The 53,416-nt window shown below is 36.9% G+C and overlaps 3 protein-coding genes and 1 long non-coding RNA gene across 6 annotated transcripts; all 4 read left to right on the plus strand.

Annotated features, from left to right (window-relative positions):
* The first annotated feature begins 7,248 nt into the window (after nucleotides 1–7,248).
* On the plus strand, nucleotides 7,249–7,836 carry LOC110934215. Its single transcript, XM_022177397.1, has one exon. The coding sequence runs from the start codon at nucleotides 7,249–7,251 to the stop codon at nucleotides 7,834–7,836; it is 588 nt and encodes a 195-aa protein (XP_022033089.1).
* Nucleotides 7,837–8,622: 786 nt separating this feature from the next.
* LOC118491235 lies at nucleotides 8,623–9,487 on the plus strand. The gene is made up of 2 exons (XR_004890910.1): nucleotides 8,623–8,702; nucleotides 9,196–9,487. It is a non-coding gene; the product is annotated as an uncharacterized LOC118491235 (long non-coding RNA).
* Nucleotides 9,488–19,867: 10,380 nt separating this feature from the next.
* LOC110934214 lies at nucleotides 19,868–21,127 on the plus strand. The gene is made up of 3 exons (XM_022177396.1): nucleotides 19,868–20,423; nucleotides 20,478–20,605; nucleotides 20,747–21,127. Exons 1-3 carry the CDS (start codon nucleotides 19,868–19,870, stop codon nucleotides 21,125–21,127), a joined length of 1,065 nt encoding a protein of 354 aa, XP_022033088.1.
* Nucleotides 21,128–21,787: 660 nt separating this feature from the next.
* LOC110938102 (DUF21 domain-containing protein At1g55930, chloroplastic) lies at nucleotides 21,788–32,307 on the plus strand. Of its 3 annotated transcripts, none has more exons than XR_004890911.1 (16): nucleotides 21,788–22,429; nucleotides 24,107–24,204; nucleotides 24,283–24,376; nucleotides 24,486–24,563; nucleotides 24,647–24,750; nucleotides 26,062–26,143; nucleotides 27,244–27,383; nucleotides 27,687–27,765; nucleotides 27,842–27,905; nucleotides 27,997–28,088; nucleotides 28,688–28,753; nucleotides 29,615–29,731; nucleotides 30,111–30,174; nucleotides 31,104–31,285; nucleotides 31,746–31,848; nucleotides 31,960–32,307. XR_004890911.1 is itself a non-coding variant. In XM_022180574.2 (15 exons), the coding sequence occupies exons 1-14, from the start codon at nucleotides 21,944–21,946 to the stop codon at nucleotides 31,278–31,280; spliced, it is 1,857 nt and encodes a 618-aa protein (XP_022036266.1). In that variant the 5' UTR covers nucleotides 21,788–21,943; the 3' UTR covers nucleotides 31,281–31,285; nucleotides 31,746–32,307. The 3 variants fall into 3 exon arrangements, 1 of the variants encoding a protein (XP_022036266.1); XR_002591191.2 differs by having other exon boundaries at nucleotides 30,111–30,290; nucleotides 31,960–32,270; XM_022180574.2 differs by having other exon boundaries at nucleotides 30,111–30,290; nucleotides 31,746–32,307.
* The last annotated feature ends 21,109 nt before the right edge of the window (nucleotides 32,308–53,416 follow it).

Here is a 53,416-nt window from a genome sequence, read left to right on the forward strand (position 1 = left end):
TCGGAAAATAGATTGTCTGCGGCTACTAGACTTTGACTAACCATGGCCATTTAACTATTCACAGTTGACTTGTCGTCACTTTCGACTCTAGGGGACATGTTCCTGCCTCGATTCTTGGGCATTATGCATGCGCATTCTAGGTCATACTCGTGAGTTCAGGTCGTTGGAGTCCGTCAATTGCCTTGGCGAGATGAAATAAAGTCGGAATAACTGCCAAGGTTAGGGTTTCACCCCTAGCTCAGCAATTTCTTCCTTGTTTTTAAGAAAATCCAGAGGAAAGTTTTCATCAAATTAAGGGTTTCAGCCCTGATTTGGTATAATTCTCCCCCGTTTGTTGATAGAAAATCGCACAAAATAATCGGCAAGAATTTGTAATTTAGGCAGGAATTTGCGGGTTTCACTCCTAATCCCGTCCAAATTACAAAATTTGGCTCGGAGTTCGGATGGAATGATAGAATAGAAGGAAACAACATAAAATAAGCACATAAACTTGGTCTCTTGGTTCCTAACTATAGTCTAGGTCTCTAAGACAGCGATCCGGACTAGATCGTGTCTAACCTAATTCCCTATAGTTATGGCTCTGATACCAATCTGTCACACCCCAACCGATGGCGGAATCATCGGGGCGCGGCACTGAGCGAAACAGATTGTTCAGAAGTTTCCACAACAACTATCATACAATTCAGTTATATAACACGTCCCATACCGTGTCCCAAATAATAACAAGTTATCATAGAAATCAACTAAACAATATGGGAACTGTTCCGACAACTCAAATTCTTAATTATTACAGACCGAATTTAAATATTGTTTTAAGACTCCTAGACGGCTATCCGTAAATCTTACTGACTACAAGTGCCAGTGCAAGATCTACAGATAATTATGGCCCTGGAGCAGGTACGTGGACACTGTCCTAAGGTCACGGGCTCCTAGAAGCTTATTATTGCCTCGCTTTCCTAGCACGCTAGTAGCTTAAACACCTGTCACATACGTTAAAATAAAAGTCAATACATATAATGTAAAGGTGAGTACACAAGTTTGATATAGCATATAGAGTTCGAATAGTTTACGCATAACCAAGCACGTACACAAGGGCAAACGATGCATGTAAATTATCAACATGGGACCATCGATACCAACGACTTCGAGTTGACTGTCCGAGACAGTTCGCAATACATGATTACCACTGTAATCCATGCAAGTAATTGTCCTTAGCAACCCCCGTGTGAACGGGTGCTGAGTCCAAACTATAGTACTACGTTGCTAAAGCAGGTAGATAGCACTCCACGTGTAAACATAATAAACAGCAATCATTTAGACAAGTAATACATGCAAGTAGGTTAGCGTTCAAATAGTTTGTGTTGTTCGTGAATTTGATAGATTACGTATGTAACACCCAAAAGTGCTGAAAGCAAAAAGGGATCGAGTATACTCACAGTGGTTGGTCGTGGATTGAAGGGAGCACTGAGAATAGGTTAGCCTGAATAGTTCGATAACACAACGATGAGTAACGCGGAAAAGTAAACAATGTACTTGGATCGAGTAGGCCATTCGATCGGACAGCAGTTCGATCGAGTGGGCTGTTCGATTGGTTTGAAAGTCCGTTCGAACATCCGTTCGATCGGCCGGCTGGCTCGATCGGCTGGTTCCTTCAAGTGGATTGTTTCTTCCTTTGATGTGAAGGATGTGTTTGTGTATGATGGTTTGTACTACCTCTCAAGTTGGCCGATCGAACAGCTGTTCGATCGGTTAGCCCAACCGATCGGTTAGCATTCCATTGTTTTTCAAATATGTCACTCGATCGGCTGGCATGCTCGATCGGGTGACATCCCAATGTTTCGAAAAGTCTAAGTGTTTTGAAGTATAGTATCTCATGATTCGAGCAGTAATGTTTACAATCGAGTGGCGTAGTCGATCGAACAGTACCTCGTCAATACTACACTTTTGTGAGTTTGTGGGACTAAGTGCTAGTCGATCGGTTAGCCTAGTCGATCGGCTGGCATAGTCGTTCGGTTGGGCTGTTCGATCGAACAGCCTAGCCGTTCGGCCAGCTACTCGATTTGGTTAACCTATCACTTAACACTTGGTTATTCCCGTTGTTTGTTGATGTTTTAGAGATGTTTTGACTACGAGTTGAACCACAAAACTGAAGTCCCCACTTAGCCTACTGACTCGAGCAGGAATCACCCAAGCTCGGCCAGAGGCGGTTTGGAACCTAAGTTTAACGTTTAACCCGAAATCGGTATATCTCTCGGTAGAACCCGAATCTTGAACCATGTGTTTGTTTAGATTGAATTGTAAATCGGTTCAAGTCTCGTTTTCACCTTTTTGAGTGTAAAAGAGTTGAAAGATAGATGAAAACCCATCTTCCAATCCTTTTCCACCGTGGAATGTTAAGATCTTTGGAAGATTTTAGGTTATTGATGTGGAAATCGGCTAGATCTAGCTTATTCATGGTTGAATGAAGTCAAGAACATGAAGTTCTTGATGAACACCAAGAACACCATGATGACATCACTCAAGAACACCTAGATCTTGGTGATTTCATGGATGAAATTCAGATTTTGAAAGATAGAAAGATGGAGAATCGATTAATGAACAAAAACGTACAAGGATTAGAGCGAAATACTTACCGGTTTGAGAGAAATCTGAGATTTAGTGAGGAGAAGAGGCTGGTCGGTCAGAGCTTTTCCAAAAGTGGAAAGGTTGACAAAGACAGCCCTATTTATAGGCTTCCAAAAGAGGAAAGGGTCAGCTGATCGAACAGCATCCCTGATCGAGCAGCTGTCCGATCGAACAGTCTGTTCGATCGGCTAGCCTGTTCGATCAGGTTGTCCTGTTCGATTGGCTAGCCTGTTCGATCAGGTTGCCCTGTTCGATTGGCTAGCCTGTTCGATCAGGTTGCCCTGATCGATCGGCTTGCCTGGTTTTGAGTGTTTCGCGACGATTTCTGATATTTCGAGTTCGATGAACGATGATTTGAGGATGATAGAATTCCTAATCAAATTACTTTTAGTCCTAACTACTATATCTAACATACAAGCATCCTTACAACCATTTCGGGTTCGATTTCCATTGAGTTTGATTCACCTTTGAGTCTTGATTGATTTGATTGATTCACCACACACTTTAACATAAAAAGTAAACATGCACAAGTAACACATAAGGCACACACACACGTATAAGAAGTACTAAAATCCCCACACTTGAGCTTGATGGTTGATTTGATTTGCTTGATTATTGATTGACTAGCTTTATTGCGTTGTTACTTCCTATCATTCACAGTCGGTCGTTGATTCACAGTTCGATTATCGGTCGATTAGTTTGATTATACAACACTTACTCCAAATAATAAGAAAATCAAAATGAAACTAAAATGAAATCAATCTTTATTAATCTTTAATTCCAATAACAGTCAACACTTGACTTTGACTTTGACTTTTGGAAAACACGGGGTGTTACAAATTATATGTAAAAACATTTATATATTATATATAGAAATATATATATACTTCGTACTGTAAAGAGAAAACATATTTTCATAAAACAAATAAAGAGACGAATAAAATTATCTAAATAATCACCTAAATATTCATAAACAAGACATATTATAAATAAATTTTTGGTTAATATTTCACAACTATTCCTTTATAATATGTACATATTAAAATATCAAATGTCATTTACGCAAGCTAATATTTAAATAAACATTTATTATTCTACTTTTATGATTTAAAATACCCTATTATAAAATCTTATAGTTAAACATACTTGATTTTAAAAATAATAATCATAAGTTATAGAATACTGGGTAAACCAATTTATAAAACATATATCAGTATATTGTCAAAGTTACCACGGGTTTTGATATTTTAAACCTATCTATATTTTATTATTCTACTTTATGATAACATAAAAAGGAAAAGATATTTAGTAAATCAAAATATCCCCTATCTTTAATCAAACATTTTGATTAAAATCATCCGAATATAATTATGTATTCAGACAAAAATATACTAACTTTATTGTCTTTTCATGTATTCTTACAAATCACTCATCTCAGCACATTGATTTTCTCGTATCATAATTCAATATTTGACGAATTATTTTCATATTTTCATTTCATTTTGACCCAGTCAATCTTAAGTCTTCCTTAGGTACCAATCAAGGTAAGCTTTCTTCTGACAAAGAATTTTACTAATTCCAAAAAGTTCTTCACATTCATTTTAAGAATCTATAGATCATATATCTTTTGGCTTGAACCCAATCACCTTGAAAAACTATACCATTTCATCTCATTCGTTTAAACATTTCATCTTTTGAAATATCTAGATTCGCTTCCTTGAAACTCACAATTTCGAAAACGGTGAATTTATTCGGTCATCATTATTGAATTCTTTCAAATCATTACCAACGCTTTGTAGCATCCGAATAGAGTTGTAGCCTGTGTTAAACCCTATTCATGAGTCATTCGTTTGATTCGTCATTTTCTTGGTACAATTATGTACTCAGATTACAATACACTAAATCCTGTTATCTATTACCATTTAAGTAAACAATAACTGATTTTTCGGATAATCATTAACAAATCATTTTCCATACTCCCATTCACAAATAGATATTTATCGAATCAGAATCTCCCTCAATTGATTAAAGTAAGTTCATTTTGAATATTAAATCCAATTGTTTCTATAAATCATTTTATTTTTAAAATGTTCATACCCCTCAAAATATCTTTTGATTCCGTTCCACGCTACATTATTCCTCTTAATTAAAAGAAGAAACATAACCCCAAGAAAATATCATTGTTCAAATCTCGAGGACGAGATTTTTATTAAGGTGGGGAGAATGTAACAACCCTCACAAAAATTAATATTTAGTATGATAATTATGCAATAAGGAAACCCTAATTAAGTTAGTATGATTAATTAATCAGTTAATCAATATTAATTAAGCTAACAAGATTAATTAAGCTAAATAAGGTCTATTAAAAATAGATATATATGAGGTCGTATAAGAACGTTTAATATTAATAATAAAATATATTATTTTTTTTTTCCTTACTCCGTTTTTAATGAAACTTAGGTTAAAACGTAGATAAAAATATGCTCGTTCTAAAGACATATTCGTCGTTTTATAAAACGTTATATTTTAAAAGTTATACAAGAAAAACGAGTTAAGCAGCTGAAATAAAATAACTAAGCTAGCTAGCTAGCACGTCAAGCTAGCTAGCAAGCACGTCACTTATCCCAGATCGACCAGAATATGAAATTGAGCTGCCTGCCTGCTTGCTATAAATAAGAAGCTTAAGATTCATTTTTCTTTGCTCATTTCTTTTCTTCTTCTCTCTATACGTTGGTGTTCTAACCAATAATTACTCGATCGCTATTACGATTGAGTTTCCGGGATTAATATATCCAAGGAATGCCTAAGTGCCGCCCACATTGGGCTATGCTTTATCGTTGTCGATAATTCGATAATGAGCCGAAGCATTGTACTTTGTCGTTGTCGATAATTCGATATACGAGTTGAAGTACTATACTTTGTCGTTTGTCATTTTGATAAATGAGCTGAAGTATTGCACTTGGACATTCATTGTAAAAAAATTAATCTCGGGGAATTATCGTAACTGCTGTATTGGTCATTAACCCGGTTTTTGTGAAATTCGTTAAGGTTCGAATCTCATGATTACCGTTAAGGGTTGATTTGGGTTTTACACCAATACGTATTCCATTCTGTCAAACTATATATTTAACTACCAAGAATACTCTCAACTACACCCTTACAATCAAACAAACTATTAAATCATCAGAGGATCCAGAATAATAAAATGCATGGTTAATTATCAGAAGAAATAGAATCAAGAAGTTTGTTAACTCAATCCTGCATACTGATTGTGAGTCATTCTCTTTTTATCAACTATTTTACAATACTCCAAATCATTTTTCAGAGTTATAATTACAGTGATTAAGTTTATGTAATCACCAAATTACAGCCGGTATGTGGGGTATTGTGCACAGTATTGTTATTATTGTTTCCTTCACATTAGGTGGGCGAGCCTAATTGTGACATACGTCACTCATTGGGCCAGCCAATGGTGATATGACCACAGTCACAGAGCTGGTCTGTGACAAATACCTATTCTTGAAATGTTGGTTGATAATAAACATATGTAAAAACTCTTAATACTGTAAATTATAACAAATGTGTCATTTTCAGTAAAATGAATGAACTCACTCAGTATTTCCCGCTGACAAAACCTTTTTAAAACGCGTTTCAGGTAATTACAGTAGATTGGAGTAAGGATTGGATCCGGCACTAAAAGACTTCAAGGAGTGGCTTATTTTATTAATTAAATCAACTTAAGAAATATTGTTTTCATTAAAAGCTACCTTTGTAAAACTTGGAATTTATTCCATCTTTTTAAATAAAATCCGGTGTTTCTAAACTCTGATACTTTTCCTAACTCACGGTCCTGATGAAATTTCCGCTGCAATGTTTTTTTAAAATAATCACCGGTACCACTGGACTGCTCACGGCACCGATTCCGGCTAGATAAGGTCGGGGGTCGTGACATAAGTCACGATATTCGGTCCACCCTGGGGCTACAAAGATGTATCGGGACTTGAAGACCAATTATTGGTGGCCGGGCATGAAACGCGACATAGTCAAATATGTCGCGAAATGCTTAACATGCTCCCAAGTGAAAACCGAGCATCAAAAGCCATACGGGGAATTACAACCCTTGAAGATACCGCAATGGAAGTGGGAGGAATTAACGATGGATTTGGTAACCAAGCTTCCTAGAACGAAAAAGGGGCATGATGCGATATGGGTAATCGTGGACCGACTTACGAAAAGCGCTCATTTTCTACCTATTAAAGAAGCCTACTCTTCCGAGAAAATGGCGGAGATTTACATGAACGAGATTATATCTCGACACGGCGTGCCCGTGTCAATTGTCTCGGATCGGGACACTAGATTTACTTCTCGTTACTGGCAAAAGTTTCACGAGAGTGTGGGTACGAAATTACACATAAGTACCGCCTACCACCCTCAAACTGACGGCCAGTCAGAAAGAACCATTCAAACACTTGTTGATATGCTGAGGGCGTGTGCCCTAGATTTTGGGGGAAGTTGGGATGACCATTTACCACTAGTGGAATTTTCCTACAATAATAGTTACCATAGTGGTATCCAAATGGCTCCGTATGAATTACTGTACGGGAGGAAATGTAGAACTCCTGTATGCTGGGGAGAAGTAGGGCAAGAGAGCTTGCGCCAAGTGATTTAATAGCAGTAACGAATGAAAAGATTAAGTTGGTTAGAGCTCGACTGAAAGCAGCACAGGATCGACAAAAGGCTTATTCAGACAAAAGAAGACGTCCCATTGAATTTCAAGTCGGAGATTTGGTTCTGCTGAAAGTGTCCCCATGGAAGGGTATAATCCGCTTTCGCAAACGCGGTAAGTTAGGTCCTCGTTATATTGGACCGTTTAAAATCTTGGCTCGTGTTGGAAGAGTTGCATATCGATTAGAATTACCGCCTGCTCTAGACGGAATTCACAATACCTTCCATGTGTCGCAGCTGAGAAAGTGTCTTGCGGATGAAACCGCGTTAGTACCACTCGATGATATCGAGTTGGACGAAGGGTTAAATTATGTCGAAAAACCAATAGCTATTAAAGACGTCAAGGTGAAGAAACTCCGCAACAAAGCCGTTAAACAAGTATTGGTCCAATGGCTTCACCGAAAAGGGTCGGAGCTTACATGGGAATTAGAAGACGAAATGCGTAGACACTACCCTCACCTTTTCGGTATGTCAATGTTTAAATAGTTATGTGTTAAGGTTTCGGGGACGAAACCTCTTTTAAGGGGGGTAGACTTGTAACACCCCAAAAATATTGAATAAACATAAGTTAAATATAATAGTAAAGAAATGATGCCTAAATTTAATAATGATGAAAATAGAGGGACCAAGGTTGTAACTATCTAAAAATTGATTAATAAAATAACAATTGGGAAAAAGCCCAGACACAGTACGTGTGTGGGAGTCTGCGATCGAACAAGGCAAAGAAAGGGGGAAACCCTAGTTCAAGAAATCAAGTGATTCAATCCAAATTCATAAGTCAAATTGGTGCATGATCCCTAAATTGTGATTAGCTAACCCTAATCTCTCAAGTGGTAAGTTCAATTTCTGAAAATCTTGAATTGTAGGATGAAGGGATTAATCCCAAATTCGATTTCTTGAATCATAATAGGAAATTTGTGTTGTAAATTACCTTCTAGAGCAAGAATTATGCTTGATTTTAGGTTGCATGAAAAGTGTAGTAAAAACCCACTTTGTAAAGATTATGTTACTAGTAGGAAGCTCATAATGATTATGATCATGTGTTAGTTGATATATGAAATTGTTGTGATGTTTGAATGCTAGATAAGTTGATTTAGGATGAAAAATCTATGTTAATTCAAAGGAAGGTGATTTTTGTGTTATGATGAACTAGTAAGTATATGCTTAATAGACTTGTACCTTGTATCTTAATTGTGATGCCTATCAAGTGTTCGATGAAATGCCTAAAAGATAAAATGTATATGAAAGTGGTAAAATAAATTGAAAGACTAAATGAAAGAATAAATGTTCTAATGTAGGCGTAAAGGAAGAAGGTACAAGCACCAATAAAAAGGAAGGAGCGCAAGATCGAGGTATGTTTCGTGACGTACAAAACTTTACTTAATTTTTTATTTGTAATTTGTGTCGAGCAAATTGTGTTATAATGGTTATTTCTTGCTATAATGAATACGTTGATTAGTAAATAAATAGTAAATCCCTTGCGGATTTAGCTATGCTAACGAAGGTTAAGCTATGATAAGCAAATTGACCGGTTCGAGTAACTAGGTCGAGTAATGATATGAAACCCTTCGTTTTGAACGGGTGGTTTTGAATGCTATAACGAATGCTAGATGCTTAATCCGTTTTTCGGATGGAAAGAAGAATTTATGTTGAAAGCAAATAACCCAATCAAGCGGGTCGAACGCGTATGCTTAACTCTCATTGAGAGTGTTGATGCTATACCCAAGTATTTGGGTAGTCGAATGCGTGAAATGTTTAAAAGTTCACATACGGATGGAATTAAAATGAAAGAATTATGTTTTAGCGAGCGTGACAACTAACCTTTGAAATTTCTTGTTAATGTAGGTAAATCCTCTTCGTAGACGATAGGGCGAATTGAAGCGAGCACGTGATCACTACTTAACATATCAAGCGCTTCCGCTAGATGCTTTAATGTTTTGGGTCAAAAATTGTGAAAGTTTGTCAAAACTAGTTAGTAGATGTAATGGTCAAAAGTTTATGTTTTTCTTGGATTTTCGTTGTGTCTAGTCGTAAAGGTCATGGGATATTTGTATGAAAGTTGTATGAAACAGGGGCATGCTCATCGTACGAATGGGTCATGCCCGATTTTTGTCAAAAATATGAATTTAACTTGTTATTTCAAGTCTTTAATTTTCATCGAAAATGGTTTTATAAGAATTAAATTTTTGGATCTAACACTTTATATGCTAGTCAATGTAGCAAGTAATGCAAATTCTTAAATAATTTGACTCAAGTATCAGTACCTTTATTATCTACAGTCTAGAAGTCTTATCAGGAAAATTATAAAATTTACAAATAAAACCTCGTGTGATGTAAATTTCAGTTATTTTAATAGTACCCAGTAGGAACTAATATTTAACAAGTTTTCTATAAATTTTATGAATTCTGACTATGTCTATTTTGCTAAACAGCATGAGTAATTTGTCTGAGGCCCTTCAGAATTTAAATCTCTATCCAGTAAGAGTAGAGGTTTCCAGAGATTTCAATAGATATATACCACACATAGAAGAACCTATAGAATTCGATGTTTTACCTCTCGACAAACCTAAACCTAAGGAAATAGAAATTGGGAAAAGTTCTATGCAAATTGAAAAGTTACCATCTCAGGAAGAGTTAGATTTTATAATGACAAGCTATAATACTATTAAGCCTGTTAATGAAAATATTTTTAATCGCTCTCTTGAAACACAACTACCAATGAACTTAGAACCAACTATTCCAAACCCTTCAATCCACTCGCAAATAGACGAATGGTTGACTAGTGAAATACAGTTACAAAACCATCCCTATAAGCTTTTTCCTCAGTTCAATTCAAAAGCTTTGCCAAATCCACCAATAAGTAACGAGAATACAGCTGAACTTCGCTTTGGTGAAGAACTAATGGACAATGGAAATAGGATTCAAGAGATTGGGGGACAGATCTCCTGGAAATACGATGAGAGGGAACACCATTACTAGAATATCATCTGACCACAGGATAAGGGATCTATAGAACTGTGCTTGTATAATAGTAATAGTAAAAATCAATCTGTAAAATCATTACAAGGTAAAAGTGTGCATTGATGTCTCCTATAAAATATAAAAATAGGAATCAAGAAATCGATAATTTGGTTATATGTATATTGTGAAATTTATATGATGATTTTAGGTATACTTGTTAATACTAATAAATTATACATTTATATATATACATTAATTATCAGATGGAAAACGCGAATAATGAACCAGTTAATGATTCTGAGCAACAACCGGGGGATCAATATATGACTAGGCAGGATATAGAAAATATCGTTGCTCAAGGGATAGCCAACACTATTCCAGCAATCGTTGTTGCTGTTAAAAATCCAATAGAACCACAACAAATCGTTCATAGCAAACGTATTTCTGAAGATAACTTCAGTAATAGCGTAAACGGAGGCAATGATCATGTTAATCATGATAATGAACCACAACAAGCGCCGCTCCCTAAGAAAATGAAAGTTGCAACACCTGGTTGCACTTACAATGAATTTCTTGCTTGTAAACCATCTGAGTTTGCAGGCAATGAAGGAGCGACTGCTGCACTACGTTGGTTAGAGAAAACTGAGGCAGTAATTGCCGTAAGTAAATGTGCTCCGGATGATCAGGTCATGTATGCGTCAAATCTTTTCAAAGAAGGAGCGCTAGAATGGTGGAATACGGTGTTACAATCAAAAGGAAGAAGGATGGCGTATGCTATGAACTGGGAAGAATTTAAGAGCTTGGTAGAAAGAAAACTATGTCCCGAATATGAAAAGGAACTAATGACAAACAAGTTTCTAACCCACCGGATGGTGGATGTAGATTGTCGAAAGTATACTACAACATTCTTCGAGTATGCTCGAGTAGTACCAACCCTGGCTTCGCCAGAGCCGGTACTTATTTCTTGATATATTTGGGGATTGATTTCTGAAATCCGTAACATCGTCAAGGCTGCGAAACCTCGCACGATTGATGATGCGGTGGATTTAGCTAATACTCTGACTGACGAACTAGTACGGAAAAGAGAAGAAAATAGAAGGAAGGAAGTAGCCCAAAAGATTACCCAGGTAATCCGTTCGGATAACCATAACAATTTCAATGAAGGAGGGAATGGGCAATCTTCCACTAGTCCATTTTGCAATTCTTGTAAAAGAAAGCATTTTGGAAGATGCAAGGGATATTGCAATTTTTGCAAAATTCCAGGGCATCAGGAAGAAGACTGCAGGAGGAAGAGATCTTCAGTCTGCTACAATTGTGGAGAAGCTGGACATCTTAGGCCAGATTGTCCAAAACTGAACAAACCATCTGACAATAAAGCCAAACCTGCAGAAGGAGCAAAGAGGAATGTAAGAGCCTTCCAACTGACTGCTCAGGAAGCAGAACTCATTCCAGATGTGATAGCCGGTACGTTCTAGGTTTACAACGGTTACACAAAAGTATTATTTGACTCTGGTACAAACCAAAGTTTTATAAATACTTCATTCTGTCAAGATCTTAACTTACCTTTAACCAGCATTAGACAAATCTTTACCGTCAAAAAGGCAAGCAAAAATACCCTCATCCATTTTAGTAAATCTCGAGGACGAGATTTTTCTTAAAAGTGGGGAGGATGTAACAACTCTCCTTAAAATCAATACTTAGGATGATAATAAGTCAATAAAGAAACCATAATTCAGACACCCAAGTAATTCTGCATTAACCCTAAAAAATTCCGGAACAATCAAAATCAGGATCAGGGCCCCTAAAACTCAAGGGGGGCAAACCCTAGCTGGATGTTTATCTACTTAAAACGTTGTTTAAATCTAATTGGACCAAATTTTGACTCAGCAAGGCTAGTCCCACGTGTGGCAACCCTATGACCCTAGGTGTCCCCTTACGGACCGTAAAGGGTTAGGCTTACGGTCCGTAAGCATGTCCAATTTTGTGTATAAATAGCCGACCTTGGCACTTGCATTCTGTTGTAAAATCGACGAAGAAATTCGTTTGATACGTCGAGTTATAGCTAAATTAGTCCACACCACACACTAATTCACGAAGTGCTGCCGCAATCAGGGTAATAACTCGATCGCTATTACGATTCATTTTCCGACGGATCAGTATATCCAATGGATGTTTAAGTGCCGCCCACATAGGGTTATACTTTGTCGTTCGTCGTTAATTCGATGGATGTTTAAGTATCGCACTTTGTCGTTCGTTGTGAGAATTTGATCTCGTGAGTTATCGTAACTGCTGTATTGATCACTAACCCGGTTGTGTGTGTGCATTGTAATTTAAATTAGATTAATCACAGGCAAATCAGTAAGGCTTATATCTTGCTCGTTAAATCTGCAATGTGAGTCATTCTCTTTTTATCAACTGTTTTACAATACTCCAAATTATTTTCAAAGTGTTATAATTACAGGGACTAAGTCGTGGATATCTTGATTTATTGGTTAGTGGGGTATTGTGCACATTACTATTTCTCCCAGTTAGGTTCATTGACCTACTAGGGAGGAACGTCACTATTAGAGTTCATTGACCTAATAGTGGTATGACCATCATCACCATTGTGACTTGTCACCATTGTGACAGAAAGCCAGATAAAAATAAGATATGAACCATTGTAATCGCTCTTATGCTGTAAATTATAACTATGGGTCATTTCCTGAAACCTGAATGAACTCACTCAGTATTTCCCCGCTGACAAAACCTTTTTCAAACATGTTTCAGGTGATATGTTGTGAGCAAAGAAAGAAAAGTGCCAAGAAGCACTACAAGCTTAGAAAAGTGGCTCAATGTAAATAAATAAAGAAACATGTTTTGTAAAATAAAGATTTCCCAGTAAAATCATCTTATTGTAAATTACAGGGTTTTATCCCTAAATTATATAAAACGGGCAGTTTCAAATATTGAAAGATCCTGTTTTAAAAAGACTTCCGCTGTCGCCTAAAATTTAAATACCGCAGGATTTCTGTCCCGCGGCTCCTGAAACGGGTCAAACCGGGTCGGGGGCCGTGTCATTTAAAGGGTTTGAAGCCGGAATGTCACACCCCAATTTTACCACGTGTCACCGGTGGGCCCGGTGGGGGATTTCGTGACGTAGTTGATATCATCATAGTCAACAATACAAAATATAAATGCACAGCGGAAGCTAAAGATAGATTTATTTCAACCAACTTAAATTGTAATGTCGAATATCACAAAAGTTGAAATAGATCCACAGGCGGATCAAAAACAAAGAGGAAACTTTTATTCAACAGACTTCATGCATCCTAAGCTTGCGAGACTTAAACTGATGCTAAGGAGTGGCCAGCCTATTACGCGTAGTACCTGCACTTAGCCTTTTTGGAAAATACGTCAGTCTGCACTGGTAAATACAATTTAACTGACTCATTTTGAAAAGGTTTTAAAAATTGATTTGAATGCCCGCGGCACAAAACTTTTTATAACTTGGGATAAATATTTGCTTATAATCTTGTAAAAGAATTACATGTTTGTATGCGTTCAGTTGTCCGGGTCATGCCGGGTTAAAGTTTAATAGACACACCACATAGTATAGTTCCGCCGCGAGATTTCCTCTCGTACAGACTGTTATACTTTATTTATTTAATGCACTACGGGTGTACGCCTACACCCGTATGCTAAGGTCGTGGCCATTCTTTGAATGATGCCAAGGATATCCGGGACATGGTCATTAAGCCCCCAAAGGCGTTAAACAAACAAAACAACATTTTCAAACGGGTTATTTGACTACTCTTAACCACCAACTGGTTAAGGTCAATTACCCGACCAAGCGGTATTTTATATACCGTACCCCAAACCCGTATAGGGAAAATAAGTTAAACGTATTTACCTGAGCAAGTATAATTCAAATACAGCAAGTACACGTAGCTTTTACTGGGCTCCTATATCTGGAAATGAAGGTTTTAAATAACCTATTAGAATCCTAACGGGTCTTTTAATTTAGCCTAACCTTAGACCGGTTAGTTCTAAATGAAGATTGGCGAAGACCGTTTTAGAATGTGGTTTTGATCCAACAAGCTTGCATACTTGTTTAATATGGGTAACTTAATCACATTCTGGATTTTGAGACTGAAATGATATGGTTTGACCCGTTTCGGCTAAAATGGGTAAACTAGTTATATAAGCCGATCCAAACGCGTAAAGTGCGTAACGAGCAACCATAAGAGTCATATACAAGTTTCCTAAGTTAATATACCTTAAACATGTTGTGATATCAGTAAGATACCTTCCATTATGCCCCAAATGGTTTTAAACCCAAACTATGCCTCATAAGGGCATTTTGGTCATTTTAAAGGGTGTAAAAGAGTTTAAATGACATTCTGAGTTACAGGTCTGAATAATTCAGTAAATAAACTCATTTTACCAAGTTATAACAGTAGGGTATTAATCCTAGGTGAAATTTATCAATCTTAACCATTCTAGGCACCGGAGGGGCGTTTCGGTAATTTCACATATGCCTAAAAGGTCAAAACTGGAATTCTGATCTTAGGGTATTCTCCTACTGTTAAAATATAAAATTTTACTGAATACATCAGTAGGTTTCTACCTCATGTGCTTAAAAAGGTTCTAACACATACTTATGCGTTAAAAACGCTTAAAAAGGCGATTTGGAGCCATTTCCGGGTTTTATAAAGAAAGCTGATATTTTTAAAATTCCAGAAGGCTCAAAATAATTTATTTAATATATTAGATCAGTAGAAAAAGGTTTCGGGTCAATCGGATTTATAAAACTCATTTTATAGCCCAAAAGGGCAAAACCGGCATTAGCCGAATTAAGCTTAGAACACTAAGTTATGCTCAACCTAAAATTAAATAAAAATTTATAAGAATCCCAAAATATTATTTTAATACAGTAGGTACAAGGTTTTGTATAAAAATTTGGGTTTAGATAGGCTATATGCAATTTACGCTATGTAATTACTAAAGAAGCTTCTAATTATGCTAATGAGCATAACTCTTAATCTACACCTCCAACTGACCTCAAATTTTAGGTGCAAGCTTATAAATCAGTAGCTAAGGTGTCTACCCTTTTACATTTTCAAAAATCATATTTTAAGGTCATTTAGGCATAATGGTCAACATATAGGCATTTAACGGAAACATGCATGTGAATAGGATATCTAATGAACCAAGTTGCATAATCTCAAGGAGTTATACTAACATGAATATAGGTCCAAAAGAAACTCTAAGGCAATCCTAAACTTGACTAAAACGGGTCAGAACTGAAAGTCAAAGCGAAAGTCAAACTATGCGACTTTCGGTTCCAAACCGGATCTAAACAGAAAATTGTCGAGTTGAACATGTTGGGACATGTTCTTACATTATTTACCAAGTTATATTAATGATCAAACAGGTTGCATGTACCCTACATTGCTAATTATGCATTAATTTGAAAATAAGCATTCTGTTAACTTTTTAAAGTAAGCTTTGACTCAACAATTAACATAGTTAGAGTGGGAATCTGGAAATACCCTTTTAAGGGTTTATTACCCACATAATTTCCTACTCAAAGGTATTTTTAATTCGTGATTTGACTGAGCAAATTTTAATTAATCACGAAGTCAAACCTTAATTATGACGGTTTGACTTTTAGCTAGTTAGCTAAGCTAAAACGAATTAGGAAGGGTTAAGGACACTTACAAGAGTCCTAATTATGCTTAGGGATCACTAAGAAGATGGCTTGAGGTCCAGAGAGCTCCAGAGAGTAAGTTGCAAGAAGTTGCAAATGAATGCACAAAAATGGTTACAACTAAGGGCTCTTATATATGAGTTTTAATTCAAGGAGATCATGCCAAAGAGGTCTACCAATGCTTCCAGATCAAGACAAGTGCCCCCCTATGCATGAAAACCTGTTGGTGCAGCCCCTGGTATGTAAAAACAAGATTTTAAGGCGGTGCAACGGGCTGGACAGACACCTGCAGGTGTTTTCTGTCACTGGGCTGCTCTCGCGGGCCGCGTAAGGTCATAGGGGATCCTTACGCGGGCCGCCTGGACCTGTCAGAACCAGCCAAACAAGTTTCATCTTTGCACTTTTGGTCTCTGGTCCTTTGTAACGTGGTTTTATGCTCCCTTTTTGCATTTTCAGCCTTCTAACCTTATTTTTAAGGGCCTTAGGACCTTCACTAACTTAGTTAAGTCCCTTGTTAACTTTGAGATCATCCATAAGGCCTTAGAATTCAATGTTGACGCTTTTAACCCCTCGTACACGAATTTGATCATAACTTTCTCATACGATAACGAAACTTTATGAAATTTTTACCACATATTCTAGTGAGTAAATTTTACCGTTACAAAGCATCGGGTCTGCCAAAAGGTCACTCAGAGGTTTACTTTGCACATGTTGACACATTTAGCCCCTGCAGTTTGTAACTTCTCACTTTCTTTCATATTTAGCTTCGTATGATCCATGATTTATTCATTTGAAGGTATAAACATCTTGTAGGCTATTTTTAAATATAATTATCCATCGTTGACACTTTTGACCCTTATATTCACATAGTTTCCCCGTTTGTCAACTTTAGTCCCTCTAAAGTATTCTTTCACACATTCAGAGCTTATAACACGTGTTCATACATTATTGGACATAAATTTTCAAGGTGTTACACGGAAATAAAAGGGCCGGTAAAGATGTTCAAGCCTCAAACACTACGTGAGGCGTATGGGTTAGCAAGAATTCAAACTATGAACAACACATGCTTGATGAAGCGTTTCAACGCTGTGGAGGATGGGCTGCAACCCGAAGACGTTAAAATAACACCCCCCGTTAATGGTTCAAAACTACCTTTGCTGCCAAGTCCAACAACCGAGCCATCAAGTTCTACACCGGGAATCCTTAGATTGAGGCGTTTGACGAGTGATGAACTTGAGCAAAAAAGGGCAAAGGGGGAATGTTTCTGGTGTACCGAAAGGTTCGTTCCGAGGCACAAGTGTAAGAAAAAACAACTTTACATACTTGAAGTGGTAGATGATGAAAAACAAGCAGCAGCAGATGTCACGGCCCCCGACCCGGTTTGACCCGTTTCAGGAGCCGCGGGACAGAAATCCTGCGGTATTTAAATTTTAGGCGACAGCGGAAGTCTTTTTAAAACAGGATCTTTCAATATTTGAAACTGCCCGTTTTATATAATTTAGGGATAAAACCCTGTAATTTACACTAAGATGATTTTACTGGGAAATCTTTATTTTACAAAACATGTTTCTTTATTTATTTACATTGAGCCACTTTTCTAAGCTTGTAGTGCTTCTTGGCACTTTTCTTTCTTTGCTCACAACATATCACCTGAAACATGTTTGAAAAAGGTTTTGTCAGCGGGGAAATACTGAGTGAGTTCATTCAGGTTTCAGGAAATGACCCATAGTTATAATTTACAGCATAAGAGCGATTACAATGGTTCATATCTTATTTTTATCTGGCTTTCTGTCACAATGGTGACAAGTCACAATGGTGATGATGGTCATACCACTATTAGGTCAATGAACTCTAATAGTGACGTTCCTCCCTAGTAGGTCAATGAACCTAACTGGGAGAAATAGTAATGTGCACAATACCCCACTAACCAATAAATCAAGATATCCACGACTTAGTCCCTGTAATTATAACACTTTGAAAATAATTTGGAGTATTGTAAAACAGTTGATAAAAAGAGAATGACTCACAAACTGTGAGAAAAGAGAATGACTCACATTGCAGATTTAACGAGCAGTGTATAAGCCTTACTGATTAGCCTTGTTAACCTAATTTAAATAACCATGCACACAAAACCGGGTTAATAATCAATACAACATTTACGATAACTCACGAGATCAAATTCTCACAACGAACGACAAAGTGCGATACTTAAACATCCATCGAATTAACGACGAACGACAAAGTATAACCCTAATGTGGGCGGCACTTAAACATCCATTGGATATATTGATCAGTCGGAAAATGAATCGTAATAGCGATCGAGTTATTACCCTGATTGCGGCAGCACTTCGTGAATTAGTGTGTGGTGTGGACTAATTTAGCTATAACTCGACGTATCAAACGAATTTCTTCGTCGATTTTACAACAGAATGCAAGTGCCAAGGTCGGCTATTTATACACAAAATTGGACATGCTTACGGACCGTAAGCCTAACCCTTTACGGTCCGTAAGGGGACACCTAGGGTCATAGGGTTGCCACGCGTGGGACTAGCCTTGCTGAGTCAAAATTTGGTCCAATTAGATTTAAACAACGTTTTAAGTAGATAAACATCCAGCTAGGGTTTGCCCCCCTTGAGTTTTAGGGGCCTGATCCTGATTTTGATTGTTCCGGAATTTTTAGGGTTAATGCAGAATTACTTGCGTGTCTCAATTATGGTTTCTTTATTGACTTATTATCATCCTAAGTATTGATTTTAAGGAGAGTTGTTACAGCAGAGGATGAAGACAAGGGTTCTTGAAGTACTTTTTGAGGGCAAAAAGTAGGTTAAGGGGGGAGTATTGTTACGTGTCTTTTTTTATTTAGTTGCATTTTTTATATTATGCATTATGTAGGGAGTAATAAGGGTTGTTTTCTATTTGTTTGAGGGTCTTGAGTGTAAGTTTATCTTTTATATATTTTTTTTTGAACGGCAAATTAGGATCACTGACGGACCACTGGAGTATCATCGTGCCACCAGCAGAACCACCCGATCATATCCATCTCCACTAGGCAATAATGCCTATACACCAATTCAGGAGGAAACCCAATAAATTTGGGAAAAACCCCCTTTGATACGTAACAATCTGGAAATATCCAGAATTTGAGTCAAATTATTCTTTATCTCTTAGCTTCTTTCTCTGCAATGTAGTTATAACCCTATCAGCCTAAATCGGCATGTTAGGTTTAGGTATGGTTTGACTGGTTTTCAAGTTAAGGTAAATCGATCCCAAACCGGCAAGTTGGGTCGATTCTTAACAGTAACCACCACACACCTCAATATCTGTTCACCCTTGTTCAATACCAAAATCCAAAAAAGTTAATATATTTTGAGACACAATACACCACGTTTACCATTTATATAATTCAACTTTTAACTTTAAATATTTTAAAATTAGTTGTTAACTTGTTATTCAACATGGGAGGGAAATAATATATAGTGCATTCATATAAAAAGGATTAAGCTTTTTTTTTTTATATATATCACGTTTATCATTTATATAATAATTTATTTAACTTAGGGGATACGGAATGGGTGCGGCAAACCATCGGCAATCGAGTTTGCCGAGCGGCAAACACCGCCGCCGATAAACATGGGGCGCGGCAAAAGTTAATGAGCGGTAACCCTTTGCCGACTCGGGAAAAGGAAATGGAAAAAGGGGGGGCCACATCCAACGGTAATATTACCGTTTAAAAAAAAAAAAAAATTTTTTTAAAATTAAACTATATATATATCACAATAAACCTATTATCCTATATACCTTCAAGTTTATACTCATACAAACCAAAAAATACCACCAATTCCTTCTAAAAGTTTACCATACAAAATGGCGGATGAACTCCCGTTATGGTTCCCACCCATGAGTAGCGACGATTCATCCGATAGTAGCATTCTTTTTTTTCAAAATCTCATCGAAGAAGCCGAACTTCAAGATACCGGCACATCTAACCGAAGGAGATATATTGAACGTCAACGTGAGGAGGGGCATGAGACACTCATGGCGGATTATTTTGTCGAAGACCCGAAGTACAACGAAGATATCTTTCGGCATAGGTTCTGTATGTCGAAACGTTTGTTTCTAAAAATTGTGTCCGATGTGGAAGAGAACGACCCGTGGTTTGTAGAGGCCCCCGATGCGCGAGGTAGGAAGGGCTTTACGCCCTTGCAAAAGGTGACATCGGCTATTAAACAGCTCGCAACTGGAAACACTCCAGACGAGAACGACGAGTACTTGCATATGGCCGAAAGAACTTCCCGCGAGTGCCTAGAATATTTTTGTGACACGGTTTGCAAAATATATGGTCCAGAGTTCTTACGTAGACCGACAAGCCACGACATGGCACTTTTATACCAAGCTCATGAGGAAAAACATCACCTTCCAGGTATGTTCGGTAGCCTTGATTGCACCCATTTCGTTTGGCGTTTTTGTCCGACAGAGTATCGAGGCCAATATATGCGAGGAGATCATAGATACCCGACTATTATGCTCGAAGCGGTTGCTTCTCAAGACTTATGGTTTTGGCATGCTTTTGCCGGTCCACCCGGTTCTCAAAACGATATCAATGTTCTACAACAATCTCCGTTATTTTTAACGGAACGAAATGGAACCGCGCCAAAATGTCCATTTTACGTTAACAACCATTTATACAAACGTGGTTATTTGCTCGTGGATGGAATCTACCCTTCGTGGTCCGTGTTTGTGAAGTCGATCCCTTACCCTCACGAAGTAAACGAAAAGAAATTCAAGAGGCAACATGAGGCGGCAAGAAAAGACGTCGAACGGGCTTTTGGTGTTTTGAAGGGGAAATGGGGTGTATTGAGTCGACCGATGCGAGCAAGATCGGTTAAAAAAATTAGGAATGTCGTGTACACGTGTATTATTTTACACAACATGATTTTGAAAGACGATGGAAAGGTGATAGCACCGGTGCACATTCGGGATCCTCCGGTCGAGCCGGCTCTAGACGATACGGTGCTGGGCGAGTTGTTGAATGAAGACACCCATTGGAGACTCAAACACGATCTCATAGATCATCTCGCAAGTCAAGATTTACCCCATCTTTTGGCCGATTCCGACGAAGACTAGTTTAAATTGTTTCATGCTAATGTAATTTTATTGTTTTTTAATTTAGTGTAACTTTGATGTTTTTAATTTAATTTATGAAACTTTATTGTTTTTTAATTTAATGTATATATCCTAAATTTATTTATATTAAATAAATTATTGCAAAAAAAATAATAATAAAAGTTTACCACTTCAGCAAGTGTTTAAACCATTGCCAACACTTTTCAGCAAAGTTTAAACACTTTTGCCTAATTGACATGGCGCGCTCTGATTGGTCGGTTTTTTGTTTTGTCACTTTAAAGTGTTTAACCACTCCTTATACCCTTAGAAATCTTTTATTTTAGAGGCATATCTATAACTTTATGTATATAAAATTCAAACTTTAAGCACTTAATATGTTTTTAGCCTATAATTAATGAGCTATAGCTCAGTAAGCAATGAAGATTTGAGTTTGAGGTTAGAAGTCTCAACTCTCAAGTTTAAATTCGATCTCAATCAGGTTTTATCACGGTGGACCTTCGGACAATGAGAGGCCTCAAGTTCGAATCCCGAACTAACTAAGGTGGGTTTAGGCTTCCTAACACTATCTGCGGCCCGTAACTAATGGGTGACCTTTTGCTGTTGGGTTATCCCGAGTAACGGGTTTTTATTTTGTTAGATAATTAAAAAGGAAAAAAATAGGAAATTGACACCAACAACAACCGTTTCAAGGTTGAAGTAATCATCAGGGGGTCTCTGTTCTTCAACTTCACAGATTCTAAACCCTAAAAACCCCTGTTCAAAAACCCCCAAATTCAATACCCACTTCATAGTTCTTTCACACACCAATCCACCATCATGAACACAACACTCCTCAAACCACCACTTTTCACCCATCATCGCCCCTTCACCCCTTCAACAATTTCAAAACGTTTTACCCCAATTCGAGACCATAAGAACCCAAATTCACAATCCAAACATAAGCTTCAGATCTCATTAACCCCCAATGTGTTCAAAACCAGAGTTTACCCAACAAATTCCGTCAACAATGAACCCGGATTAGATTCGTCAAAAACAGAGTATTTTGAGAAGCTTGCAGGTGTAATGAGATGTGGGTTTGTTGTGGGTGTGTTGGTTTTTGGGGTAATTAGATGTCGAAGGGCTCTCGCTATGGATATTGGTCAAAAGGGTGTGGTTGGTTTGAAGGATTTTGTGAATGGGCCTAAGTTTCCGCAGATTGTTAGGGTTTTTAGAGAGCAAGGTTTGATTTTGGCTGCACTTTTGGGATTATCTGCTTTCTTTTCAATGGCTGAAACTTCAATTACTACTCTTTCACCCTGGAAGGTATTTATATTATATGTATGTTTATGATGTTAACGCCCCGCTTGTGGTATGCGCATATCATGTATATATGTGTGGGCGTTCGGGGGGCAAAAGCACTAATTTTAACGTTAAAAGAGGGGATGGTTAATCATGCATCATGCATCATGTTGTAGCGTTGATAGCAGAAAGACAAGGGGTACATGCACTGATCGGCCTTTGTCTCAATTGCTGAGTGTTACGCGCCTTATGTCCAAGGCTTGATGCAAAATTACTATTGAGCCGGGGTCTCAGTATCTCACTTGAAGCTGCCTCTCTATTCCTATGGGGTAGTAGAGGTAAGGCTGTCTACTACATCTTACCCTCCGCGGACCCTACCTTAGCTTTGCTATTGGTGGGATTTACTGAGTATGATGATGATGATGGTGATATGTTTATGATGGTATTGTTTAAGTGGTTGGTTAAAGTTGTAGTCTTGAAAATGAAATTCTACTCTATTTGTTAAGGCTTAGTGGGTATGATGTTTAGGAATGTAATCAAACAACTGAATGAACACTTACCGCTTATAGTGGCGGGCTTTCGTGTTCATGTTTGTTCGTTGAGTGTTCGCGTCCATTTATGTATGTGTGTTAATATTTGCATATTTCCATAGTTGTTAAAAGCCATCGCCTCTTGCGCCTAGGCCCATTTCCAAGCTAGGCGAGGCAATTGCGCTTTAGGTCAAGGCGATTGCGCTTTAATTTTCCAGGTGATGGTTCAGGCGCAGATTTCGGCAGGATTTCTAGATTCCGGAAAGTTTTCTGCCAAATTCTCTAAATTCCGGCAATATTCCAGCCAGATTTCTACTTTTATTCAAGGAAAACTACTTTTCTACACTGATAATTTAAAACTTTAGGTACTAAGTAGATGATATTAAGTGTTATATAATAACTTTTGTTTATCCAATTTGAAGAATAGCATTAATTTCCTTTTACATAAAATATTTTTTATCGTGCGTTTTTTTTTTTCTCAGGCCGTCGTTTTTGTTGCGCTTTGCGCCTAAGCCCCAGGCGAGGCCTTTGCGCCTTGAGTGCGCCTTTAACAACTATGCATATTTCATGTTTGTTCTTTAGTCGTTTACCCAAGGCTTGGATCCACAATTTGATTAGGGTAGTAACGGGTTGATGTATGATGGGCCGCTTACTCAATTAGTTTTACTGATAACTAATGAATAAATTTAGACGAACATGTAAAGTGAACAAACGTAAATGGACAAATGGGGACATGTGTTCATGTTCGTTTGTCTAATTGATTAAACAAAGGTGTTTGTACGTGTTTGTTCATTTATATATATATATATATATATAGAGGAAGGTTAACAACTTAACGTACATTACGGCTTAACGTACATCACGTACGACACAGGTAATTACGCACGTTCATTTTAAAATCACGCACGTTATAACTCAAAAATGCAAAATCACGCATGTTGAAACACAATAATCACGCATATTGAAAACATTAATCACGCATGTTATATAACAAATCACGCACGTTGTTGTACGTGAAGTACGTTAAGCCGTAATGTACGATATACTTTTTTTTTCTCTCTCTCTCTCTCTCTATATATATATATATAAAAGAACTATCCGGTTCCTGTAGAACAGTTAACTGAATGTTCGGTTTGTTTACAGGCCAATTGAATAATACTATTATTTTCAGGTGAGAGAACTAGCAGAAAAGGAAGGAGAAAATGGCGTATTCAAGCTGCTTCGTACAGACATCACTCGTTTCCTCACCACCATCCTCATTGGCACAACGTAATTTCCCACCTTTTTATTTCTTAAGAAATTTATGAATTTAAATATTTTTACTCACAGTTACGATAATTTGTCCAGTGTGGTCAACATTGGAGCTACTGCACTCTTCACTGAAGCCGCAACAACAGTTTTCGGTGAAGCCGGTGTTAGTGCAGCAACCGGTGTTATGACGGTTTGTGCCTAAATTCTAGTTTCAAACTTCAAAGGACCCGATTATGTGATTTAATGCATAAAACAACGGTTTATCTTATAACGCTAAATTGCTTGGTGGTTTAATTCAGGTTGTTGTGTTACTTCTCACCGAGATTACTCCCAAAAGTATAGCTGTTCATAACGCTACAGCCGTTGCTAGAGCTGTGGTAAGCATAATCTGAGTATGCATACTGATACTATGTCAATTTTGTTTAATATCAACATAATTAGTGTCTCAAAAAATACGTAGGTCCGTCCGGTTGCTTGGCTTTCGGTGGTTTTATATCCGATTGGAAGAGTTGTAACGTATTTTTCAATGGGAATGCTTAAAATTCTTGGTTTGAAAGGGAAAAGGTACATCTTTCCTACTAGACCTGGCAAACGGGTCGGGTTGGGTTGGGTCATGGGTCAAAACGGGTTCGGGTCGAAACGGGTTTGGGTCAAAACGGGTCAATTTAAAAAGGGTTTGTTTTGGTTCGGGTCGAAACGGGTTCGGGTCGAAACGGGTTCGGGTCAGAACGGGTTCGGGTCGGAACGGGTTCGGGTCGGAACGGGTTTCGGGTCTGGTTGGTTAAAAATGTTTTTTTCAAGAGATTGTACATCAAGGGGCAATTTTGTCCGGTTCGAAACGGTACTGGTCGAAACGGTTCGCGTCGAAACGGTACGCGCCGAAACGGTTCGCGTCGAACAGTACAAGTCGAAACGGTTCGTTTCGAAACGGTTCGCGTCGAAACGGTATTGGTCGAAACGGTACGGGTCAAAACTACCAGTAAATTCAGCACCAAGCTACAAAAGAAATTTAGAAATCCATGACCATTGACAACATCACCAAGCAACGAAAAGCCACAACTGGATACCACTGTTTGAACAGTTAATTAACTGCCAATACTAACTGGGAATATAAATGATAAAATGAATCATCTCAACCTGATTAACAAAGTCTATTAGATAACCTATTTTTGTCGCATTGAGTCCTTTAACCACATTTTATGTTACTTTGTTTACTATATTGTACACGTTAAAAAACATTTTGAACGGTTCGCGCCGAAACGGTTCGCATCAAACGGTTCGCGTCGAAACGGTACTGGTCGAAAGGGTACGGGTCGAAACGGTATGGGTCGAAATGGTTCTGGTCGAAACGCTTTGGTTCGAAACGGTACGGGTCGAAACGGTTCTGGTCGAAACGCTTTGGTTCGAAACGGCACGGGTCGAAACGGTTCGCGTCGAAACGGTTCGGGTCGAACTGGTACGGGTCGAAACGGTACGGGACGAAACGATTCACGTCGAAACGATTCGCGTCGAAACGGTACGAAAACCGTCCCGACCCGAAACCTGCCACGTTTCTTTAAGACACTAACCCACATCGACCCATTTATTTAATGTTGTCGACCCGCTTTGACCCGAAAATAACAAGATGGAATTTCAAGTGACCCACTGTGACCCATTTAGTTAAAATATCTCACCCAAACCAACCCATATAATTTTAAAAGCAACCCAAACTAACCCATTTAGAAGGCTTTGGGTCAAGATTGCCCCCTCTATTTCCTACACTATAAAGTATAACCAATTATTATTCTTTTTTATTTATATATATAAATAGTTTATAGTGTTTATTTCATTTCTTTTAATTTTTTTTATTTGGTTTTTGATTAAACTTTGGACCAGTGAACCATCTGTCACTGAAGATGAACTCAAGTTAATGTTAAGGGTTGCAGAGTTGAGCGGGGCCATTGAGGAGGAAGAACAGGTATATGATGTGGCATTTTCGACTCATTAACTTATAAACGGGTCAATGTCGGTTTTGTTTGATGATTTTAATCACAAACGGGTCAAAATCAGAAAATAATAGCTAAAGGGAGCGGGTCAAATGGGTCTTAATAATCAGTTGAAAAAACCAAGTTTGTTTTATTGTGTACAACCTTTTTAGTTGATTTTATTCAAAGAGTTGGATTATTATTGTTATTATAATATAATTAACTAGTGGGTTACCACCTGCGCTCCGCAACGGGTTCGAAACGTAGATAAAAACAAGCAAATCGCGAGAGTTAAAGTTGTTTGATGTTTTAGTTAAGAAGCTAAACATGTCATTATTAAAGTTGAGGGGCTAAAGTTGTTTAGTTAAGGTGCTCTTAGGGGTGCAAACGAGCCGAGCCCGAGCTCGGCCAGGCTCGAGCTCGAGCTCGATTAACTTCTGAGAGCTCGGCTCGATTCGAGCTTTGTTTTCAAAGCTCGAGCTCGGCTCGTTTGTATTTTATCAAGCTCGAGCTCGGCTCGGGCTCGGCTCGTTTATTATATATTAATTAGTATATTAAATAAAAATAATATAAATAATAGACTTTTTAGGCTTGCGAGCTCGATAAGTAAAGCTCGGGCTCGTTTACTAAATAAGCTTATTTTTAGGTTCGAGGTCGGCTTGTAAACAAGTTTAAATAAGCTCGGCTCAACTCGGCTCGTTTACACTAAGGCTCGACGAGCCAAACGAGCTTCACATGTGAGGCTCGAGCTCGGGCTCGATAAACAAACGAGCTTTGTTTTGAGGCTCAAGCTCCGCTTGGGCTCGATAAGGCTCGGCTCGTTTCGAACTTTTTCTCGAGTCGATCTCGACTAGCTCGCGAGCCGCTCGGCTCGTTTGCACCCCTAGGTGCTAAACATGTCATTACTAAAGTTGAGGGGCTAGAGTTGTTTTAGTTAAGGGACTAAACATGCCATTACCAAAGTTGAGGTTGGGGGGCTAAACATGTCATTATTAAAGTTGAGGGGCTAAAGTTGGTTAATACCAAAGTTGGTTGATGTGACAAAATAGCATATTTATAGTATATATGCATAACGCGTTACATATTTATGCAGGATATGATTGAGAATGTGTTGGAAATAAAAGACACCCATGTGAAGGAGGTTATGACGCCGCTTGTGGATGTAGTTGCAGTTGATTCGACTGCAACGTTAGTTGATTTCCACCACTTATGGGTAACTCATCAATATTCTAGGTAATTATTGAAAAAATATATTTTAAAGAAAATAATTCTGATTATGGATTTATTTAAAAAATAATTATTTGATTTCAACCACTTATGGGTAACTCATCAATATTCTAGGTAATTATTGGAAAAAAATATTTAAAAGAAAATAATTCTGATTATGGATTTATTTAAAAAATAATTATTTGATTTCCACCACTTATGGGTAACTCATCAATATACTAGGTAATTATTGCAAAAAAAAATATTTTAAAGAAAATAATTCTGATTATGGATTTATTTAAAAAATAATAATTTGATTTGCACTCACAGGGTGCCGGTGTTTGAGCAGCGAATTGATAATATCGTGGGTGTAGCTTACGCAATGGATTTGTTAGAACTTATTAAGAAAGTAAGATTTTGATTATTTTTAATTATCATATATTGGTTTTTGTAGTAAAATTTTTATTTATTTTGAAAATTTGAAGGGAGATATGCTTGAAACTGCAGTTGTGGGAGATATGGCTCACAAGCCTGCATATTTCGTTCCTGGTAATAGTTGACTTTAACTTTGACTTTGACTTTGACTTTGATAGAATTAAGTCATTAACATGACCCTTAAATTAATTATAATTTTTTTCAGATTCAATGTTAGTCTGGAATCTTCTGAGGGAATTCCGTATTAGGAAAGTTCACATGGCTGTTGTTCTTAATGAATACGGAGGAACCGTCGGTGTATGTTTATGCCCTTGATCTAAGTAGCACTGGAACGGGTACGGGATCGGGGTACGGGGACGATACGGGAACGAGGGACGACAAAACTCAAAATTTCAAGATACGGGTACGGCAATAAAAAATATAAAAAAATAAAAATATATTAAACAAATTCCAAAAATAGTACATCTTCCAAAGGTAATTAATTATCAATAATCAAATCATTTTCAAATTCCGGTTCATCTAGTGAGAGATCGGCAATCGATAGAGAATTAGAGATAATGAGACTTGAGAGTTTAGAGATTAGAGAAGCCGAATATGATAGGTCTATTTATTTAATGGCCGGTTGTGGAATTTGAAAGGGTTAAAACCCTAAAATTAAATGGAAACGGGCTGGATACTTCTACCAGATACGTCCCCGACATTGGAAACGTTTAGGAAACGTCCCCGACGAGTACCCATGGTGTTTCTGTCCCCGACAAGTACCCGATACGGGTACGGCCACATAAATGGAGTCCCCATGCTACATAGCCCTTGATGCTCTATTTTGTATATTTTCAGCAAGTTTAAAACAAAGGTTGATTTTGACTTTGACTTTTGCTTTTGTTTTCAATGAGCAGATTGTAACCCTTGAAGATGTTGTTGAGGAAATTGTTGGTGAAATTTTTGATGAGAATGACTCAAAGGTAAGTTTTTAAAGTTTTGATGCAATTAATAAACATATATTTGTAAGATTGGGTAAAAAATGAATTAAACTTTCTTTTTAAGTTTTAATTTTACCTCTTCTACTATAAATAATATACGCCTTTAACCCGATAGTTTTGTTTTTCTCTTATAATTTTTGTTCGTTAGTTTTTTTACAAAAAATAAAAAATAAAAATAAAAAAAAAAAAAAAAAACTAAATATGAGGTTACGTTTATTTTTTTTCTTGACATTCTGGTATAAATTCTATTGAAAACGGAGTTGTTTTCAAAATAACGGTATGGTGACGAACCTAGCCGGTACCGACCAAACAACATCGGTACCAGTATCAACGATATCGGAATATTTGTTTTTTAAAGTTTTCGATCGATGTAAAACACGACTTTATTTTTACATCATAAAACTTTTGTGTAATAAAACCACTGTAAATAAACTTTTTTTCGTGTAGTCGTCAATACCGATCCTCACAAAATTTTAACATCCCGGCTGCAACGCGTGGGTTTCACCTACTAAATACGCGGTTGCGGTTAATTTTTTTCTCGACATTCAGATATAAGTTTTATTGAAAACAAAGTAGTATTTGAAATAGCGATATGATGACAAACCGAGTCAGTACCGGCCGGGAACATCGGTATTTGTATTTATGGCTTTCGACGACTTTATTTTTTGAGTTACATCATAAAACTTTTGTGTACTAAGTCTAAAACCTTTATAAACAAACTTTCTTTTTGTAATCGTGTGTAAACCAAGTCTTACAAATTTTATCATTCCCGTTGCAACGCGTAGGTTTCAACCACTAGTTTATAACATTTGCATCCCATTGTTCATATTCGTTGGGTTACAGGAGGAAATCGAGAGAAAAACCGGGAATATTGTAAAGCGGGCAGAGGGAGTGTTTGATGTCGACGCGAATACATCAATTTACCAACTTTCTGAAGATTTAGATATCTTGTTGCCCGAGGTGTGTAACTGTGTATACGTATTCTTGTATATTTTTCAATATTCGTTGTTAATTACTTAATTTGTTAATTTAATTTAGAGTTAATTACTGTTTTCGTCCATGTGGTTTGTCAAAAATCACTATTTCAGTCCATTAGTTTAAAATTTGCGATTTCAGTCCCTGTGGTTTCACTTTCGTAACCATTTCAATCCCTGTGCTTTCACTTACATAACCATTTCAATCCATTTATTCCGTAAGTACAGGGACTGAAATGGTTACGAAAGTGAAACCACAGGGACTGAAATCGCAATTTTTAAACTAATGGACTGAAATAGTGATTTTTGACAAACCACAGGGACGAAAACAGTAATTAACTCTTTAATTTATATGTTGCATGCAGGATCACCAATACGAGACGGTTTCAGGTTTCATTTGTGAAGCATTCGGATACATACCGAGAACAGGTGAAAGTATTAAAGTAGTTTTAAAAAAGGCAAATGAAGAAGATAATGATGGTGAGAATAAACACGAAACGGATGGTCAAGATGAAAAAGATAGATCTCAAACATTCAAGCTCGGGGTAAAATTATTTAACTTGGAAAAACCGCTATTTTATATAATTGAGGAAATCGCAAACTAAAGTAACATAATTTTGTCATATTTCCTTTTAGAAAATAGAGTAAATTGCCATTTTGGTCCCTGGGGTTTGTCACTTTTGCCACTTTAGTCCAAAACTCAAACCTTTTACATCTGGGCCCTGTGGTTTCAGTTTTATTGCCATTTTGATCCAAAAATGAAATCAGGTCATATTTGTCTTATAAAATCCTGCAATTTTGTCATTTTCCTCAGGGGCAAATCAAGTCATATTTGTCTTATAAAATATGGTATTTATTTATAAAAAAAGAAATGGTCATTTTGCCCCTGTGGAAAAGGACAAAATAACAGGATTTTATAAGACAAATATGCCCTGATTTCATTTTTGGACCAAAATGGCAATAAAACTGAAACCACAGGGACCCAGATGCAAAAAGTTTGAGTTTTGGACTAAAGTGACCAAATCACATGGACCAAAATGGCAGTTTACTCTAGAAAATATTGAATTTTCTCACATCAAAAAAGGTTTAACTTCCAAAATTAGTTATTTTTTGTGAAACATAAATATTTACTTTTTTATGCGTCCTGTTTTCGTCATTGTACTTTCTTTTTGTACATCTGAGTCATCAAAAGATTGTTATGGTTCATTTTGTATATACATAAATATATTTTTTTATATAAAGATTATTATTTTTAATAGCCGTTTCTATGCATATAAAATGACCTAAACTATATTACCTTTTTATGAAATTTTCCCTGTTAAAAAATGAATCTTGTTTTGAATATGCATGATTTGCAGATATTAGCGGGAAATTGTAGAAAAGTTAATACGGTGAGATTTGAAAGAATAAACAACAACTCAGCCAAAGAAATCAAAGAAGCCGCTCGGCTCATGCCCAGATTTTGGAAAAAGAAATTGAAAAACGATGAAAATTCAGGCAGTGGCGATATCTTGTTAGAAGAAAGCAAACAATAACCAAGGTAACAAACAACTTTTACGGTTATTTTTCATAATTTACCCCGAAAAAGATTAAAAAAAAAGAGTAAATTACTTTTTGAGTCTCTGTGTTTTAGTGGTTTTAACCACTTGAGTCCAAAATCAAAAAGTTTAACGCCCTGAGTCCCTAGCCATTTATTTTATAACGTTTTGAGTCCAATTTTGTTCATTTTATAACGATTTGAGTCCAAAAAAAACTCAAAATGTTAAAATTTGGACTCAAAAGGACTCAAATGGTTAAAGAAATGCTTATAGGGACTCAGGTCGTTAAACTTTTTGCTTTTGGACTCAACTAGTTAAAACTACTAAAACACAGGGACTCAAAAAGTAATTTACCAAAAAAAAACTAAAAAGTCAAGCTTTCCTACAGACGAAGTGACGTATCGACTTCATGTTTCTTTGAATCTACTTGCCAAAAGTCCATAACTTGTGTTGTTTTTGCAGGTCGTTTCGGTTCTGCTTGCTTGGTGTATAAATTAAGTCCAAGAGATGATGCAGAATCTTGAACATTTGGTCTTGTCAGTGATCGAACCAGTGGCTCATAACGGTTGGTTTGACTAGTTTGACTCGTAGTTTCAGGCTTAGAGAACAGCTTCAATAGCTCCATTTCTTGTCGCTTTTCCCTCATTTTCTGTAGCTGCCGAAATCTTTCTTGCAGGAGAGCTATAGAAGAACCGCCACCGCCACCGCCACTGCTGCTGCGGCCGCCATCTTGTCTTTCAGTGGATTGAAGAACCATTACTAATCTTTGTGTCAACTCTATTGATCATATGGTTATGTGAGTCTTATATTATAACATAGGTGTACATAATAGTAATATTTTGAAGTGTAAGCCTACCTTTGTTGATTCCGGGTGACCTAAGTGGGGCCCGGGAACGACAGTCCGAGCACAAGATCCAAGGAGAAAGGATATTTATGAGAACAAAAGGACTTTTTGAGTGATAACAAGAGCATTTGGAATGTTGTTTTTGTGAGAATATAAGGTTAGGTTTGATATTGTGGTCTACATCCTTGGGTTCTTGTTTATGTACTTTCTTCATTCCTTTATTCTCCAAAATTCTTAAAACAAGTAATAACAATAAGAGTTAACTGTCATTTTCGTCCCTGTGGTTTGGTGAAAAATGCCATTTTAGTTCAAAAAAGATTTGCGACAGTTCAGTCGTCTATATTTTTGAAACGTGTCACTTCAGTTCAAAAAGATAGCGCGCTGTTAAAAACGTTGAGGACGGAACTAGCGCAAGGCGTTATGTTTTTGGACTGAAGTGGCACGTCTAAAAAATGTTGAGGACGGAATAGGCGCAATTTTTTTTTTGGACTGAAATGACATTTTCCACCAAACCACTAGAATGAAAATGGCAGTTAACTCTAACAATAATAGCAAGGTGCCAAGGTTCATGCCCTAAGTTAATATTTTAACATTTGATCCTGATTTTTTGAGAAACTTCATATCTGGTCTTTATCTATTTGCTTATCCGTAAGATGGGTTTTAAAAATTGCTCTTGAAGCGCACCTAAGCGCATATTGCACTCTTGTGCAAGGTGGTTCACTTCTTACTTGGTAAAGCGGGCAGTGAACAAAAGGCGTGGGTGAGGTGCGCGAGATGTACGCACATGAAATGGACTTGAGACAGTTTTGAGGCGTGCGCCTCGCATGTGGGAAGGTTTGGTGTATCAGGATGTTGTAATATAGCTTTTTAGGTGAGTGATGCTAGAAGCTCATGGGGTTAGAGGGTGCGGAATGGAATAAAACCCCAGGGGCTCCATTGCGTCACCTTAGCGCCATGTACTCCATTGCTTTTTCCGAATAATACCCATGCAATAGAATAAAATCCCTTATTAAAGTTGTGATTGGTTGAAAACATGGGCCCTACCACCACCATCTCTTTATCCCCCCCCCCCCCCCCCAGCCCCAATAAATGTTGTGGGCACTATTGGCTGATGAAATGTCGAGGACGGCTATATCGTGTAGCTTAAGAAATATAAAATAATGTCGAGGGCGGCCATATCGTGTAGCCTGAGAAATATAAAAAAGTTTTACAAATACTTTGTGCCGGTGGATTTTTGCACTTTGGGCATCTTATCGCCTTGGTGCATCTCACGTTTATTAAAACCAAAGTCTATAATGTATATAGTCATTTTTACCAACTGACGAGTGACCAAACAATTAGGATCATATGCCTAATTTTTTTTAGAAACTTAAGGACTCAATATTACTTTAATTTAAACAATAATATTTAAGCACATAATGTGTATAATAATGTCGGTTTACAAAGTACCAATTTGATGTATTAAACTAATGATTAGGATCGTATACATAACAAAGGGCGGAATTATTGATCCTTAGAATTTGTCTGATTGTACCTTAGCCAATGTTCGAATAATGGCGTGTGCTTCTTATAATAATTTAATTAATTAATAACTAGTATTAAACCATTCCCGCATTGCGGGGTGTAAAACCATGCCAAGTTGCAACAATGCTATACCACTGTCGGTGACCACCAACACCAGAAAAGCTCGTAAAAGCAAAATAAATTAAAAAGAAAAAAAATAACACCGAACGAAAAGCAAAGTAAAATATTTGAACCACGTACGTCTGTTGCAGCGTGTTAATGTAAAGAAATTAGCCCGAAACGTGAAACATAGAAAAAAAACTAAGATGGTCTAGGACCCGCGCATTGCGACGAAGTTGCCAAACAAGGAAAAATAGACGTGTTGTAACGGGCCTGTTAAACGGGAAAAATTGACGAAAAAACGTTGAACCCCACACGCACGTTGCGGCGTGTTAACTTGCAAAATATAGAACGAAACGTAAAACGAAAAAATTGCACCAAAAAAATTGAAAAGTACGGCGAATCAAAGTGAAAAATCAATTCTTAAAAAAAAAAAAAAAACTTCATTCTATAAAAAAACAAAAATGTTGCTTATTTATTAGTTACTATCATACAAACTTTAATACACATGGTAGAAACAATAATGCCAAGAATTGTTGCAAATTTATAGTATATAATATTTTTGTTTAGCTTTTTATGTTTACTCTTTTGTTATGTAGAATTATCTCTAGCTTTCCTATCTTACACGTTCAAAAAAGTATAACAAATTATTATATATATAATTGGTTGACGCTTTCTTAAATTTTAACATTAACACTTACACCTCCTTTAACTTTTTAAGAACTTTGTTAAATGAAATGTCATTTGACCCTCTCGAGTTTTACATGCTTAGTTTTACGTACCTGTGTCAATGTAAATTCAAATTGGTTTACATTTCGACATAATATTTTTTTATAGTATATAATACTTTACGTTTCATGAGTCATGTCATATATAACACGTTTTGGTACTTATTTTTATAGACATTTTCACATTTATGTACGTGTCGATATAAATTCAAATTTGTTTACGTTTCGACGTAATAACATTTTGACAACCTCGAGTTTTACGTGCTTAATTTTATGTACGTGTTGGTATAAATTCAAAATGTTTACATTTTGACTTTTTTTTTTTTCAAAAATAAGCCATGTCAAATATAATATGTTTTTTGTGCTTATTTTTATGGACGTTTCCCGTTGGTCTACTTTTGATCGATAAGCAACTAAAAAAATCAGTAGACTCAAATCACGTTAAAAAAAAAACCCCGCAACGCGGGGCATCAATTCTAGTTTAAAAAAAGTTGAATCTTGCCGACACAATCGGCTTATGTTAATCCGTCTCATATATAATGTGAGAGGGAAGTCAAGCTTATCGATGTGTTTAGATGAGATCGCATCGCATGTTGTGATTCCATGATGCGCACATCACGTGATGTGGTCTAATGTGGCGTCTTATGCAGTTGACTGGTATTCGAACAAATCAGATCTTTAATTGAACAAATCTGACCCATAGATGATGAGGGTATATATCATATTTTAGTGTTTAAAGGTTCACGAATTAAAATATTAGCTATAAATATTTTTTAGTATTTTTAAATAAATAACACCTCCTATTACTTCAATTGCACAGATTCTGAAAATCGTAGTATCTTTGAATATTGTTTCCATTGTTGTTGAATTGCCTTGTTGTAATTGATTCTGTTGCTGTATTGCATTGGTAATTAGACATTGAATATTCTTTCAGTATTGTTGTTGTAGGCTATTTTATGCTAAGTGTAAATGCGATTCATTTGTTTATTACACCAAATGATTCTTTTGTTTAACATACTCTTTAACTTATGTGAACTTCTAAATAACAAATATTTAAATAGTTGTGAATAATCACAAAATAAGAATGTTATACATAAAACTTTTTTTCTTTATGATACGTATTCGAAAATCGCTCAGATATAAATATTAACACGGACACAACACAAATGTTCATGAGTTGACACGGAAACATCCGGTTTAATCTTAATTACATTATATTCTATACTAGGTTATAACCCCGTGTATTACACGGGTTGAGTAAACAAATTTATATACTAAATAATAAAACATTATATTTTTAAAAACTTCCTTTATTGCACGGGTTGAATAAATATAACTTTATATATTAAATAATAAAAAGTTATATATATAAAAACCATATTGTACCGGTTGATTTAATGTAAGTTTATATACCAAATAAAAAAACTTATATCTTTAAAACCACATGTATTACACGGGTTTAATAAAAGTGAATATTTTTTACCAAATAATCAAATAATACATCTTTAAGAAATCTCATTTATTACACGAGTTAAATAAATGTAATTTTATATACCAAATAATAAAAAAGTTAGTAAATGTAATTTTGTATTGTGAAAATAAAAATATTTAATATATTAACACAAAGTTTGGTTTTCGTGATAAATAATTTGTTTTATTTAAAATGTTTAAATCAACAAGTTACAATTTCGTTTATTAGAAAAATAGAAGAATGGTATTCGGAATTTAAAGTAGGATAAAATTTAATATTAGCTCATCATTCATTTATTTATTTTAATTTAAGATAAATTTGAAAATGAGGCGAGAAAATCATAAAATAAATACCTACAATGAACGACATGTGTCACACAATAATGTTTTATTATATAGTATAGTGTAGATAAAAATTTAGATTGATATAAATAGATTATTTTGTTGTAGCAAAATTTGTTAACGAAGCCTCTATAAATTTAACCCATTATTTAAAACTCCGTAAATGTATAAATGATAAATAATATTAGTTGGATACGATTTTAGCCCCTGTGGTTATATCACTTTTACTATTTTAGCCCAAAAAATATTTTTTTAACATCTGAGCCCCCAACATTTTTTTTCTAACCCTTTGGCCCCTAACACTAACCCCATCTATTAAATGTTAGGGGCCAAAAGGGTTAGAAAAAAGACGTTAGGGGCTAAAAAGATTAGAAAAAAACGTTGGGGGTTTAGATGTTAAAAATTCTTTTTGGGCTAAAAGAGTAAAAGTGGTATAACCATAGGGGCCAAAATCATAATTTACTCTATTAGTTAAATAAATAATATTATAAATGAGAAGGATATTAAACTAAATAATAATTATCAATAAGAAATTAAACTAAATAATATTTAGTAGGAGGATTATATATAATTAATTAGAAAAGATTAAACTAAAATAATACTTATCTATAAAACATGACCTAATATGATGACAAGTGTCCCAAAAATGGTTTCTTTTATTATATTGTATAGATTTTTCATACGTTAATATTTCTAAATAACAAATATTTAAATATGTGTGTGTGGGTATGTATATAAAAAATACATATTACTCATAAAATATTATGTTTAAAACATATACAAATGTGTATAAAAAATTACATTTTCACATACTGTATTACATTTTAAGTTTTAAATATCCAACCAATTTTAATATGAACTTTGAAAGGAAAATTGAATTTTAATAATTATAACTTTGACATATTGGTTGGGATTAATTCCAACTCAGGAAACAATTACCTATAGTCTCAACTTTAAACATATTTTCTTCAACGATCTTATACTAACTAAAAGTTAACTTAGTTTTTGTTGACGTGGACTGCCAGATAACCAGTTTATGTTATCAAAAATTTGACTTATTTGTCACATAACCGGTCCACGTCATCAAACCGTTGACTTTTTTTGCCACATAAGTTATCCACATTAGTAAAAACTAACTGAATTATCTTTCAGTTAGTATCTGAATGTTAGTAAAAATTTCCAGAGTTGGGATGAATCACGACCAATAGGTTAAAGATGAGATTATTAAAATCTAATTTTCCTTTAAGAATAAAAACTAAATAAAGGTGTTAAATGCCATCTGGCTAATACAAACATAACATATTTAGCTAACGGATTCACATATCAAATTAGTGTAAAAAATTTATGAGTATAAACTACAATATGTCTCCCTGTGGTTTGGGTCACTTTTCACTTTACCTCCTTATTTCAAAGACTTTTTGTACTGCACCATGAAACTTCCTTTTTCTTGCAACTTGTCACCCTGTACTTTGTTTTCCGTCTGATCTGTTAACCTGTCGTTCATCAAGAAGGGTATAATCGTAATCTCACACTTCAAACCTCACAGACCCTTTATACCCTCCCATAATTCACTCTCGTTTCAATCAGCGACCTTGCGCATTGAAGATTTTCAGTCTCAATCTCGACATCATGATGAACAGAGTGACGATTCCCAGGGTTAATCGAGCAATGACGCGTGGTGAATGGTGAATTCGAGCATCTAGCGAGGAAATCAATCCATACTCATGTTACAGTAAGTTATCTAAAGTTATTTGAAGTCACAGGTTTTTTTTTCGATGTTCATGTTGTTGATTGTTGTTATTTTGTGATGGTCATGTTAAATCTTGTTATAAGTTGCTCTAAGTTATGTGCATTTTTTGATCTAGAGGACAAATCCAACCTTTTCTCAATGAAGATTATACATGGTGGTGTGTTCACAAACCCACCATGTAGGAGTTACATGCATGGTCAGGAAGCATTCATTGATAGTGCCGATGTAGATGACTTAGGAATGGAGGCTTTAGAAGAAATAGTTAAAGTAGTAGGTTATGATGGTGGTGTGGTTTTGTACTTCCATAACATAGTTGAGCATGTACTAGATGGAGTTAAGCTTATTGAAATTTATGTGAAACATTGGAGTTCTCGTGTGTTTTTAAACTCCATAAATCCTGATAATACTTCAACCGGTCCATTAGTGTCGCGACCCCCGACCCACCCTGGACGGGATCGGGAGCCGCGAGCAGTTCCAGTGATACCCGTGGTATTTATGTGGCAGCGGAAGTCTTTTATTACAGGATCTTTTCACCGTAAAAATTTCTCGTTTAATATATTACACAAAGTTATTACAGGATCTTTTCACCGCGAGCAGTTCCAGTGATACCCATGTTTTATTTATTTATTCACAATGAGCCACTTCTCTGAGCTTGTAGTGCTTTACTGCACTTTTCCTGGATCACACAGATCACCTGAAACATGTTTTGAAAAAGGTTTTGTCAGCGGGGAAATACTGAGTGAATCATTCTGTTTTCTAAAACGACCCGTTAGTTATAAATTACAGTATTAAGGGGAATTACAATGTTTCTGATATCAAACCAACTACCCACAGTATTTGTCACTCGACCAACCATTGGCTAGCCCATTTGTCCAATGGTGTCTGTGACTGTGGTCAGATCACCCCTTGGCCACCCGTTTGTCCAAGTGTGACGGGAAATAAGTAATGTATACAAAACCCCACATACCGGCTGTAATATGGTGATTACATAGACTTAATCCCTGTAATTATAACCTTTGAAAATAACTTGGAGTTTTGTAAACTTACTCACAAACTGTGAGAAAACAGTTTAAAAGAAGAATGACTCACATTGCCGATTAACGAGCAATAGATATAAACCTACTGATTAGCCTTGATTAAACCTAGTTTAACACAATGCACACACAGGCAGGTTAGTAACTAATACAGCAGTTACGTCAATTCACGAGATTAAACCCTCACAACGATTAATCAGTGCAATACTCGATAATTCAATCGGATTCACAACGAATAACAGAGCATAGTCCGAATTCGAACAGCACTCTAATATTCAAGTCGAAATCACGACGAATAATCAAAGTACAAGCTCAATTGAGCAGCACCCGGACTATCGTTGGATAGTTATAATCGATCGGACGTTGAATCGTAATAGCGATCGAGTTATTACCCTGATTGCGGCAGCACCTCGTGATCGTGTGTGTGTTGTGGACTGTATTGCATGTAACTCGACGTACACAGACTATTTGTGCAACATTTTAACACCTCTGTGCAAGTGCCAATGTCGGCTATTTATAGCCAGAAATTCGACTCGCTTACGGACCGTATGCCTAACCCCTTACGGTCCGTAAGGGAACCTGGTCTGCTTACGGTCCGTAAGGACCAACCTTTACGGTCCGTAAAGGGTGCAGCCTACTTCCTAGCCTAGCTGAGTTCGGTTGTAGTCTTGGTGAATCAAAAATTTCAACCAATCAGCATCTAGCAACGATTTTAATTAGATAATTATCAATTAGGGTTTGCCCCCCTCGAGTTTTAGGGGCCCTGATCCTGATTCCGATTGTTCCGGAAATTTCAGGGTTTATGCCAAATTACTTGGGTGTCTTAATTAGGGTTTTCTTATTGGATAATTATTATTCTAATTACGAGTTTTATTGACGGTTGTTACATCCTCCCCACCTTAAGAAAAATCTCGTCTTCGAGATTTATTGGAATAGATGAGGATACTTTCGCTTCATTTCTGATTCCAGCTCCCAGGTGTATTCTGGACCTCTCTTTGAATTCCACTTGACTTTGACCAATACCAGTCATTTATGCTTGAGGAATTTGACTTTTCGATCTTCGATCGCCAATGGTTTCTCTATGAATTTCAGCTTTTCATTTACTTCTACATCCTGAAGAGGGACTACCAGGGATTCATCTGATAAACATTTCTTGATATTGGATACATGAAATACATCATGTACTCCAGCTAATTCTTCTGGTAGTTGTAAACGATAAGCTACTGGTCCTATTCGTTGAATCACGGGGAATGGTCCAACGTACCTTGGACTTAGCTTTCCTTTCTTACCGAATCGTACTACTCCTTTCCAAGGAGAAACTTTTAAAAGTACTTTATCTCTTACTTGAAATTCTAAAGGCTTACGGCGATTGTCTGCATAGCTCTTCTGACGGTCTCGAGCCGTTTTCAATCTTTCCTTGATCTGAGTTATTTTGTCAGTAGTTTCTTGTACAATTTCAGGACCTGATAATTAACTTTCTCCGATTTCTGCCCAACATACTGGAGTTCTGCACTTACGTCCGTACAGTGCTTCGAATGGTGCAGCTTCGATGCTTGAATGATAACTATTGTTATAGGAGAATTCAATTAATGGTAAATGGCTATCCCAATTACCACCAAAGTCAATTACACATGCCCGGAGCATGTCTTCTAGAGTTTGTATTGTCCTTTCACTCTGTCCGTCTGTTTGTGGATGATAAGCAGTACTTAAATTTAGTCGAGTTCCCATTGCTTTCTGAAAACTTTTCCAAAAATGAGAAGTAAATCGACTATCTCTATCCGATACAATGGAGAGCGGGACTCCATGTAAAGATACCACTTCGTCCACGTACAGCTGCGCTAATCTTTCCATGCTAAAGGTTTCTTTCATTGGTAGAAAATGAGCTGATTTGGTTAATCGATCGAAAATTACCCAAATAGCATCATTACCTTTTCTGGTTATGGGTAACTTAGTAACAAAATCCATTGTTATGAGTTCCCATTTCCATACAGGCATTTCTAACTGTTGTAGTAGTCCTGAAGGTTTCTGATGTTCGGCTTTAACTTGTGAACAAGTTAAACACTTGGATACGTATTCAGCTATATCCTTTTTCATTCATATCCACCAGAAATTATTCCTTAAATCTTGGTACATTTTATTATTTCCCGGGTGCATGGTATACCTAGATTTATGAGCTTCTTCTAAAATCTTATTTCTTAACTCTCCTTGCTTAGGTACCCAAATTCGTTTCTTATGGAATTTCCAAATTCCATCATTTCCTTGTTCTAGTTCTTTTAGGTAACCTTTCATTCCTTCAGTATCATCTTTGATTGCTGTTTTCTGAACTTCTTCGATTTGTGCTATTAAATCTACTTGTAGATTTAACCTCAGAGCACGGACTCGTTTCTGTTTCTCATGGTACTTACGACTTAAAGCATCTGCAACTACATTTGCTTTTCCTTCGTGATATTGGATATCACAGTCGTAATCGCTTAGCATCTCCATCCATCTTCTTTGCCTCATGTTTAACTCTTTTTGCCCAAATATATATCTTAAACTCTTATGATCTGTATAAACAGTAAACTTACTTCCATACAGATAATGTCTCCATATCTTAAGGGCAAAAATTATGGCTCCTAGTTCTAGATCATGAGTCGTATAATTTTCTTCGTGCTTTTTCAATTGTCTAGAAGCATACGCAATTACCTTCTTGCGTTGCATTAACACACATCCGTATCCTAATTTTAAAGCATCACAATATACTTCAAAGTCTTCTATTCCCTCGGGTAAAGCTAAGATTGGTGCATTCGTCAATCTATGCTTTAAAATCTTAAAAGCTTCTTCTTGTCTAGGTCCCCATTCAAACTTAGCGGCTTTACAGGTTAACTTAGTTAAAGGTACGGCTATCTTAGAAAAATCTTTGATAAATCGTCTATAGTATCCAGCTAAGCCTAGAAAACTTCTTATCTCCATAGCTGTTTGTGGGACTTTCCACTTTGTAATTGCTTCTATCTTAGCAGGATCTACATGGATACCTTCATGATTTACCACATGACCTAAGAATTGTACTTCTTGTAGCCAAAATTCGCATTTTGAGAATTTGACATAAAGCCTTTCTTTTCTTAACAAAGTTAAGAGAACGTGTAAGTGTTCACAATGTTCTTTTTGGCTTTTGGAATAAATAAGTATGTCGTCGATGAAAACGATCACAAATTTATCCAAGTATGGTTTACAGATTCGATTCATCATGTCCATGAATGCTGCTGGGGCATTCGTTAATCCAAAGGGCATGACTGTAAACTCATAATGACCATACCTAGTTCTGAAGGCAGTTTTAGGTATGTCTTCTTCTTGTACTTTCAGCTGATGATATTGATGTGCGTGTAGTGTAATATAATTTTAGATATATTTTTAAGCCCTTTTTACACTTTTAGCCAAGTTTTAAATTTATAAAACACGATATTTACTAACACCAAACACACATATGGGCAAGTGCACCCATCGTGGACGTAGTATAGTGTTGGTAAGATACCGAGGTCGTCCAAGGACACAAGAGCTTTTAATACCGGTTTATCCTCAACGTCTAATCAAATCAAAAAGTTAGAAAAATGTTTTAAACTAAGAAAAATAAAAACTAACTAAATGCTGAAAAATAAAATAAAATAAAAACAGATAGACAAGATGAATCACTTGGATCCGACAAATGTATTAGTATAACCTTTGATTATTTTCGCACTTTTGCACTTGTTTAAGAGATTATCTTAGTTATTGTAGTAGGCCCCTTTTTCGGAGGTGACGTTACCCTCAACCCAGTAGTTTGAGTCAGCAAGGATACAATCCTAAAGGGTTGGATTATTGAAAGATAATGAATTAAGTTATTAATGCAAATTATGGTAGGCCCCGCTTTTGGCGGTGACGTTACCCTCGGCTAAGTAGTCTGAGTCAGCAGGGATACAGTCCTAAATAGCCGGGTTATAGTATTAATAGTAGTTAGCTTATGAGGGGGTCAAAGAGTTTGGATCCCCGCCATCCAATACCTATGGGCATTGAAGGAGATCCTACTAAATTTGACCCAGGTCCCAAGCAGGACCTCTAAACGCTGAACAAGGGCAAGACCTTTACCAAACCGTTCCCTTAACCCCCGACCAGGTAGCCAACATACCTCCATATAGACCGTGGAGATATGAATGGTGAAAATCTTTTATTTTATATAGACAGTAAAATAATGCCAAGACACCACGGACAAACGATAAGGAAAGATCACCTTCAACATAAGTAACTAGTTATTAAAGTCATTAATACAAAACCAAATAAAAAGTGCAAAAGATTAAAAATAAAAAGTATTATACTAAACACTTGTCTTCACCAAGTGATGTAAGAGACTTAGGCAAACATGGCCTTGATTGTCAAGAACTCTTACGATCAATCTTGGATCCCGAGACGACTCACACACTCTATGATGGACAATGGATGATGGTGGTGGATGATGGTGTTATGGTGGTGGTGGGTGGTGGATGAAGTGTGAGAGAGGTGGTGTGCCAAGGGATGAAATGGAATGAAGCCAAGCACCCCTATTTATAGGCTGAACAGAAGGCTGGGCACGGCCCCGTGTCCGCTGGACACGCCCCCGTGCCCGTCTGACATTCTCTCTCTTCATTAATTGTAATTCGCAATTACAATTAATGCGCCTGCTGTACTTTCACCACGCCCCCGTGCTCACTGGACACGACCCCGTGGTGGGCAACAGAAGCTTCTATCACTTTTGTCTTTTCTGCCAGGGCTGACCATCCTGGACACGCCCCCGTGCTCGCTGAGCACGGCCCCGTGTTGAGCTGGACACGCCCCGTGTCCGCTGGACACAGCCCCGTGTTCAGCTGGGCACAGCCCCATGCTCAGCTGGGCACAACCCCATGCTCAGCTTTCTTCTTGTTTTTGCTTTGGGAAATGCTGTCGAGGAGTCGGGCATGCCACGTTTCTTCCTTTTCTTTGTATTTATGTTGGATTTGGCTGCATTTTTGCTTCTTTTGTTCATTTAAGCTCTTTTAACCCTGAAAATACAAAAGGAAGACAAAAGTACACTTTTTCCAACATTAGTACTTAAAAAGGGTTAGTTTTATGGCTCATTTGATGTAATTTATATGTTGCATTTTACTCACATCAATATCCAGATCTTAAATCTATCTTAGAGAAATACCTAGCTCCTTGCAATTGATCAAAAAGATCATCAATCCTAGGTAATGGGTATCGATTCTTAATCGTAACCTTATTCAATTCTCTATAATCGATACGCATTCTCATCGATCCATCTTTCTTTTTCACAAACAATACTGGTGCACCCCAAGGGGATGAACTCGGTTGTATGAATTCTTTGCTTAATAATTCATCTAATTGCTTTTTCAATTCTAGCATTTCGGTAGGTGCTAATCTATATGGTGCTTTGGCTATTGGTGCAGTGCCTGGAATTAAATGAATTCTAAATTCTACTTCTCTATCAGGTGGTAATCCAGGTAATTCTTCTGGAAAAACGTCTGGGTATTCTGAGACTATTGGAATATCCTGAAGTTCCTTATCTTTAGTGTTAATGATTACTGAAATCATATACACCATTTCCTGCTTTCTTGAATGGCTTGCCAATTTCATTACTGAGATAAAGTTCAGTGGCTTTCGAGATTTATCTCCAGTAATTAAAATTACTTCTCCTGTAGGGTTTTGAATTTCTACTGCATTTTTATCACATAGGATTCGTGCATGGTTGGCTATTAACCAATCCATTCCTAATACTATATCGAATCCGGCTAAATTCGTTGGTAACAGATTTGCAGAAAATTTATGGCCTAATAGTTCTATTTTTCCTTCTTGCCAGATTTTATCTATTTTCACAGAATTTCCTTCTGCGGTTTCAACTGTGAAAATTTGCCTAAGAGTGGTTAAAGGTAACTTAAGAGCTTGACAAACTGAAGTATTAATAAAACTTTGGTTTGCACCAGAGTCAAATAATACTTTTGCAAATACGTCATGTACTAGGAACGTACCGGCTATCACATCTGGAATGAGTTCGGCTTCTTGAGTGGTCAGCTGGAATGCACGCGCATTTTTCTTGGTTGCTCCTTCAGCGGGTTTAGCTTTATTGTCTAATGGTTTAGTTAGCTTAGGACATTCGGATTGAAAATGTCCCCTTTCTCTGTAGTTATAACAAATTCTTGTTTTCTTCCTGCAGTCTTCCTCACGATGTCCTTTTGCCTTGCAAAAATTGCAAACTATATTGCATTGTCCATAATGCTTCTTTTTGCAATTTCTGCAGAAAGGAGGTGATGAGGATTGCCCTGTTCCTCTTTTCTTGATATTACCCATACGAAATCCTTGGGTAATCTTCTGAGCTATTTCCTTCTTCCGGTCTTCTTCTCTTGTGCGCACCAATTCATCCGTTAGGGTGTTAGCTAATTCTACCGCATCGTCAATGGTACGAGGTCTCGCAGCTTTAACGATGTTTCGGATTTCACTAATTAACCCCCAGATGTAACGGGAAATAAGTACCAGTTCTGGCGAAGCCAGTGTTGGCACCACCCTTGCGTATTCAAAGAATGTCGAAGTATAGCCCCGACAATCTACCCCTGTCATGCGGTGACTTAGGAATTTGTTTGCCATTTGATCTTTTTCATATTCGGGACAGAATTTTCTTTCTACCAGATTCTTAAATTCTTCCCAACTCATGGCATAGGCTATCCTTTTTCCTTTTGCCTGGAGGACCGTGTTCCACCATTCTAGTGCTCCTTCTTTGAACAGATTTGATGCATACATCACTTGATCCTCTTCGGCACATTTGCTTATTGCAATTACTGCTTCGGTTTTCTCTAACCAGCGCAGTGTTGCAGTTGCCCCTTCGTTACCTGCAAATTCAGTAGGTTTGCAAGCAAGAAACTCTTTGTAAGTGCAACCAGGCGTTGCAGCTTTTATTCTCTTAGGGAGTGGGGCCTGTTGCGGATCATGAGTGTCATGATTGCCGCCTCCATTTATGCTGTTACTGCCGTTATCTTCTGGAATACGTTTACTAGGAATTAATTGTGGTTCGGCAGGTTTCTGAACAGCAGCCACAATTTCTGGAATAGCATGGGCTATTCCTTGGGCGATAAAGTGTTCAATATCTTGTCGGGTTATATATTGATCTTCTGGTTCTTGCTCAGATTGATTTACTTCATTAATTGGTTCATTGTTAGCGTTTTCCATCTGCTAATTAGTAGAAATTTTTAGTGTCTAACTTATTACTAACAAATTTAGCACAGATAAACACATAAATTACTACAACATACAAACATAACCAAAATTGTCGATTTCTCGACTTTCATTTTGTTATTGTATATTGTATATGCCTCCGTACATACCGTATCTTACAAAGTTTTATTGCCCATTTTACAGAATCAGTTTTACTATGTTAGTTATAATACAGACAAACTTTTTCCAGCCTTTCCTATCTTTTGGTTCACTGGCGGTTTCAGTAACGACGCTCCCTCTCGTCGTACTTCCAAGATAGTTGCTCCCCCATTTCCCTGATCCTATTACCTGTACCTATCAGTTCTTTACCGAACTGACGAAGTTCAACTAGGTTTTCATTACTCATGGGAGGATTAGGGATAGGTTCTGGGTCAAATTGTAGGAGAAAACTATAAGGACTATTAACTATATTTTGGAATTGCCAGTCATTGGTCCACCATTCCTCCATTTGGCCTAATGGTCTGGTGTGAACTAGTGGGTCTGGAATAGCTGGTCCTAGGTTTAGTGGGAATTGGGCTGTAGCCGGGTAAGAGAAGAGATTATCGTTGATAGGCTCTAGAACATCACAATTATCCAGTAGGCGGTCTATTTCGTCCTGGAACGTGATTTCCTCAGACTGTTTAGAGCTTTCTCCGATCTCTATTCCCTTTTGCTTTAGGTCTATTCCTAATTCCTTTTCTGGTGGTTTCGAACTTTCTCCAGTTTCTATTTCCTTTCCCTTGTTCATGCTCACAGGGTTTTCTATTTTGGGAAGTCTCCTAGTGGCTGGTTTCCTACGACGTACTTTCCTCCACCCTACGTATCTTCTCTTCTTTTTAGGTTTGGCTTTTTCCATCGGTGGAGCTTTGAATTCCACAGGTTCTTCTATGTCAGCAATATAACCAGTAAAGTCGTAAGAGACTTCGATAGGCACTGGATATAAGTTGAGATTCTGGAATGCTTCCGAAATCTCTTTCGTGCTGCATAGTATATATGCAAAATACAAGAATGTAATGTTAAAACTTTGGGACAAAGTTTAACAAACAAACACTGAAGTTTTATTGCATACTAATTTATACAAAGGACAACAGAAATAAACACACTAGGATTTTATTTATTTACTGGATTGTGATTTCTCTTACTAGACCCAACTTATCGGATATTTAGAGGTTGGCATTTTCTGCTACAGTAGCTAGCATATAGAGATTTGCCCATTTCTTGTCTATTTTATCTTCCCAAGGTGTACTATTACCCAACTCTTGGACTTCTGGGTTAAACCTAACTCTCTTGGTTCGGGGTTTCTTTTTCTCCTGACTCTTTTTAAGTATCGAATCCCTTTTCTCTGGGGAAAGAGGATTCTCATAGTTTGCCTTGCGGACAAAGATTCCTTCTTCTAGGTTTACTGGGTTTTTAGAAGAAGATGCAATATCTAATTTGTGATAGATAGCAGACAGCTTTTGTTTACCCATACTGTAACTAACAAATAATCAGTAAATACAACAAATAATCATAGAATGATAACTAGTAAAATTAAGTATTTTGTCAAATACTTGATTCCGTAATAGGCTTAATCAGTGGCTCGATCAGTGGCTCAATAGTTATTAATTATTAGCTCTGATACCACCTTCTGCCGCGACCCCCGACCCACCCTGGACGGGATCGGGAGCCGCGAGCAGTTCCAGTGGTACCCGTGGTATTTATGTGGCAGCGGAAGTCTTTTATTACAGGATCTTTTCACCGTAAAAATTTCTCGTTTAATATATTACACAAAGTTGTTAGGGATAAATTCCCATAATTTACAATACGTTGATTTCACACAGAAATCATTATTTGCCAAAACATGTTTTATTTATTTATTCACAATGAGCCACTTCTCTGAGCTTGTAGTGCTTTACTGCACTTTTCCTGGATCACACAGATCACCTGAAACATGTTTTGAAAAAGGTTTTGTCAGCGGGGAAATACTGAGTGAATCATTCTGTTTTCTAAAACGACCCGTTAGTTATAAATTATAGTATTAAGGGGAATTACAATGTTTCTGATATCAAACCAACTACCCACAGTATTTGTCACTCGACCAACCATTGGCTAGCCCATTTGTCCAATGGTGTCTGTGACTGTGGTCAGATCACCCCTTGGCCACCCGTTTGTCCAAGTGTGACGGGAAATAAGTAATATATACAAAACCCCACATACCGGCTGTAATATGGTGATTACATAGACTTAATCCCTGTAATTATAACCTTTGAAAATAACTTGGAGTTTTGTAAACTTACTCACAAACTGTGAGAAAACAGTTTAAAAGAAGAATGACTCACATTGCCGATTAACGAGCAATAGATATAAGCCTACTGATTAGCCTTGATTAAACCTAGTTTAACACAATGCACACACAGGCAGGTTAGTAACTAATACAGCAGTTACGTCAATTCACGAGATTAAACCCTCACAACGATTAATCAGTGCAATACTCGATAATTCAATCGGATTTACAACGAATAACAGAGCATAGTCCGAATTCGAACAACACTCTAATATTCAAGTCGAAATCACGACGAATAATCAAAGTACAAGCTCAATTGAGCAGCACCCGGACTATCGGTTGATAGTTATAATCGATCGGACGTTGAATCGTAATAGCGATCGAGTTATTACCCTGATTGCGGCAGCACCTCGTGATCGTGTGTGTGTTGTGGACTGTATTGCATGTAACTCGACGTACACAGACTATTTGTGCAACGTTTTAACACCTCTGTGCAAGTGCCAATGTCGGCTATTTATAGCCAGAAATTCGACTCGCTTACGGACCGTATGCCTAACCCCTTACGGTCCGTAAGGGAACCTGGTCTGCTTACGGTCCGTAAGGACCAACCTTTACGGTCCGTAAAGGGTGCATCAAAAATTTCAAAAATTTCAACCAATCAGCATCTAGCAACGATTTTAATTAGATAATTATCAATTAGGGTTTGCCCCCCTCGAGTTTTAGGGGCCCTGATCCTGATTCCGATTGTTCCGGAAATTTCAGGGTTTATGCCAAATTACTTGGGTGTCTTAATTAGGGTTTTCTTATTGGATAATTATTATTCTAATTACGAGTTTTATTGACGGTTGTTACAATTAGTTCAGATTGAAAGTAGTACACTCCACCTTTTATGGATGAATCAGAACCGGTTATAGGGATTGAGAGTAATGATAGTGAATCAGAAAAGGGTGGTGACATGGATGAGGCTGATGAGGAAGACATTGAGTTTGATCCAGATTATCTAGAAACAAAAGACTACACTAGGCTGGATCAGGAAGTGGACATGACTCACTTTAAGGATTTTGTTGATTATGATGTAGAAGAAGATAACCTTGAAGACGAGGCTCCACTTGGTCATTATCTTGATTTAGATGAAGATATTCTAGTTGATCATGACAACTTTGACATGTCTAGTGATGATAAGGTCATAGACTTAGACAAGGCGAAAAGAAAGGTTAAGGAAAGCAAAAGGTTATGACCTCTACATGCCATGGTATATTGGGCAGTTGATTGATGATAAGGGGACTTTGAATCAGATGGTAAAGGATTATACATTAAAGGCTAGAAGACATGTTTACATTAGTAAGAATGAGCCATTAAAGTACATGATAGTTTGTAGGGGTACGAATCCAAGATTGTTAGGTGTTGAAGGGCAGGAATATGCAAATTCTATTAGTAGTAGGGTGCAAAATGAAAAACCTAAACCTAAAAGGAAAATTAAACCCACTTGTCCTTGGGTTGTTCATATATCAAGACCATCAACCCTAGATGCCTGGTGTGTTAAAACCATTCACTGTGAACACAACTGCCTCCAAACTAGAAAGGTTGGTCTCTACACTATGAGTGGAATAGCCAAAGATATTGCACCTCTTGTTGAAACTAATCCTACAATACCCCTACTAACTCTACATGATTATATCCAGAAAAAGCATCAGGTAAATGTTTCAATTATGAAGATCTTTAGAGTGAAAGCAATTTCTACCAGAAAGATGCATGAAGATTACAGAGATCAGTATGGTTTGCTTAGAAGTTATTATGAAGAATTGATGAGGGCAAATCTGGGCAACACCATCAAAATAGATGTGGAGCCATGTCCAAACCCTAATTCAGTGACTAGGCAATTCAAAAGGCTTTACAGTTATGGTGCAATGAAGAAAGGCTATAAGTTATGTGGTAGACAAATTCTTGGATTGGATGGTGAAAGGTCCTTATCCTTATCTAAGACAGATCTTGAGTGTTGTTGGTATCCATGATAACAACGATATATATCCACTTACTTTTACTCTAGTTGAAGCCAAAACTTATAAGAGTTGGGCCTAGTTTCTTAATATTCTTTAGGAATATCTAGACTTAATAGTCACCTTTCTTTACACATTCATCAGTGACAGGCAAAATGTATGTACAGGGCCGACTCGACGCTTTGAGAGGCCTAAAGCGAACTCTAAATATGAGCCCTTCGAGTTCTAATTGATATTATTTTTTGTTGCTTCAAATCGTATTCTTATATATTATAGTGATGTTTTCTAAAAAAGCAACTAGATTATGTTTTTATTATTATATGAGTTATTTTTATTTCAAAGCATATATAGTTATTGAAAACATTTAAAACTTTGTAAATAAACAATGAAATAAAAGCCAAATAACCATTACTGAAAATAAAAAGTTAGCCGCTAATGCAAACTTATAATAGTAAATAACAACAGAAACAAAAGAGAGAGAGAGAGAGAGAGAGAGAGAGAGAAACAAAGGAAGAATATAACTTGGAATCCCAAAAATAAAAAATACTTGAACTATAATTACCGAAAACTCTTTTTTGAGGCCTTGGTAGAGTGGTGCGATGTACTGCAAAGTACATATGTGTATAGTGTATATTTTGGTCAGTTTTCAGTCGTTTAGAGTCTAGTTTAGGTTAGAATTTCGATACTGCTGACGTTAAGCTTTGATTTCAGGTCCCGTAGCTTAAAGTGATGAAAAACGAGTAAAAACGAGCAGTTTGGAAGAAAACCGGGTTTCGTACGCGCGTCGGAGAAGCTGGAAGTCGAAATGGAATAAAAAATAAAAAAAATCAATAAAGGAGGCGCCGCGTGACGCGACACACCCTTGGCGTCGCGCGAGGGCCTGGATTTCCGGGAAAAGTGTTTCTCAGCTAGGGTTTTGAGGATTATTCCCAAGAAACTTAAGATACAATTCTAATTACGAATCAAGAAACCCTAAGGCGATTTTTGAAGGAGATTTTGAGTATTTTGGAGTGCTTTAGCTCTCGGGAATCATTCGGTTGAAGCTTGGAGCGTGAAAGTGAAGATTGTTCGGGTTTTATCTCCCGGTGTTCTTTAATTTCATGTTTTCAATACTTTCCGATGAATTCTTGTTTTGAACTTGCTTTATTTATTTTAGACATCATGTTTCTTGGCTAAACCCTAGATACTACCTAGACAAGATGATAGTTTGATTAATGTTTGGATCTTTTAACGGTTTTTATTGATTGATTATGGATTGATTTCTGAAAGTAAAGTGTTCTAGTATTTCTGATTTGGTGCGTGTGCGTATTTACTTTTGGTTGTTGATTGTTTACTGTTTCACATAGATTTTGGTGAATGTCTTTCACATAATAAATTTGTGTTGATTATTTGCATCCTTGCGGGTTCGGGTGATCTTTGGGTAAATCGGCCGATAGCCTTAGAAACAGTAATTAAAATACAATTCGAAGTAAATATTATGCTTAACTTGTCGCTGAGAGGCTTGAGTTAGTTATTAGGTCTCGGTGCAATATATATCTAAAATAGATTTTGAGAGAAGTCGGTTTTAGTTCCCTAATTGCATTTGTGTCTAGTAAACCAAGTCAGAACCTAGAATTGCCTTAGATTGTCGCGCTGAGAGGTAGATAGAAGTATTAGGGCACTTTTAGAGTCGTTAGAGGACTGAGAGGAAGTCTAACATTCGGTATACACAACAGCCTTGTAGGGTTTCCTAGGTTTCTTCCTGAGAAGGGTCGGGAAGTCTTAGCATTGAAATACGTTAAGGTTTAGTATTTTACGATCCCGGCTCCATAAAACAATAAAACCGTTAGAAGTCCATTCATAGTTAAACTGGATTCAAGTCTAGGTAGTCGTTAATCTCATCTGAATCAAACCCTAGTCTTTGTTCGTGTCTTAGTTTAATTTCATTTTAATTGCAATTTTAGGATTTTAGTAAAAACCCCCCTTAAAACACAACAATTGTTTAGTCGTGTCAGTGTCTAGTCTAAATAGAGTCGTTAACGTAATTCATTAGAGTCCTTGTGGGTTCGACATCCGGACTTACTTTTCTGTGCTAGAGTCGACCGGTCCACTTGCCGGTGAGTAGTTTAGTCAGGTTAGAGAGTCTAGATTTTTATTACTTGAGTCTTAATTTAGGGTAATTTTAGTTTATTTAGTTGAACTACTTTTTCCACATCATGGTGGCCTAAAGCCAAGGCTTTAGTTCACTTACCCTTAAGCTGGCTTTGGGTATGTAATCATAATTCAATGGCCTACTCATTATTCAATTGTGTATTCATGACTTGTTGTCCAATTCATGTAGGGTCTAATTCCAGCTATAAAGAGGGTGTTTCCTAATGTAGAGCATAGGTTTTGTCTTAGACACATCCATGAAAACATGAAGAAGCACTGGAAAGGTGATGTGTTTAAGAACATGGTAAGGAAAGCAGTCATAATGACCAATGTGCCTTACTTTAACACAGTTATGCAAGTAGTGGCGGAGCTTGACTAAAAGTTCTGGCGGGGCGGAAAGGCATGGGACCCAATTTATATATTGTATAAATATTTAGGCAAAATAATTGAGGGGCGATCCTTTATAATTAAATTTTTTGGACGAAAAATCGTAAATTTTACACTTCTAATCGAAACATTCGGGGGGGGGGGGGGGTGCACACCCGGGTTTCCACTAAGCTCCGTCAATGTACGCAAGAGATAAAACGATACAGACCTTAAGTTACATCATTGGTTATCTGAGATCTCAGCCAAATCTTGGTCAAGGGCACATTTCTCTGGTATGGCACAAAGTGACATTTACTCAACAAATCTACGAGGTGTTTAATAGGCAAATACTTGGAGCT

This window comes from Helianthus annuus, chromosome 4, assembly GCF_002127325.2.
Source record: "Helianthus annuus cultivar XRQ/B chromosome 4, HanXRQr2.0-SUNRISE, whole genome shotgun sequence".
NCBI classification, from domain to species: domain Eukaryota; kingdom Viridiplantae; phylum Streptophyta; class Magnoliopsida; order Asterales; family Asteraceae; genus Helianthus; species Helianthus annuus.

Excerpts from the sequence above, each read along its gene's own strand:
- LOC110934215 (XM_022177397.1), top strand. The coding sequence starts at position 7,249 with ATGCTGGGGAGAAGTAGGGCAAGAGAGCTTGCGCCAAGTGATTTAATA.
- LOC110934214 (XM_022177396.1), top strand. The coding sequence starts at position 19,868 with ATGGCGGATGAACTCCCGTTATGGTTCCCACCCATGAGTAGCGACGAT. Across the intron at positions 20,424-20,477 it reads GGAAAAACATCACCTTCCAG|AGTATCGAGGCCAATATATG; the intron begins GTATGTTCGGTA and ends TTTGTCCGACAG. Across the intron at positions 20,606-20,746 it reads GTTCTCAAAACGATATCAAT|TCGATCCCTTACCCTCACGA; the intron begins GTTCTACAACAA and ends GTGTTTGTGAAG.
- LOC110938102 (XM_022180574.2), top strand. The coding sequence starts at position 21,944 with ATGAACACAACACTCCTCAAACCACCACTTTTCACCCATCATCGCCCC. Across the intron at positions 28,754-29,614 it reads TTGATGAGAATGACTCAAAG|GAGGAAATCGAGAGAAAAAC; the intron begins GTAAGTTTTTAA and ends GTTGGGTTACAG. Across the intron at positions 29,732-30,110 it reads TAGATATCTTGTTGCCCGAG|GATCACCAATACGAGACGGT; the intron begins GTGTGTAACTGT and ends TGTTGCATGCAG.